The sequence below is a fragment of the Malania oleifera genome, chromosome 7 (assembly GCF_029873635.1).
Source record: "Malania oleifera isolate guangnan ecotype guangnan chromosome 7, ASM2987363v1, whole genome shotgun sequence".
NCBI lineage: Eukaryota > Viridiplantae > Streptophyta > Magnoliopsida > Santalales > Ximeniaceae > Malania > Malania oleifera.
In genome coordinates this window covers 12,853,090-12,922,448 of record NC_080423.1, presented here as the reverse complement: position 1 = coordinate 12,922,448, position 69,359 = coordinate 12,853,090, and the positions used below count along the sequence as shown (strand labels likewise).

Here is a 69,359-nt window from a genome sequence, read left to right as displayed (position 1 = left end):
AAGCGCTATCCGCAGTATGCCGACCACTACGCCCCTACACCAAGAAGTTAGCTCCGATTACCCGAAGGACCAGAAAATATGTACGTACAGCAGGGGTGAAACACCTCTCAGTAAGGAAGAATACAGGTTATATCGGTGTGTGACATTCGAGTATTATCATGATACAAAACACATACATAGTTAAATGTAGTTCCAGTACTAATTTCACAATAGTGCATACAAGCACACACATACATGATCAAGCAACTCGGTGTTGTCACACCCTTCAGCCCGAAGCCGACTCGCGATACCCGATGTTAGCCCGTAGCTGACCCACGATACACGGCGCCACCGGTACATGGCGTAGCCTCAGGCTCCCATGGCATCGTACCGATGCAAATTGATGGATCCACACCCTTTGGTGATCAGCTGGTAAGGCTCATGCCCTCGGGTATAGAGCCGGACACTCTTGTCAAACATGGCCAAGCAATTTCATACTCCCACGGATATAGAGCTGGACACTCTTAGTACCTGGAACAACTCAGAACCCAGTTCCAATTGCATTCCACAAAACACAATTATGCATGCTCATATAACCAAACATACCACACCCATTTGGTAATTTAAAATCATGGTTTTCCGAACATATACAATTTAAATAAATTCAAGGCACGGCCATCCCTATTACACAGTATAAATCATCATATACATACGATTTTTCCAACAAAACCAGGGATGCAACCCAATACCCCCTTTTTCCCAAAACTGTAATCATGAAAAACCAATAGTTTTACCCGTTAAATTCCCCTAAATGAGTAACCAAAACGCACACAGGACCGTGGACCACAGTTCCACCAAGTCCGATTTCAAAAATAACCGACATAAATTAAATCCCCTTACCTTTTCCCCAAATGGAAAATCCCGAACTCCAAGTCCCCTAAACAGCGAACCGAGTTCCAAAACCTACAACCCACAGTACAAAATATACTCACGACTCCATTCTCTACAAAACTACTAGAATGGAAATGGAAACCGAGTCTTACCTCGATTTTACGCCAAAACCCAAAGAAGCCCGAACCGAAAATCCAATCCGTAGAACTTGTAGAGAATCCTTCCATGATCCTCTTGGAAACTTCGGATCAACGATTCCAGCAATGTATGGCAGAGAAATCTAGAGAGAGAGAGAGAGAGAGTGTGTAGGATGAGTTTCTAGAGAGATTGTCACGCCCTGAACCCGCGGGTGGGTCCCAGGTGTGAATTTGAGTAGCCTAACCTATCTCCATATCAATTTAAACATACATGATACAACATAAATAGAGGGTCCGACCCCGTGGGGTGAACGAATGCCCACATACATATACACAACATCCATACTCATCCAAAATACACAGCAAAATACGGTCTTTTATACATACCAGTACCATACCATAGTCTATACAAACTAGGATATACATTCCCATATACAAACCATACCCCAGGTGTCTACAAAAATCATCCTGACAACCTGGATACAAAAAACCCGTACCTAGTAGGTACCAGCAGTAGTTACGACACCCTTGTTTTCAGACGCTAGGATGCTACTTACGGCTACTTGAAGGACCTGAAAAACATTGTACGTATATTCGGGGTGAGACACCTCTCAGTAAGGAAGAAAGCAGGTTATATCAGTGTGTGGCATACCAGTGTTATTTTACATACTTCATAACACTATAAAATACGATACTGTTTAAAACATTTCCATACAGTTTCATACATATACATACAGTTCCATACAGTTCCAGTATTTTCACAAAAACCATTCCAGTACATACGATACCCAAAACATATGGTCAATGTCGTCACACTAGTTCGCAACTACACAAGGTCACCTCGTCTCACAGCGATTACATTGCTACATACGCAACTACGCTGCGACGACCAAGGCCCAATAGTGATTATATTGCTCCATACGTAACTACACAAGGTCACCTAGTCTCACAGCAATTACATTGCTACACACGCAACTACGAAGCGACAAATCAGGCCCACAGTGATTACATTGCTACATACGCAACTACACAAGGTCACCTAGTCTCACAACGATTACATTGCTACATGCACAACTACGCTGCAACAACCTAGGCCCACGGTGATTACATTGCTACATACGCAACTACACAAGGTCACCTAGTCTCACAATGATTACATTGCTACATACGCAATTACGCTACGACGACTCAGGCCCACAATGATTACATTGCTACATACGGTGTAGAGCACACCCTTTGGTGACCAGCCAAAACATACTGGTGATATTTCACACCTCAGATATAGAGCCAGCCACTCTCGCCCATGGTAGTTAACCGATACATGGCTGTTTTACAAATCCCTAGAATCATTTTGGAACACACGTTCCTATACATTTCAGCGTACGGTAATAAGCCGCCACATAGCTGTTTTACATCATACCTGGAACAAATATGTACATCCATACGTACCACACTTATTTGGTTTACAACAAATCATATCGTTTACAAATTCAAGTATACATTTTATGCAAATATGGATTATGGTCACCTCAATAATACAGTTTTAATACAACCAACAGTTTTTCAAACAAAGTAGAGATGATACCCAAAATCCCCAATTTTTTCGAAAACTGTAACTCGAAAATCCCGCATTTTTATCCAATAGATTTCTCCAAATAAGTCACCAAAACATACATATGATCGTAGCCTACAAGCTTACCGATCCTGATTTCGAAAATGGATTGATATAAACTGAATCCCCTTACCTTAACTCGAATTCCAACTACGAACTCTACGGTCCTCAAAACTACGAACCGAGACTCCAAAACCTACAAACCACAGTACAATATAGGCTTATAATTCGTACTACTACACATATACTGAATCAAAAACGAAAACCGACCCTTACCTTGATTTTAGCCCGAAACCCGAAAACGCTCGAAACAAGATTCCGATCCACTAGAAACGTAAAGAATCCTTCCACGATCCTCGCAGTAACTTTGGATTTGCGATTCAGGTGAAAAAAAGCAAAGAAATCGAGGAGAAAGAAAGAGAGAGGGAGAGAGAGAGAGAGAGAGAGAGAGAGAGAGAGAGAGAGAGAGAGAGAGAGAGAGAGATTTTTTAGGGAAACTTAGTCCCAAAGCAACCTAAAAAAATATCTTTTATAAGCTTTTGACCCAAGTGGATTCGTCGACGAATTGGGTCCTCGTCGACGAATTCTTCACTAGCTTCGTCAACAAATTATGGCCTCATTGACGAGCCAGATATTTCAATTTTCCCTAAACCTCTCGGCATTCACTCTTCGACAAGCTTCTGAATTTCCTCGATGAATTATGGCCTCGTCGACGAAATCTGAACAAATTCCATTTTTACCCCTCTTTTACATAATAAATCCATACATCATGGTTTGGGTTCTTACAGAGATATAGAGAGAAAATAAGATTTCTTAGCTGAGAAGTAATGGAAACTAATATTTATAGCACCTTTGACTCAGCCGTCCTTGTCAACGAATGGCGTCCTCGTCGACAAGTCCATGTAGACACCTCGTCAAAGAACTGGTGACCTCGTCGACGAGCCTGAGATTCCCAGTTTCCCAAAACCTCTCGGCTTCTCCTCGTCAACGAGCCTCTGAATTTTGTTGATGAGAAGCACATGGACTTTGTCGATGAACTCTGGCTTCGTCGAGGAAGCCTACTAAATTCCTAATTTACCCCTCTCTTAATTAATTAAACCCACCTATCACTGTACGAGGTCTTACAACCCGTATGGGTGAATGGGAACCGGTGCTTGCACCACGAGACTAAGACCCTAATAAGGGCAGATTTAGAATTCCTATTTCTCAAAATATCCTTTCTTTCAAATATTCAAATTGTTACTTTCTATAGCCAATGATGAATTTAGTATATTTTCGAATAAATCTTCTTGTCTTTGTCAAGCATCTATCCTCAAAATGAAACTTTCCCTTTTTCCAAAATTCAAGTCTCTCTATCTCCTATTATTTGATTGCCTAACGAAAGAGACTTGATCCAACCCCTAATTGACTATAATGATTTTTAAGTTCTCCATTAAAAAGTTAACTCAATCAACCATTAAAACCTTAGTTAACATCTAGGAAATTTTCAAATCTCTCATTTAGACAATCAATGATTTTATCCCTCACTAAAGAGTTAACCCAGTAAACCATTAAAACATTGATTAGAAATCAAAATTCTCCAATTTAAGAGTTGTCCCAATCAACCATTAAAATCCCGATTGACAATAAGTGATTTACAAATCTCATTAAAGAGTTGACTCAATAGTTGATTAAAACCTTGATTGACAATCACGAGATTTCTAAATCTCCCACATAAGAGTTGACCTCAATCATTAAAACCATGATTGTCAATCAAGATATTTTCAAACCTTCATAAATGGTTGACTTCAACCACATCTAAACCTCAATTTCCAATTAAGAGGCTTTTTAAAATCATTGGTAATTGGTTGACTTCAACCCTCCATTAAAACCTAATGTCAATCAAGAAATTTTCAAACTTGTTAGCATTGAACTCTTTAACTCCAATCATTGGACTAGGACCATCATTTCCATTAATTCAAAACTCAATTAATCCTATGTACCTAATCCATCTTTTGATTGAAGTAAAATATTTTGATGCTAACTTCCCCTTCCCCCCAATCTTAATTTTTTTAATGAAAGGGTCATCTTTGAATTTACTTGTGGCAGTCAGTCAAAACATTTTTCCATCATTCCTTATTTTTTATTTTATGTTTTCAAAATTTAAGATTATCTAAGGCCAAACTCCCTTTTTCCAACAAAAGCATGTCAAGGTTTTTATTTGGACTTTTGGACAGTGATGCTTCACTGAATGATTCAAAAGGGGAACTTTCCATTCTCTTATTTTCTTTAATCTTAGTTAGACACATAGACACACAACGGTAACCGTTCTTAGTATGAGTGTTGGTAGGGTGCTGGATGGCTAAATCCCCTTAGAATGGTTAGTCTATCACATTCTTTACACACAAATGTACTCCCGAATTCTTCTTCTCTGTATCATAGACCTTTCAGAATTTCTCCCTTTGCTTTTTCAAAACCAATAAAGGTGACAACTCTGCATTTTCAATACTGGTAATCTCTCATAATTTTGATTACCCTTTTTAACTTCCTTTTTTATAGGGATCGCCATGTAACACTCCCATTTGTCGGCACACTCTCGAACCAAAACACTCCCGGTGTCAACATTGCCCGATAGGTAATTGTTGGGAGTTTAGTAAAAAAATTAGAAATAACTAAAATACAAACAAAGCACAAATTCTTTTTTTTTTTAAAGTAAGAATTTTTCAATTTTTCAATTAAATTTTCTTGCTTTTAGTTGTTCCATAGTATAAAAAATAAAAATCACCCCACCAAAAATGTTTATTTCAAGTTATAGCATAAGAGTTAAATGGAAGAGTTCAAAACTCAACAAAGAAACACTTTTCTTTTGTTTTCAACTCTATGGACTTAAATTGTCAATGATTGAATTGGAATAAGATGATGGTGTGATTAAAATAATATAAGGAGATTGGTGCAAAGTGTCAAAATGTATCAGATATATATATTGGTAAATAAGTAAATAGAAGTTAACAAATCTTAAAAGCAAAAACAAAAAAAAAAAATGAATTGCTACTACTATTATTTATATTAATATAGAAACTATAATGACACAATTGAAATATTTGTAAAATCTTAATAAAATTTCTATATTCATTTTAAAACAAACTAATAATATATTGCCGTAATCTAATTTACAAATATTAAAGCATGAATGCTAAAAGTTCTTTTATAAACTTTATATTTTATTTAAAATTATAAAATATAAACATAGATTTGAGATACTATTAACACCACTTAAATATAAGAGCAATAAACTTTTTAAAAATATGGGATAACATATGATAGGAAAATAAAAAATTATGTGAAATATTAAATTTAATATTTATAAAAGTGTAGATAAAGTTTTAATACACACACTTTTCATTGTTTATTTATTTTATGAGAAATCTCAATATATGACTTCTCCCAATGAAAATGTTAACAAATTTATTGCTTTCTAAATTTTTACTTGCTACCTAAAATTTTTATAGTTGGCAATTACTTTTTACTTAATTATAAATCAGTGAATTTTTAAAATTTCAAGTAAATTTAAAATTTATTATTTCAGAAGACTTCTAGGTTTACACCTTTATTTCTAAAATATATTTTTTAGAAATTATATTATTATGTAAATATTTTTAGACACTTCACAATGATATTAGAAGATGTTTTAGAGGAATTTATCTATTTTATTTAGTGTCTAACTTTTATTTAATATTTATAATACTGTGATTTTTTTTTTAATGAAATTGATTTTTTAGAAATAAATCTCTGTCTATTTAAAAGATAATTTTAAACTTAAATTTATCTACTTTTCTTGAATTTAATTTTTTAAGAAAGGTAATGTTTTTTTTTTCTACAAAATGATTTACATTATTCATAATTATACATATGACATGTGGATACACTACTATTTTCTAATGTTTTTTAGGCAAATTAAATTTCTTTCTTTATGTCAAAGCATTTAATTGGATTCAAAATAGATTTTGTAAATTTAATTTTATTTAACTTTAGTTTATTTTGCTTTCGTTTTAGAATGTTTTGTCTTTTAAAATACAAGGATCGATGTATACCACAAAATAATTGGTCGTGTTTGTGATTTAATCAATTTATATATATATATATATATATATATATATATATATGCATGTATAATTAGTCTTTACACTTTTAGTTAAAATATATTTTATCTCTATACTTTTGATTTGTACAATTAAGGACTTGTACTTATTATTTTATTCAATTAAAGTTATCATCTAATCTATCTTAATGGTTAATGAATGGGAGAATTGAAATTAATGAAAGATCCTACTAAGTTTTGCCCGTGGATTAGTAAGCTCATTTGAGGCCTCGACATTATTAGTTACAAAAATATGTTTATATTATTTTATAGTTATTTTATACTAATTTTTGCACTTAAAATCAAAATTACTTCATGATGAATCTTTTTTATGAGATTTTTGAAACGATATATTTATTAAGAATAACAGTGATAAAATGTGTAATATCATTCTACACTTTATATACGTGAGCAATTTTATAAAATTTATTGATAGTTTTAGATTTAGTTAAGATGACGAAAACAATTGCTTGAAATTAGTAAGTACAAGTTCTTAATTGCACTAATTAAAAAAATATGGATTAAAATAGATTTTACTTAATAGTATAGGGACTAGTTTATTATTTCACTCCACTTTAAATATATATATTATTATGTAGTTTTTAGGAGTCATTTTTGGCACTCTAAAAATGGACACTCCATATTCATATTTCATGTATCAAATATTTGACTTTTCACTTCACAAGTGAAAGAAAAAATGAAAAAAAAAAAGTAGACCAAATTTATCATTTTATTGTGAAAATTAGAAAATAAAATTGTTTTAGTATATGAAAAGTAAATGTAGAATGTTAACATCTTTTTGAGGACCCTTATCGTGGCTGTGTTTTAATGTTCCTTTATGATGGATGATATTCCTTTGAGGCTGATATGTTTAGGATAAATCATGTTTAATAATTTACCAAATTAAAATTTTAAAAATAACTTTAGTCGTTATGTTATAAAGTAAATTGTTCATTAGATAGGAAAAAAATTATACTAAAATGGAAATGATGGATATTTGCCATTTACCACGGATTATTTAATTCTAATCGTGATAAATTCGTCACTTAATTGAGTTAGATATAGATTCTAATTTCCTCACCCAATAATTCATCTAATCTATTACAAATTATCCGAGCATATCTACCTTGCCAAGTCTAAAAACTTACCTCCCTATTTGGTTTGCGGAATGAAATTAAAGAAGGAAAGGAATTGAAGAATTAATAGAGTTAAGGTAGGAATAAAATTGCTTCTCGAGTGCAATTATTGCCTTTGATTAGTAACATTGAATGCTTGTAGGAATCCAATTTGAATATATTTCCAACATTTGGTATTCTTCAATGACTTTTATAATGGAATTAAAAATAACTCATTTTTAATTAAAAATCCCTAATACATGATTATATAATTTGTATATTATTTTTATTTTGTAATAGTGATTTTTATTAGTTTTAATATTATATTTTATTGTTGTTATTATATTTTATTTTTATGCTAATTACTATCCTTAAAATAATTATTATTATTTTTGTTGTAATTGGTGTATTCCCAAAAGGGGGTGAATTTAGTATTTAGAATTTTCTTTTTAGGTCAATTCAAATTCCAACAGTAGTATTACATAAACCTAGAGTCTTTCTATATAATCATAAACTTAATCAAATATTAAAACAATCAAACGCAAACTTTCAAGTGTTGAGATTTAAATGCGGAAATTAAAAGCAGACATGAGAAATGTTATCGGGGTTCGGTCAACAATGTCTACGTCCCCGCCTTAAGCTTTCAATTAAGAGAATTCCACTAAGGCTTACTTAACGGGTGGAGCGGCACCTAATACAACTAGGTCAAATTAAAGCAGGGATGACCTCAACCTTTACACACTCTTCTTACGAAGCGGAGAAAGCCCTAACAATTGATCCTTTCAGGTTAGATCAAACCCCCTCAGGTCACGCCTGGAATACAATAGATAATTGAAATTTGTGTACAAAAAAATATGTTTCTAATACAAGCAGATATGTACCAATATGCATGATATAATCAATGCACTCACAAATGATGGGATGTGAAGCTCAAGTGAGATTTTGTTAACCAATGTGTTAACTCTCAATAGTATGTATGTCAATGAGTGTATATGAGAGTGAGACTTTTGATATTAAGTTAATATGTTTGTAATGTGAATAGTCAAACAGTCTTTACAACCCTAAACAAATATCACGATAATATTTCTCAAATATAAAGCACAATAGATATTAGGGTTTAAGCTTGCTAAAAATATTTTTGTCAAAGCATAAAACAAACTTATGAACCTTGCAATAAGGATGCAAGATCTTAAGTCAAGTAAGAGTTTTTCCTAATCCAATATTTATAAGTGAAATATTATGGGAAACACTTTAAACTACTCTCCAAAAATCAATACACAATCAAATACAAGTGAGGGAGAGTTTAAGCTTGTAAGATGAATATGAAAAACTAATCTCACTCAAAATAAATGGTTAAATGAGTATGTGAGGTAGATTTTGGCAATATATTTGAAATGTTATGGGAGTATGAACAATTTTGCCCAATTAAATTTTTAGAGAAATTTAGCTAATCTAAAACCCTAATGCTCTCTTAAGTATGACAAATGAGGAGGCATGTATAGAGTTGGGGAAAAATATAACCGTTGGGGACACGCTTAGTATTTTCAAAAATATTTAATTGAGTTTAATGAAAATTAATCTTGATTTACTACGGTAAAAATATGTCAACCCAAGAGGTTTGGTTGACTAGATTTGAGGTTTAGTCGACCATATCACTAAGTTCGGTCGACCGTGGCATTTTTTGAACTAAGGTTTTGGTCGACCAGATTAAGGCAATTTTGAACCCTACGAGGTTCGGTCGACTAGAGCATGTTCAGTTGACCAAATTAAAAGGTTCAGTCGACTAGGTCAAATTTGAATTAAGATTTCGGTCAACCAGGGTATTGGGAATTCCCCACGTGTCATTTCGGTCGATCGTATGTGCCCAGTTCATTTGAAAATGGTCTACCAACCAAAGTCAAAATGTTGACTTTAGTTCGGTCGACCGAAGCTTCTATGTAACTTTAGGTTCGGTCGACCGAAACCACTTAAGATGTGAATTTAAGCCTTGTTTTGGTCCCAATGATTCATCAACCCAAAGTACTTATACATAAAACATTTTAGGCTATATGGGTGATGATTCCTATGGTCATTTTAAGGCCTAATGAGCATATACCCTATCATGCATGACATGCAAATATTACAGTCCATTATTACAGACCCGAAAACTAAATGCAATTACAATAAAAACAAAAATGTCTTCAGTCTTCATGCTCTTCACTCAATGGAGTATACCAGGTGTATGTGTATTATCCGTCTTGGCCTCTATGCTCCCTGACCCTTATGTGTGATCTCAATTGTAGACCTATGCACATGCTAAATACACACATAAGTTTACTGTGTTTCATCAGCATCAAAATAGAGATCGGACTCACAAAATCAACAATTTTTCCTTTTTAGAATTATTGTTCTTTTTGTTATTATTATTTTGTAGTATTAATTATTTTTGCCATTCTAATTATTATTTGTTGTTATTATTAATTTTTATTATTTATGTAACAAATTTTGTCCTTAAAATAGTAACAATTATGATTTTCATACTTTTTATTATTTATTTCCTTGTTTTTATTACTATTTTATAGTTATAAATATTACTATTAATTTTTATTATTGTTATTTTAATTATTATTAATTATAATGATAATAATTAGTATTATTATTATGTTGTTGTTTTTGTTTGATTATTATTTTTTATTATTTTATAATAGATGTTATTATTAGTGTAATTATTATCGTTATTGCTATTTTTATTACTTTTATTAGAATCATTATATTTAAAATAATAATAATTATTTTTCCTTTTATTATTATTGTTTTTGTTGTTATCATTTTACAATAATAAGTATGATTTTTATCATAGTTATTATTAGTTTTATTATTTTTATAGTAATTATTATCCTTAAAATAATAAAAATTATTATTTTGGCCTCTTTATTATTTATGATGTTCTTGTTGTTATTATTATTGTAATTATTATTTTAATAGTAATAAATATTATTATTATTAGTTGCTATTATTGTTATTGTAATTATTATTAGTTGTTATTTTTTTTATAATAATAACACCAATTAATAATATTATTATTATTATTATTTATTTTTGTTTTCGTTTGATTATTTTTTATTTTCATAATAGTGATTGTTGTCAATGTAATTATAAATTTTTATTGTTGTTATTACTATTTTTATTATTTTTATAATAATTATTATCCTTAAAATAATAATTAGTATTATTTTAATTTTTTAATTATTAATACTGTTATTATTATTATTATTTTATAATAATAAATATTATTTATTTTTATTATAATTGTTATTATTATTATTTTTATTACAATAGTACTAATAGTTAATATTATTAACATTTATTATAATTTTTAAAATTATATTTTTATTATAAAATAAATTTGATTTCATGAAATGAATATCGATTCTAATCTATATAAATTAAATCATTCGAAAAATTTTATTTTAATTAAAATATAATTGTATTCTTAATTTATAATTTTATTCCATATCTGTCCACAAATTAAAAGGGGGTTAGTTCATCAGGAGACGGCAGCACGTAGCACAGTCGCGGCGACTCTCTAGGGTTTCTATTTTCGACCTTCATCTACCAGGTCGGGCGAACCCTAATAGAGGTGAGCTCTTGTCGTCAGCCGAGCATGCTTTAGGTCAAAACATGAACTTCATTTCGAAGCATTAGTGTCTTCTCCGTCTCTAATTTCTCCTAGCCTCTTGCAGGAAAGTAAACCCTAGGCACAGTAAAGATGGTGTCTGCCAAGAAAACTGTACGATCAATTCCTTAACTTTCTGTCTGCGTTTACAGTGACAACTTTTGTATTTATGTGTATTTTCTGTGTTGTGATGATTGCAGAAGAAGACGCACGAGAGCATCAACAACAGGCTTGCTCTCGTTATGAAGAGTGGCAAGTACACGCTAGGCTACAAAACAGTTCTTCGTTCTCTCCGAAACTCCAAAGGTTTGCCATCTAGTTATTTTCCTCCCCGCGTTTGTGAGTTTTCATTTTATTCGCGTCGATTTCTGGGCAAAGTAACCCCCTTATATTCGTAACTAGATCAGATTTCAATGGCTTTCATTTTATATGCTGCTGTAATATTTCTCTTATATTTTGTTGTTTAAAATGGCAGGGAAACTTATAATTATCTCGAACAACTGTCCCCCGCTGAGGAAATCTGAGATTGAGTATTATGCGATGCTTGGAAAGATCGGTGTTCACCATTATAATGGAAGTAAGTTGTTTGCATTTCCATTTTTACGTTAGCAGATTTTAACGTTCTTCTGTTTATTCATGAAGGGTGTGTTTTGGGCCTCTTGGCTATTGTGTTTTTATTCATTTTATTTTAAAATATTTTTTGGGGCTTGGTGTGTTGTGATTTAGTACTTGAACTGTTTTGGTAATGAGGTGGCCTTATCAATAATTGACCATCTACCTTTGGGATACCTTAGCATTGCAACCACAAATACAAGTATTCACTCAAATGCAAAGTTGATCTGCAAGAAGCTGAACCCTTATGAGCTGACCTCTATCCCTAGAGGTTGCTCTTATCATTAGGTTACCTTGTGGTGGGGGGGGGGGGGTTTGAAATAGTAATTCATGATTTTTGGTGGAACTTACTTTTATCATGGGATTGATAGAAATGGTAATTGGTTGCACAATTATCTTCGGAAAATATTGCTAATTAATTTTTATAAATTAGTTTGTACGAAGATTGATGGATCCAGAATTGTATTTGTGATCGACTTGATACCAAAATTTGTTGTCTTTGGTGTGGTTCTTCTTTTTGGTCTAAATATTTTCTATATATAACACTGGAGAGTTTAAGTTCAAGGGTTTCTAATCAAAAAGAGAAATATTTTTTTTTTATAAAAAAAGAGGAAAGATATTTAGCATTCAAAAGGGTGAATCCCTAACAAACCCCTATTAGAAGATAAGAGGTCTATTTACGGTTCAAAAGCTCTTTGTTTTTAGGAATATTGGGTTAAAGTCTTGGCCTTCCCATTTAGAAAAAAGTTGGGGGGGGGGGGTTAACATTGGTATGTGTCAGTAAACCTTTACCATCTATATATTTGTGTGCAACACTTCGAGTGGTTTTTGACAGTGATGCTGAAATAGTTGGGCCCTGGAAGGGCTCCTATTTTCAATAGCATTTGAGATGTTTTCCCAATTGGGGCAAGCATAGTAACATAATTTCTCTATTCTTAAAAATATGCAAAATATACAATTCTGTAATCACTATTGTGAACAAAAATAAATAAGAATTTTATATTGACTGAAGATATATGTGATTTGTGTTTCTGCAGCACAACCCTTTTGAGGCATTTTGAAATTTGACATATCATCCCTCCATTTCAAATATGTTTTTAAAATCTTCCAGCCTCATATTTGCCTTTGAAAATAAAATGGTATCCCAAGCTTTTGCTATTTCTATTAGTGCTTTCTCTTCCCTTTTGTCTTCTTTTTATTTTTTCCCTTTCTTTCGTCTCTTTTTTTTCCCCTTTCCTTTGTCTCCTCTCCGTATAATCCAAAATTTTGAATTCCACATCCAATTTCTAAAAATTAGTTTCATCAGTCTGAAGATTTCAAAAGAAAGGAGAATTTACCTATTTTGTTTTTGTCCTAGAATACAAGGAATATTTCATTCCAACTTCAAACGTGATAACTTAGGCATTGGTTGGTAAAATTTAGCACTTTTAATTACTAGTTCAAACTTTGAAATAGCTGGTTTTGGAGCTAGTTTGAAATTTGAATCATTGGACATTGAATAGCTTAAGTTATTTGGTAATTCTTCTTATTAGACATTTGAAATGAACATATTTACTATTTTAGCCCTTTAAACATTGTGAGCTCATTTGGATATTAGAGATCCTAAATATATAGAAAAATGAAATATATTATGAAAAATTCTCCAATTTGACAAGTAGCAGGAAAAATTTTGCAGCACAGAAGTTAGTGACCAGCCAACTTGAATGTTGTCAGTTTGATACCTTGCAGCATCAGACTTGGTGTGCTTGAGGTCACCATCATGATTGGTGCCTCCATTATAAAGTTTACATTTTTTATTTTTTGAGAGAACTAAAATTTTATAGAAAAAATTTGATCATTATAGGAGAAGATTTTTACAGAAGCATCATATTTCAATTTTTTATTAAAGAAAATAATGGACCCAAATGATTTGAGGGAAGAGAATTTTTGCATCAGCAAAAGCACAAAATTAAAAAAATTACAGGGGCATCCCAATGTAAATTAACAAAAGAAAATTACAATTTTTTTTCTCTGCACATTAAATTATATGAATGAGTGATCCTTAATAAAATCAATACTAATGATTTGCCAGAAACAGAGATGTAATGAGGCATTGCCACTTGATGTTTTTGTGTCATTGGTTTTAGGAGTGGGGAGCATTCTGCTTTGTCTCTTTTTTACATCACACTTTTGCATGGGCTGTTCAGAATAGATTGTTGTTATCGAAGAGCATTGGGTTCCTCCTTCACTTGATGCTTCCTGTATTTTTTTTAGAGGATTTGGTATGGAAAAGAAAGGAAAGCTTTGTCGTGCTATGTGTTACTTGCTATTACCTGGTGTATTTGGCTAGAGAGGAATGTCAATTTTTTAAGGCGGGTTGATACTTCCTACTCGGTATGGGGCAGAGTGGTTTTCCTTGTGTCTTTGTAGTGTGCTGCTCATGGTTTTTTGACAAATGTTTCTTTGGCAGACCTGCAAAGAGTTTCGATTGTTATCCTCTATTGGTTTTCTTTTTATTTTTTCTGGTTTTGTTGTATTCTCTGAGGATTCCTTGTTCTATGTTGTTTTTCCTTTGTTTTTTTGTTTTTCATTTTTCATTGTATTTATTTTCATTTCTAGGGCTGGCCTTGGGTTAATAGTAAGGTTGCTTCTATGTAACGGGTTGGTCAGTGAGTGGTCACTGGTTTGAGTCCAAGGAAACAGTCTCTGCAAAGCAGGGTTAAGGCTGTGTACACTGCGACAACCCTCCCCCTACCCTTTCAAAGCAGGGAGCCTTGTGGCCTGAGGATGCCCTTTTTTTTTTTTTAAACTTATTTTTCTCTCTTTCATAAAGTCGTTTGCATTTACATTTTTATGTCTGCAGGTTTAAAGTTCTTCAGTATATTAATGAAGGGTATTCTTTTGGGCCTTTTGGCTATTGTGTATTTGTTTGTTTTATTTTTAATTTTTATGGGCTTGGTGTATTGTGATTTAGAATTTGAACTGTTTTGATAATGAGGGGCCTTATTGTTAATTGACCATCTACCTTTGGGATATATAGCACCACTGCAAGTATCCACTTATATACAAAGTTGATCTGCGAGAAGCTGAACCCTTGTGAGTTTATGTCGATCCCTAAAGATTGCCCTTATCAGTGGGGTACTTTTTGAGGGATATTTGAAATATTAATTCATTTTTCTGGTGGAACTTATTAATACCATGGAATTGATAATAATGGAAATTGGTTATGCAGTGATCTTCGTAATTATTGATATATATATTAATATACATGTTTTTTTTAATAAAAGAAGATATTTTAAGAGAGAGAGAGTAATTACACTGCAGGAGAGGATAAGAATTTCTCAGAAAATCAAAATACACAGAAAATAAAAATAAAATAAAACTGCATAGACATTGCCCCAGGAAACCCCTTTCTAAAGTCTAAACCCTTCCTGTCATAATTTACTGAACAGTTCAAATTTGCTAATTCCCTTTGACCTTCCTAACCTCAGATTTAGTAGCATCCATCCGAATTTCATTCTGTGTAATATGACATACATAGACCCAATTCATCTAACAAATGTAGTTTGAAGATTTTCCTTTGAAACCTCCTGTATAGGGAAGGGCAAAATTCCATCTTTTCCTTGTTGCTTTTCCTCCTTACCAGTATTTTCAAAAATACTAATTCCCTCCAATCCTTCCAACGGAGGAGATGGCACATATGTTAAAATCCCCAAGTTTATCAGATGAATCAAAAACATAACCACACTGTTCCCGAATTTCATCTAAAATCAAACCCCCATCACAATCAAAATCACTGATGTCTACACTGTCATTATTTAAAAAATCTCCTTTTTTTCCCTTGCAGCTATGCAACCCCTCCCTGGTCCCTCCATTCCTGCCAAGTGATTCTTTTAGCATGCTAAAATAACCTTTTGCATCTCTCTTCAAAACTTTTCTTGTTATCCCAGCAGAAGTAGCTCACTTTTCTTCAAACTTTCTCATTTCAGCACCCATTAGTTCTGCTTTCTGACAAGCATAAACCCTGAACGAATCTGAATTTTCTTTCTTACCATTTGATTCCCCCCCCCCCCTCGCCAAAAAAAAAACCAACAGTGTTCCCCTGACATTTGACCTCACAAGAATCATGATTTTTTTTATTATTTATTAAACCTCATCCTTTGATAACCACAGTAGAAGATCCACTGGAGGTCTTTTCTACTGAAATCTCGTTCCCCCAAAGGAATAGAGTCATCAACAAAAATTCTAGAATTGCTTGGAAAAAGATTTTGCTTTACCACCACTTTCCTTCTAATCCTTCAGTACTCTTGCATCTTTCTAAGGAAAATTAAGAACCCTATTAATCATCTTGAGTCTACTTAGGAAATGACCATTGCAAGACAGGGTTTGTACCTGGATTCAGCTTGGAAGATGACATATCTGTTAAGTCCCTTGGCTGTCTACACCCCTTAGTGGGAGAAAACTGGGTTTGGAATGCAGGCTGCTCTTCAACTCCCTCAATTTGCGCTCCAACTTCTGTTAGCTGCTGCTCCAGCTTAGGATTTCCTTCTATTAAATCTTCTTGCAAGTGTGCTCTTTCAATCCCTCACTCCCAGATGAACCGTCTTGGTCATTTAAAATACCAGTCGAAGGTTCCTCTTGGGCCTTGTTTGAAAATTGAACATCTAGAATACTTGCATCAGTTTGTTGGGTTCTATCAACAATATTCAAACAATGGGCCTTTTTAAAAATTGACCCAGCTAAGGATGACTGATCAAAGAAGAAACTTCCTTTGTTTTCAGAATGGCTTGAATCCTTTTTACCAAGACTATGGGCCTGTTCAATTAATTGGCACAGTTTGGTTAAAAAAGAAGGTCCCCCTTTTTCAATTACCTGGCCCAGGTCCAAAGTAAACACCAAGCATCTCGGCCCTAAATTCTTCGCCTCATCTTCTCCAAGCACAGCCCTAGCCACCTTTGCTATATTTGCAGCTTCTTTCGAAACCCTAGTTGCCCTGACTCTAGACATTCTCCAATCGATCAGCTGTGATTTCAAGCAATGAAACTGCAGGTTCCTTCAATTGAAACTGCCGTGTGATTTTCGGCAATGAAACTGCAGGTTCCTTCATTTCTTCTGTGGGGGAAAGGTGGGTAATAGGATTTCCACCTCTTTTTAGGAATCTCACTATGGTCTCACTTGCTGTCTTTCCTTGGTGCACCATTATATTCATCCCAGCAAGGATAAGAGAGTGTTGAAGGGTGATTCTTCCGGCATGTTGACTTCAAAATTATTTCTCTCACACCTTTTAGAAACCCTGTCCCCTAACCTCTTCCATTGGAACCACATCCTTTGGAGGAATAAGCCCCAACAAGTGTATCATGTATTGTTATCACAGTCGCACATCGGATGTATACTAGGGAGGTCTTGGTGGGCCTTTATATCCAGAGAGGATAAGTGAGTGTTTAAGGGTGATTCTTTTAGCCGGTTGACTTTAAAATCATTTTTCTCGTACCTTTTAAAAACCTTGCCCCCTAACCTCTTCCATTGGAACCATATCCTTTTGAGGAATAAGCCCCAACATGTGTACCATGTGTTGTTGTCACAGTCCCACATCGGATGTATACTAGGGAGGTCTTGGGTTTATAAGGAGAGTTTGAATTCCAACTAAGTGAGGCGCCTTTTATAAGACAAACCTGTGAGACCAGTAGGCCAAAGCGGACATTACCTCACTGGAGTTGGGCCCAAGACCGTTACATTTGGTATCAGGGCCACCTTGAGGATACTATCGTGTGAGTGGATCGACCCTGAGGTTATTATCATGTGAATGGATCCTACACAAAGGTGTAAGCCACTTTGACAAGGACGTTAGAGATCGGACGAAAGGGTCTGTCACGGTATCACATCGGATGTGTACTAGGGAGATCACACTTGACAAGGATGTCAGAAAACGGACGGGTGAGCTTGTCATGAACTCACATCAGATGTGTACTTGGAATATTAAGCTAACGAGGACGTCAAAGATTGGACAAGAGAGCTCGTCACAGTCTTGTGCTTACAAGGAGAGTTTGGGTTCCAACTAAGTGAGACACCTTTTCTAGAAGCTAAAGTGGACAATATCTTACCAGAATTGGGCCCAGGACTGTTACAATATAAATGCAGTGAAATGAATGCTTCTCTTTGTGCATTGCAAAGTGGCCACAGGCAACACAGCTTTGGAATGCTCTCATTTCTTACGTATGCGAAGAGTGGGTGTGGCGCGGAAGGTGGGAGAGCTTTTACTGTTTAAGCGTAGAGCCGTTGGTAGAGCCCTTTGGAATGCAGCAGTTTTTGCCATTCTTTGGACCTTGTCAATCATAGGGTGCAAGAATTGTTGAGGGTTGCTCAACCTACTCACAGTTATTAGGGCATGGAGTGATCTTCACTTTTTTCCGGTTGCACTCGGTTATTTTGGGGAGTTTGTTGCTTTCTGAACTAAGAAAGAATTGGAAGGCAGTACTTTTGTAATTAAATACATGTACCTTTTCTGTTTATTTTGTTCTTTGGATCTTTGGTGAGGACTCCTTGTGATGGTGTATTTGGCTAGAGAGGAATGCCATTTTATAAAGGGTTTCCCTCGTGTCCTGATGCTGGGCGGCTCATGGCTTTGTCCTCTGTTTTTCCCCTCTCATTATATTTATTTCCCTTCCTCTTTCATAAAATTATATGCTTGTCATACATGCATGCATGGAGTATATAAATAGGAACGGCACAGGAGCATCATGATGGCCTTGCATCAACGAGGAAGAGAATTGATGGTGCTATCCATGGCAAGAGAGGAAAGGGTGCAAGAGAATGGGATCCAGGGGAGAGGGAGATGCTCACATCTCACAGAGAAATAGAGAGAGAGAGACATTTGTTACGTATTTTTGTATTTAAAATTAGGGTTACCAAAATTTTTATTTTGCCATGCATAGCAAGAAATTGTGAAATGAATAATCAAAATGCAAAAGTTAAATTTGATTAATATTTTTAACGTTATGGCTATTACTGGGCTGATTTTTGTGCAATTACTTTTCTAATGATGTGAAAATGACTCCACTTATTTTCCAGACAATGTTGATTTGGGAACAGCTTGTGGGAAGTATTTCCGTGTGTCTTGCCTCAGCATCGTTGATCCCGGTATTCCAAATTTTTTTTAAAAAAATTTCTGGCTAAATTAGCATCATCCTGTTCTAGAGCTAAAACTAACTGATGGTAGCACCAGTAATTAACATTGTTTATAAAAATTTTGCAGGTGATTCTGATATCATCAAATCACTTCCGGGCGATCACTGAGCAAAACAAGTTGGATGTATGCCTCTTGGGATTTTTCCAAGTTTCATGTGACATTAGGGTTTTTAATCCCCCAAGTCTTTCTGAGGGACATTATACCTTCTCAATTTCATTTTTTCATTTTGGTTTGTTATTTTACCTTGTTGTCTTCATTCATGATGGCACCCGTGCCTTAGTTTTGGGAATCAGAGCCAGACCTACCCCATGCTTACTGCGAGCATACGCATGTGTCTGCCCAGGGGTCCGAACAGATGTGTGAATCTATGCATTCTAATTCTTGGCTTTTCCAGGGTGTTGGATTGATGGATGTCACTCTTGGAAATGCTGTTTAAGTTACAGTAGACCGGCTATTTTTATTACCTCCAGCTTGCATATTTTTCGTTGGGATTGGAAAGTTCATAGAACTATTAGGTAGTGTTTGGGAAGATAAATTTTAGGGTTTGAAATTGGATTTATGTAGATTTAAAAAAATTATATCTATCATAATTTTATAGTAAAATTTATCTATCACATTCAAATCATATTTTCAAATTAATGTTCAGTTTGCCAGAACGGTTGGTGTATTTGCGGCATGCAGCAGAAGAGGTTTTGAGCGAAATTCTTACTGAATGGAAATTAGAAAGACGTTGATCATAAAAAAAGCATATTCTCATAATTCTAATGAAATAGGCGGAGCGAAGATAGCAGATTCTGAGTGGGAGTTCGTTGTAAGTTATTATACTCTGGGAATATATTGTACTGGTTTGAGGACAAGCTACAAAATAACTCTGAACCTGGTGCGTGGAACTAATTATAGTTCAACGAACTGTTGAATTTTTTCTTCACTGCTCCATAACCTAATCTGATGAAACTAACCTGATATTTTCTCAAATAAGAATTGGGTGTATACGGTTAAGAGGAATAAAATGGATAACAAAAGGGAATAAACTAAAATTTTGAATGAAAATGAAGGAAACAAGTGATCAATTTAATTCAGTTTTTAATTTAATTTTATTGTAAGAAATTCACATAAGGCTAGCACGCAGTCCAATAATATGTGATTCCCCACTTATTGAAGAGACTAGCAGAGTCTATAACCATGTCATTTCACCACATAAGTTGGCCTGATACTTCCAACAGATTTCATTCAGTTGCCACCTTAATAATAATATGATGCGAGGAAATCATACAACTTATTGTCATTTCTTTATTTGGGAATGCAATGCGAACACATAGCACGCAATAATGACTCAACAATTACATTCTACTCCACAATGGAAACCTCTTTCAATCTAAATGTGGATAGAACTTGGCCGAATTTGATTATTTTATCCCTTTAGAATATTGCAGCATCAACCTTGAAAATGAAGGTGCAAGCTTGAATGGAACACTAGGCAATGGTTTTAGGTTTTATATCCATACAAATTCAAATCTCACCCAAGATTCATGTTTTCAAAACACAACTGCTGAAGTTATTTAGGAGAATTTTTAGTTCTAACTTGGTTAATCATTAAGTACCAATTTGGATGACAAGCCAGATAAATTATGCAATAAAACAAAACATTTACCTCACATCCACATTACATCTCTATCCCTGCCAAGCTCTACAGTAGCATCACATCCACATTACTTCTCTATCCCTGCCAAGCTCTACATTAGCATTTTAAGTGCAAGAACAAGCGCGCTTCAGCAACACCCAGTTATAAAAGTATGCATTAGCTACCATAAGTCGAGCAGTAACTCCTGGAAAAAAGGACCTAATAAAGATAGCATGCCATAAACTAACAGAATATTTCAGCAACTCATAAATTGAAATTAGGAAAGATTAATCTGGGGAAAAAATAATCCTGAATAGCTATATTCTAACAATGAAAAAAGCATCCAGGCGCTGGGTTCTAACAATCCAAGTTCAGGTTGGAATTTCAGGTTTGATCAAGAAAACATTTCAACCAAAGTAGTCCTTCCACCCACAGCAAGGCTATAGGTTGTTCTAACCCCTAAAATTTAAAACTCAGCCACAAACCCAAATCAGTCTTTTGAAACCAAATCCACAAGGAACATTGTCCATGTGCACAAACTTCGGCTGGATAAATACCTCCCAGAAGCAATATCTGCAGACCTGCCAAGATGCAATTGATGCTTAGGGTTATCATACATAATCACCAATCCACGGAAAATTATGAAGAGCAGCCAGGCGTTAAGTTATGGCGCCTGATCCCTACTGCTTGGTGTGTTGGCCCAGGGTGCGGCGTTTTGCTGCAACTTGTTCTTCAGACAGAGGCAAGTAGTAGATCCGAGGAGTTGCTTTAGTTTTCCTGAACAGATCATCTAGAGTAACAATTGGAGGGTCTTGTTTCTCAGGGAGGGGAGGTGGAGGCGGAAGAGGAAGCCGCTCCCTTGCTGGAGGTGGATTAGACAAAGGTGGTGGAGGTGGGAGTGGTGGTGGGGGTGGAAGCTGCTGTCTGAGATGCTGATGACGTGGGGAGGGCTGGTGCACGGGTGGTATTGCTGGGGCTGCAGGAGGACCAGCACTAACAGGCGCAGGCGGAGTCTGAGGGGGAGCCTCCAAACGCATTTTTACTTCCTGTGGGTCAACAAAATCAGCTACCAGAAGGCGTCCACCGTTTGGAGGCCATTGTAAGTTGTACACAGCATTTCGTGTCTCTATGGCTTCTTCGACAGATGAGTACTGCATCAGAAAAGTAATTATACAAACTATGAGAAAATGGGATGCCGACAGACGTAAAGGACCTTTGCAAGTGCTTGGTACAAAAGTCATCTTCTATAACTAGAGGTGATGCTACAGGCAAAACATTTTGAAGTCCAAACCATATGTGCCCCAACAACTTCCCCCTCCCCCCCCCCCCCCCCTACACACACACACACACACACAACCCAAAACAAACAGGAAAAAAAAAAAAATAATAATAATAATAATAGAAGAGAAAAGAAAAGAAAAAACAGAAGAATCGAACAGACACATGGGATAAGGAGGGCGATAGACTATTGCTTACAGCGACATAGCAGTGGGTTTTGATGTGGTCCATCCAGAAATCACAGAGAGTCCCAGTTTTGCCCAGAAGTTCTTGCACTGCCTTTAGTGTAAATGGGCGCAAAAACCGATCTATTCGTAGGGAATTAGTAGCAGATTTTTGTGATGGTGGAACTGCCCAAAGGAAAATAATGTTTTCAAATGCTATAACAGTGTTTACTAGATGTTCTGTTGAATTAAGAGAACAATAACTCACCAATGCGTTCCTTTGGTGCTTCTTCAGAAATTGTAGAATCAGATCTTGACAAGTTCCGTTTTGACATGACAGCCTGAATTGTGTCCTTAGGTGTAGTAGAAGGTGTTAGATTAGAGCTTTTTGGTTCAGGAACTTTCAGATTTTCAGAGTTCCACCTGCGTTGCCTCTTTGAAAGCTCACTGTTTCCCCCAGTTTCTTGATCTGCAAAGACAGCTCATTTAACAGCCAGGCAAAATCTGAGTTAGAGGACAAAATCACTAGATAACATTTCAGAAAACAATGTTTATATTCATATAACATTTTATTGTGTTCCAAACAAGCACTAAACACGTATGGGACTAAAAAAGTTCAGTAACCTTGGTAACTGCTTTAACTTACAATGAATGCCCTAGCAACCTTAATTAAGTGGAGTATGGTATCCAACACCCCCCCCCCCCCCGGGGCGGGGCCCCAGCCCCAAGCCTACCACAATTAGCAAAAGAATCACATCCAACTAACTCTTGCAAGCTTGGAAGGGGTCATGCACAAGTATTAAAGTCTAAAGAAAAGAGAAAGCCATTGAGAACCACCACCACCTTTTTCTTAGTCCTGAACCAAGGCTTCCACTCAGGATCTCTTTAAGGGATCTCTAATGCAATTAGCTGAGCATTTTTAACCCATAAAGGCACCTTAGAAGTAATAAAAACCAACCTTGTGAGGTGTAAACAAAGAAAGAGTAAGGTCACTGAGATAAGGAGTCAATGTTTGAACATAATCTAGAAAAGAGAATTCAAAAAATGGGAAAAAAATAATCCTGGTTAGGGGGAAAAAAGGTAAAGGTTATTTTTGCTAATAATCCTAGCAAGAAAAAAGGATGAAACTTATTTAGCCTACTATAAAGTCAATGGTTCACACATAATTCTAACCATTCAAACCACAATCTGTCCTATGCACTGGACTTCACTTCTAAATCTTTATTTAAAAAAAAAATGAATATTATTTTATGGCGTATTGAATCAATTGTTGTCCAGGTGTAGTCACTGCACTTAAAATATTCACACGATCAACATGCTTTATACAAAAATTCTATATTGCATCAAGAATAATGCACTTCATACAAACTATGAAAAATCTACACAAAAGTTAATTAGCCAAGCAATCAAAATAGTTCAGGTTATATGGTGAAAGAGATGAGTAGGGAGCAAAATGAATTAAAAGCAAACCTCACCAGGAAGCTTTCTTTTCACAGTGGGCGCAGGAAGACCATGCTTATTATCAATGTGAATTCTTTTCTCACCAGCAGATGAAACATCGCCAACAACATCAACAAAACTTTCCTCCTTCACAACAGTCGTATCAGTTTGCTCATTTCTATCTCCCATTCCATCAGAATTATACTTTGAATCAATTTGCTTAACATCCAACACATCTTCTTCCATGGAATCATCGCCAGAACTTCTGTCTAGGTTTAATTTTTCTGAGTACCCCACTTCTGCACTATCATTTTTCTTGATTGTATCAGCATTTGCCGCATTGTTGACATCTATCTCTTGAATGGAATACTTGTTCTCATGTGGCTCTTCACCATCCATCGGAGGTGATTCACCATCATCCCGTACCACATTGCTAGATGATGGTTGCACCAACATCGGCTTAACATTATCTAGTTCTAATTTGACATTATCAGCAATTATATTATCCTTTAGTTCATTCTTTTCATTAATTGACACAGAATCAGTAGAAATAGAATCAGATTTTACTTGAATCCCTAAAACAGGGCTGACCTCAGATACCTGGTTGTTTGGAACAGACGACTCGAGCATGGCATCCTCATGTGCAGGCCTTGAATCTTCAGTTTCCATGTGGTGCTCCGGATCCTCCTCATGTGGAGGCTTTGAGTCTTCAGTTTCCATGGGGAGCTTCAGATCCTCATTCACCACCTGGACATTAGAATCCTCTATCTTCAGCTGGGCCTTTGAATCTCCATTCTCCTTCTGGATTTCAATGTCCTGCAACTCTTGCTCACTCAACCCTACTTCCAAGACTGCACTCTCACTAACCTTGTCACTGGTCCCCACAGAAGCTGCATGAACCGATTCCTCGTCGCCACCAGAATCAGGACCAGCTGCCACTTCGCCTTCTTGAGCTTTCCCTTGATGCAATGCCTCTAGGCTCTCATCAACATCAGCTTGCACTAAATTTCCATCCATCATCTCATTTTTGCTCTCACTAGGTTCCATACTTGTGGGAGATGCAACAGTGAACACAGACCCAGAATCAGCTGCCTCAACCTCAGGTTTAGGATCAGAACTAAAACCATTGTCAACTTCCTCTTCACCAGTTTCCTTTTCATTGCGAAGGGCTTCATCCAACCGCTTTATCAAATCCTCCTTCAACCCCTTTACTGGCAATTTCCGTCTCTTAAGCTCTTCTTTTAACTCTGTAACCTTCCACTGATCAATTGGTCGGTTGTCAAGAACTGGATATTGCGATGACATTGTTGCGTCAAACTTACCCTTCTAAAAGGAAAATCACCCTCACAAACCTAATCAAAGCATCAGATTAACTACAAAATCAGAAACCCAAGATAATCCTCCTGTCAAGCATAAATATTATAAACATAGGTTACCAGAAAATGAAAATCAACACCAGTATTGATTTAAAAATATTGAATTTTAATGCCAGAAAGAAAATGTAGTCCAATAAGACTTGAATTGCACAACAAAACAATTTAAGCAACTAAAACTAGCAAAATGAAGCACATGCAAAACAACATAAAACTAGCACAAGAAAAACAATATAAAGCTAATCCACATATCCACCCTTGTGAGTATTTGTATATATTAGCATAAGTGGGCATTTGGTAAAATTAAGTGTTAAGGGCTTACACCGAGTTCAAATATGATTTTGTGAACAAATTTTGAAGTTAACTTGAACCACTCACTTATCCCATATTCTCAATTATTCTAAACTGTATGGATGTATATTTGAATATGCATTGTTTTTCAATTTTAACCTTCTCAATTATTCAAAGCATATATCTTTGATAAAATTAACAGGAAATTACATAAACTAAAGTTTCTAATCTAATATAAATCTTACTTTCTTATCATATATAAATTAATAAAACATTGTTATACACAAATAAATTTATAATTTTAATTTTAACCAATTGGGTGTTGAGTTTTTTGTCATTTTCAATTTTCAGAAGGGGGTCAAATTGGAAAAGAAAAAATTGACCAAATGTCACTAAGATTCTCTAGAAAACCTTAAGGCTCCATATGAATTACCGATTTTATGAAAGAAAACCAAAGGAAAAGAAAATAAGATGGAAATCAAATTTTCATTGTATTTCCTCCATCTCAAAATATGATTAAGAATAGAAAGTTATCCAATATGATCGAAAGTTAAGAGAAGATTTATTACCACATAAACTAAAAAATGTGTTCATAGTCTGCCATATCTTTTGTTCTCTTTCTCATTTCACTTGATTACCAAATGAGAAAAAGTGGATTATTTCAGATTTTCCTTTCTTTCCTTCATATTTTAAAATTCCAAATGGAGCCTAGAGAAAAGCCTCGATTTGAAAAATCTTCTAGAAACAACACAATTTGGTATGTGAGATGAAGCTAGTTGATAAAAAAAATAAAAAAGTGTATCACACTTGGAATTTTGCAATATTAAAGCCCTAGAACAAAAATCTATTATACTGAGCCAACAATCCTGCACACATTTAAGCTGAGTTATTTCTCTATAGGCACAATAGCAACAAAAATAATATGACCTAATTTTTTAACCCTCCAACAAATACCCCGCTTCCTCCCACCCCCACAAAAAAGGGAGGGAGGGGGAACCGAGGCAGATTGTTCCATGGAGAGACTTTCCAGGAGATCTCAGTGTAATGCATCAAAGTAATTTCTCATAAAATTCCCAGAAACTAAGATTAAGAAAGCTCTAATAGTAGTCAAAGAAAAGGATATTGAAAGACAAATTCAGTTAAAGATAAGCCAAGAATAATATGCATGAACAACGGAGCATACACAAAAAAAGCTCTAATTTTTCTGTAGAACACCGAACGAGAAGTCTGCGAAACCCTCGGCAAAGTAACAATCATTTAAGGTCGAGTAAAAACTCACAGTTACAATTGCTCCAGAGCCCCCCACACGCTCAAATGCCCACACTTCCTGAAGCGAAAGAAGTGGATAGACGAAACCCTAGTTTCAGAAAACAAAACCCACCATTAGAGAAGACACCAAAAACATCAAGAAATCCACACGAAGATAATCTCAGATGAAACAATCAAAGCTCCGAAACACCGCCTAAATCTCCTTTTGACTCGTTTCTGTTTCCTGAAAACGAAAACCAAAAATCTAAAACAAAAGAAACATGAAAAGCATACGGAAACGTCAAATTAAAACGCTTTTCACAGAATATGTGTTCAGAGAACGAAAACAAAACGGTGGCCAGAGATTCCGAGAACCAGGAGACAAAAAAGAAAAATGGCGATTTTAGGGTTTTGCTAATGAGTTATCAGCGTGGCTCGAAGAATGAGAGAGCCAGATGAAGAGGCTGGCCTGAAATATCGATTTTTTAGGATGCCGAAAATGCCCCTCATATTTGTTAAGAGCGTCGTGGCGTGATATCCTGCTCTCGGCTCCACGCTTGGCCCTCACGTGCTTCTCACTTGTCCACTGGTATCTTAGGCCGTCTTTGCGCTTGCATTTAGATTTATGCAATTTTCATGGAAATTTACTGATAAAAAAATAAAAATAAAAATATTTAATGAGAAAATATAGCTGGAATTTTGGAAGCTTTTGCGTAATCATGCTCTAGCATGCCAGATTGAAACCTCACATTTTTTTTTTTTCTCAAAAATAGTATTATAATAACTAATCTAATTTTTGTACAATTAAATAAATAAGATATATATTATAACGATCCATAATTTAGAATATAAAATGGTCATTAAATCTGTTGATTGACACATAGATTAATGATATACTTGGTTTAAAAGCTAATTTAAATTGGTCAATTTAATTTTTTATTCTTCATTTAAGATCTCATATAACTCAAGTACACGTCATTAGTTATAGTATGATAAATATATATATATATATATAATAATAATTTAATTAGAGAATAGTTGCCTAAATTGAATTGAACAATTAGGTCTTAAGATAGAATAAAAAGAATTACATTGACCATTTATTTGGTTATGTTTCAAATTATATCATAAATGATTGCCTAGTGCTTAAATATACTTGTGTATTTATTATATATACTGAGTTAGCCCAGCCCATTCTTAGGTGAAAGAATCAAATAAGTGGAGATATAGCAAATACTGATATAAAATAATATAGGAATAAATAAACGTGGATAATCAGAAAGTAATGAAGACAAGTAAAATGAATAAATAATAAATAAAAGTTAGACTGGATTTACGTGATTCGGTTTATACCTACTCCACGGGCGGATAGGACCTGAAATCTACTATTTTAAGAGGAATTACAAAATATACTTGACTTTTGTACAAATATCTCATCTTCTTACCTTACAAAATATTTCATTTTGTCTTTTTTCTCCTACTTCTTTCTTCCCTATTTTCTGCACGCTCAATACTCTGCACTCTGTATTTTGCACTCTGCACTCTTCGTTTTTCCTCTATTAATCTCAATCAGGTGATTCCCTTTATATAGTTGTGGGAGAAGCAAGTGGGTTTGTTTGATAATAATAATGGATTCACATGCATGAGAAATATGAGGGAGATGGGGTAGGTATGTTGAAGACATGGATGGTGACATCCACCATTCATTTCACAACACTCCCCCTTGGATGTCACCCATATATTAACTTATCTAACTAAGATCTTTAAGATGTCAACCAGTCTCTTGAATGTTATAGTTGGTAAAGTTTTGGTGAATAAATCTGTTAGATTATCACTTGATTGGATCTATTGTACATCTATATCACCATTCTTTTGGTTCATGCGTATAAAATTTTTTTGGAGAGATATGTTTTGTCCTATCACCCATTATGTATCCTCGTCTCAGTTAAGCTATACATGTGGCGTTGTCTTCATACAAAACTGTTGAAATATCCTTGATTGACTGAAGGCTACAATTTTCTTGGATATGAGAAATCATTGATCTAAGTCGTACGCATTCTCTACTACCTTCATGAATAGTTAGTATTTCAGAATGATTGGAGGATGTTGTTGTAATCGTCTATTTCACTAATTTCCAAGATATAGCAGTATTTCCATAAAGAAATACATATCCAATTTGAGATTTAGCATTATGAGGATCGGATAGATATCCAGCATCTGCATATCCTACTAGTTAAGATTTAGAATTAAACGAGTCAAATAGACCTAAATCATATGTACCTTTTAAATAACGTAGAATGTATTTAATTCCATTCCACTATCGCCGAGTAGGAATAGAGTTATATCTTACTAATAGATTCACAGTAAATGCAATGTCAGGTCTAATACAATTTTCCAAATACATCACAGAACTGATAGCACTTAAATATGGTACTTTAGGACCAAGTAATTCCTCCCACTTATCACGAGGTCGAAATGGATCTTTCTTAACATCAAGTGATCGCACCATCATTGGAGATCCCAGAGGATGAACTTTATCCATATAGAATTGTTTCAATACCTTTTCAGTATATTTAGATTGATGAACAAAAATTCTGCCATTTAAATGTTCAATCTATAGGCCAAGAAAATATTTTTTCTTTCCTAGATCTTTCATCTCAAATTCTACCATTAAATAATTAGCAGCTTTAGTGAGCTCTTTGGGAGTCCCAACTAAATTCAAATCATCAACATAAACAGCTATTATAGCAAATTCGGATTCTGATCTTTTAATAAAAACGCATGGACAAATTGGATTGGTTATGAATTCTTCTTTCACTAGGTACTCACTTAATCGATTTTACCACATGCGCCAAGATTGCTTTAATTCAAATGAGGAACGTTGGAGTTTGACTAAATATAAATTACTAGGTTTTGCTTCAAGTAACTCAAAACTTTCAGGGATTTTCATATAAATTTCACTATCCAACGATCCATACAGGTATGCTATTACTACGTCCATAAGACGCATGCTCAGTCGTTCACTGACTGCTAGCCCAATTAGGAATCCAAAAGTGATTTCATCCATTACAGGAGAATATGTCTCTTCATAATCAATTCCAAGTTTCTACTAGAAACCTTGTGCCACAAGCTTTACTTTATATCGAGTAATTTCATTATTTTCGTTTCACTTGTGCACAAATACCCATTTGTATCCAACGAGTTGGACATCTTCTGGTGTCTGGGCTACAGGTCCAAAAACTTTTCTTTTTAAAAGAGAGTTTATTTGTGATGTGATAGCCTCTTTCCATTTTGTCCAATCACTTTTATATCGACATTCATCCACAAATTTTGGTTCAAGATCCTCATTTCTTCTAATAATGTTAGTAGCTACTACATATACAAATGTATTATTGACAACAACTTTATTTCTATCCCAAATTTCTCCTGTCTAATGAATTGAGATCGCATTATTATTTCCAGGTACCTATCCCTTTTCAAGGGATGTCTCTTCAGAAGTTTTCTCTTCGGGAGATTCTATAATAGGGATTTCATTTTTAGGAGAAATGGGTTTGTGAATGTCAATTGGATTACTTACCTTTGTAACCTCTTCTAGAGCGTTTACAGATTTCAATTTTCTCCTTCTGGGAGTCTTATCTTTTGCACCAATAGGCCTTCCACGTTTAACTTGCGGCTTAGATTTATTAGCCGATTGTTGTCCTTGAGGGACATCAATACGTGCTGGAGTATTTGCAGCAGGTATATGAGATTTTAGTATTACTTTGGTATCCGCAAAAGAATCAGGTAACTGATTTGCAATCCCTTGCAAATGTATAATCTTTTGAACTTCAAGTTCACATTGATTTGTACAAGAATCTAAATGAGATAAACTCATGGCATTACATGTGATTTCATGTTGTGTTTCAGGCACTAATTTTGCTCTTCCTAATGTAGGGAATACCGTTTCATCAAAATGACAATCTTGAAACCGTGATTTAAACAAATCACCCGTTAAAGGTTCAAGATATCTAATAATAGAAGGAGAATCAAAACCAACATAAATACCAAGTTTACGTTAAGGACCCATTTTAGTTCTTTGAGGAGGGGCAATAGGAACATATACTATACAACCAAAAGTTCTTAAATAAGAAATATCATGTTGTTGCCCAGAGACTAATTGTATGGGTGAAAGATTATTGTAAGCAGTTGGTCTTATACAAAGTAAACATGCAGCATGAAGAATAGCATATCCCCAAATAGATATGGGCAATTTGGTTCTCATAATCATAGGCCTAGTAATAAGTTAAAGTCTCTTAATAAAAGATTCAGCTAAGCCATTTTGTGTATGGGTATGAGCAATAGGATGTTCAACATCCATTCCAAGTAACATGCAATAGTTATCAAAAGTTTGGGATATAAACTCACCAGCATTATCCATACAAATCGATTTAATTGGATAATCGGGAAAAGAGCTCGTAATCTAATTAGTTGATAAAGAAGTCTAGCAAAAGCAACATTTCGAATAGAAAGCAGAGAAACATGTGACCATCTAGTAGATGCATCAATTAGAACCATAAAGTATCTAAATGGTCCATATGATTGATGTATTGGTCTGCATATATCACCATGAATTCTTTGTAAGAAATTGAGTGACTCAAAATTTACTTTTAAAACAGATGGTTTGACAATTAATTTCCCTTGAAAGCAGGCAGTACACATGAAATCTCTAGACAAAAGAATCTTCTAGTTCCTTAGTGGATGACCATAAGAGTTTTCAATGATTCTTCGCATCATTACATCTCCAGGATGTCCAAGACGATCATGCCAAAGTGTAAATAACTTTGGGTCATTACACTTCTAGTGCAAGACATCATATAATTCAACTACTTTAATCTTTGTATAATATAGTCCAGAAGATAAGGTTGACAACTTTTCTAAAATTTGTTTTTTCTTAAAAATAATGGAAGAAATGTAAAGAAATTCTTTACTGCCTTCATTTGTGGTTTTCAATATAATACCCATTGAGTCTTAAATCTTTAAAACTTAACAGATTTCTTCTAGATCTATTAGAGTATAAAGTTTCATCGATTTGTAATAAAGTACCATTAGGTAACTTTATATTAGCTCTTTCGGGAGCCTTCAATCGAATTTGTAGACCCAGATATTGTATTAACATTTGTTGATGATATTTTCAAATAATGGAAATATTTTCTGTCTCGAAGAATTGTGTGTGTTGTAGCACTGTTAGCTAAACAAACTTCTTCCATAGACATCTTAGGTTCGTTCAAAGCTTTAAGATAATTTTCACTACAACAAATATTTTAAAAACTCATTACTATAATAATAGCAACAATTTATCAAAATACAATATTACTTACTATATATATGTCCTAAAATAATACATCATTATTTTTATCTAGATTTACAAGGAAGTGAGCAACATCAAGATACACAGAGTTGGACTATTCAGTATCAAGGTCCATTGGAACAATATTATCGGCAAAATTTGTTTTAATTTCTTTACTCTTTTCCTTTTCTTTTATAGATGCTTGGTATAAATCTACCAAGTGTCTAGGTGTACGACAGATACGCGACCAATGACCTTTTTCTCCGCATCTGTTACATTTAGTTTCATAGTGTTTGGGTCACTGATTCTGATCATTTGCCCTTTTCTAGGGGTCATACCTCTTCTGGGGGTTTGTTACCTCACGTTGATGCCAATAATTATTTTGACCACGGCCGCGACCATACCCCCGACCATTCCTACGACCTCGCTCTCGACCACGAGATGTATTTACATTCACTTCAGGGAATGGGATCGAACCAGTTGGATAGGTTTGGTGATTTCTCATCAAAAGTTCATTATTTTGTTCAGCGACAAGAAGACATGATATAAGTTCAAAAAATTTAGTAAATTTCCTTTCCCTATATTATTATTGCAGGAGCACATTAGTGGGATGTAAAGTAGTAAAAGTTTTTTCTAACATGTCTTCATCAGTAATATTTTCTCCGCATAACTTTAGCTTCGAGCTAATTTTATGTAGAGCTGAGTTATATTCGCTGACAGTTTTAAAATCTTGCAACTTTAGGTGCAACCATTCATATTAAACTTTTGGTAAAATCACTGTTTTTTGGTGGTCAAACCTATCCTTTAAATTTCTCCATAGGACGAGTGGGTCTTTAACAGTGAGGTATTCCGTTTTTTATTCTTCTAAATGATGTCGGATAAAGATCATGGCTTTAGCGTGATCTTGCTGATATGCGGTATTTCTATCTAATATTGTATTTCCTAAGTTCATTGCATTCAAATGGATTTCTACATCAAGAATCCATGAGAGATAGTTGTTGTCTTTGATGCTAAAGGGAACAAACTCAACTTTGCTTAGGCTCGACATCTGAATAAATTAACAATAATAAAGCGATTTAGAAAAGCAAAACATACTAACTGAAATAATGCAAAAATAGTAATATAATTTTTTTTTTCAGGAGATTAAAAATATACCCTCTTTAAGAGGTAAACAATTATTATCTCTTCTAGAGATGAAATATATTGTCTCTTCATGAGACTTATCTCTTCGGGAGATTAAATATATAGCCTCTTTAAGAGGACTATTTTACCATCTCTTCTGGAGATTGGTAATATATATATAGACAATATAGAAATAAAATCAGTCATTGAGGCGGTTTTAATAAACAAAAATAAAACCATCCATTAAGGCGATATATATATAAATATATCAGCTGGGTAGAGTATCGTGCTGATAATATGTTATAAAATAATACAGGAATAAATAAACATGGATAATCAGAAAGTAATGAATACAAGTAAAATAAAAAATAAAAATAAATAAATAATAAATAAAAGTGAGACCGGATTTACGTGATTCGGTTTATACCTACTCCACGGGCAGATAGGATTTGAAATCCATTATATTAAGAGGAATTACAAAACATACCTGACTTTTGTACAAATATCTCACCTTCTTACCTTATAAAATATCTCACTTTCTCTTTTCTCTCCTACTTCTTTCTTCTCTATTTTTTGCACGCTCAATATTCAGCACTCTGTATTTTGCACACTGCACTCTTCGTTTTTCCTCTCCTTATCTTAATCAGGTGATTCCCTTTTTATAACTATGGGAGGAGCAGGTGGGTTTGTCTGATAATAATAATGGATTCACATGCATGGGAAACATGAGGGAGATGCGGCAGGTATGTTGAAGACATGGATGGTGACATCTACTAATCATTTCACAACAAATACAGTAGTTATAAAGAATATTTGGAGTAGTAGTTAGGGTTAATTTGACTATCCAAGCCAAACTCAAGGCGGTCCATGTATCTTTACATGCTTAAATTTATTAAGCATGCAGAACAAATTTCATGAAAACATTAAAATTAAGAAAGGGGAAAACTAGAAAACTAAATAGTAAAATGATTTGACAACCTTAATTTCAAACCCTAGTTCCCTAAAAATTAAGGAATCATTTGATTTGTAGATTAAATAGATTTCCCAATGGATTAACAGTTTGTTTGGAACCAGTACTTTATGCAAAAGTGGTATTTTTTTTTATAAAAAAAAACATGCTAAATTTAATAAGTACATAATATAAGTGTGACGCCCCCAAACTCGCCACGCAAGAAAACCTGCATAAATCCTTGTAATAGTCTCTAATACCATAAATACACAACCCGCCCCAAAATTAGGGGTCCCAGGTGTTCCTATTCATAACTGAAAACATAAACATGCAACGGAAGAAAAACCTCCTCAAAACACATTATCGGAGTTCTAATTGTCCCAATCACAATTACAAAGCTACCTGTCATTATATTACAACCCCAAATAACAAAACACGACATCTGGTGTCCCACTAGCTCTGACAACGACTACTGACAATCTAATCCCAACTCGAAGTACGTTAGGCTCGATTTCCTGTAGGACCTGAAATATGAGATGGATATTGGGGTGAGACACTTCTCAGTGAGGTAGATCAGATTATCATCAATGTGTAGCTAACATGAATTTTAGTGTGAACATAATGTTTCCATTTATTTAAGTGAATAAAAAATGATATTTGAAAATTGTATTTATCTGTATAACTTAAAAATACATATACCTTTCATTCATAACATAATTCGGTTCAATGTAACCCATTTATCGTAAATTCACAAATATATGCATAGAAGAACCAACCTCTTGGGCTACTGGACTAACGACATGCTTCCCCCCATGACGGGTTGTGCCACCCGAAGGCTGGACTTAGCATCTGGCCGGCCGACCAATGCTAAATAAAACTAACTAATCTATAAGTACGATTTGCCTACCCTGTCCCGGAATGTACCTCGGTAGGGTCCTGGCATGTCCTTCAGGAGTAGTGTTGTATCCAAGCCAAATCGACTATCCCATACCACACTTTCATACCAGTGTAGTTGCACTCCCTCCTGATTATAGCTACGGTATCGTGCTCACATTACATTTGATCCCTCATGGTTCTTAAAACATATATTGCAATTTACGTAATAAAACTGTAATAAAATCTCATTTTCATAATTCTGTATAAATCATGTCATATTGTATCTCGGCATTGAGTCGCTGTTTCATAACTCGGCATACAATCGTTATTTCATAACCTGGCATACAACCACCATTTCATAACCCCGACATACAATTGTCATTTCATAACCTGGCATACAACCATCACATTTTGTACTGATAAAATATTTGATAAATCCATCATATTTAGCTATATTGTAATACTTGTTTTCATGCCACACAATTTTGACTGATGAATAATAATATAATAAAATGCTCGGGGAATATAAAATTTGCTGAAAATAAGGGTATGATCATCTCTATGGTTTAATTTAACTCAAACTATATGTTGTACAGGAAAAAGGAGATGATCAACCCTTTCACTTTAGTTTTCCCCAAATATGTATAATAATCAAAACTATCATTTTCATAAATTTGATTCGTTCAGAAAATCACATGTACCGTTTCTAAAATCATATACATCAGTTTAATCGGTTCATATTTCAAAAAGAGTTAGACATAATCTAATCCCCTTACCTGTTACTGAAAAATCTGCCCAAAACCTTTAGAAATACAAAACCCTAGCCGCTTAGACTTGTCGAGGATCGACAACCTACAAGCCAGGAGGAGGGAGAAAGGATCGAGGAGCACGAAAGAGTGATCCAAGAGGCTTAAGAGAGAGAAAACTGAAACCCTAGGAGAGAGAGAGAGAGAGATAGAGAGAGATTTTTATTTTCTAAAGAAAAATGAGCTTACATATATATAGCCAAGTTGGCCCGCATGAAACCCTCGATGGTTTCCTGAAACCGTTGACGATTTGGCCATTTACCAAACCAAATTCTTCCTTGGAAATATCTCAGTAGTTTTAACCATCGACGGTTTCCTGAGATTCCTTGAAACCGTCAATGATTTGGTCCTGTGCCAAACTGATTTCCTCATTTCTTTCTCTTTTCTTTTTATTTTTCCTTTTATTTTCTCAATTCGGGTTCCTACAATAAATATTGAACTGGAAAAGTGTTGAAAGTTATAAGTGGTGTTTGGTTGTGTTTAAAATAAATAGTTTTTGGATACTTAGTTTTGTTTTAGAGTACTATATGATTATATTTAAACATATTTTAGATTACAAATATTAACATTTTTAAATTAAAAAAATTATTAATCATTATTTTAATTATTTTTATTAAAAAATAATATAAGATTACTATTTTTAATTAAAAATAATCTTATTATTAATGTTTATTTATGACATATTACTATCACATTAAATTATTATAAAAATAATATTATTAATTAAATTCAAAATTTTAATTTTTTAATGTTAATTTAAATTAATAAATAGTTCTTATTTAATCCAAAATTGAATTATAATAACTAATATATAGACAATACATGGTAAAATAATACATAGTTATTTTAGAATATATTTTAAATAAAAATAGTAATATTTTAATAACTAAATTTAAATGATAATTATATTGATTTTCTATTAACTAAGATAATATAATATTCTTATTTATTAATTAACAATAATATTATTATTAATGTATATTTATAACATATGGTTATAACATTAAGTTATGTTAAAATAGTACTAATAACTAAATTAAAATTTTTAATTTATTTAATATTAATTTAAATGTATAGATGGTTCTTTTTAATTCAGTACAAAATTTAATTATAATTTATTAATAATTAATAGTCTATAATGCATAGTAAAATAATATATGGTTATTTTTAATTAATAATAATTTTAACTATTAATTTTAATTACTATTTAAATATTTTTATTAATTAAAAATAATATAATATTATTTCTCGATTAACAGTATGCTCTTTCTTAATTTATATTTATAACATATGATCATCATATTAATTTAAACTAAAATAATATTATTAATTAAAATATTTTTTAAAATTTTTAATGCTATTTCAAATTAAGACATGGTTTTTCTTCTTCATCCCATAATTGAATTATGTTTTATTAATAATTAATATATTGTAATACATAATAAAATAGTATATGATTATCTTCTGATATATTTTTAAAATTATAAAATAGTCACTAAATTTTCTTATATTTACAAAATTAACCCGCTTATAGTGGTCAAAAAGTTATCTTAGATTACGTCTCAAAATTCACTTTAAAAGTTACCAAAAAAGTGATTTTGAAAAAGTATTTTTTACAATAAGTATCTGCTGTACTGTAGTAAAGTCAAATACCACTTTTATTTTGTAAAAGTTTTTATTCTAAGTGATAAGTGCTATTAAACACTTTTTTTAGGTGCTCTTAAATGGGGCCTAACTTTTTTTTTTTTTTCATTTAGTTCATTTTTGTGGTGGAATAACTATTCATTTTGAGGAGGCTTGTTGACTTCTTCTTTAAAAAATGCAATATACATGCTTACATGCATGCATACATACATACATATATGTATAAATATACATATAAATTAGCACATATATATACAGGCATTCTCTTCTTCACATTCTTCTCAAATTAAAACTAGGATAGCTGATTAGTTAAAATATGTCAACCATTTGCATTTAAAGAAACCCTCTTAAAATTCAAAACTAGGTCTATTTTTTTTCATTAAAATGAAAACCCTAAAATGTATAAATTTATTCAATATTTCAATTATATAGAACATTGAGCAACACAACCTCTAATACAATGTTTGGAAGGTAGAAATGTAGGAAGATGAATTGAATTGATCAATCTATTTTTACACGTTCCTCCAACAATTTTTCTTTATATGCTGCTCTTAAACTACTAGTGTATCAAACAATGCTTAAAATGTCAGTTAAATTTTTATTCAGTGAAATGTTTGGGAGAATTGATTTAGAATCAAAACTAGTTTAAATCTTAGGCATTTTATTCCGAAGCCCTAGCTTTATATTTAATGAAACTATAGTCCAATCATGATAGGCCATGCATCAAAATCAACAAGGGCATTAAAAGTTAATCATGATGTTCATCAACCTGAATGGATTTCAAGATTTCAATTCGCTAATTACAAAGCATATCAGAGTTAGAGTTGCTAAGACCCTCCAACAAATCTCCATTTCAACAGAGTAACATACAAACAATTTCTATTATAAATGTTACAATGATAAAAAATACCTACCTAGAGCCAAAGAAAAAACCACAGACAAATAACTATATTTTTCTACTGAAGAAATATTTTGAGGGAATGTGCATTCCAACATAATGCTTCCCGATAGCCACGACCACAACTTTAGGTATCAACCATCAAAGTTAAAATACAATGGACCCTATTTAGTCGCTTTCACCATCACTGTCCCCCAAATTCAGATGATTCAAATTCTTTTCAAGTGGCGGAAGATCATCTTCAGAATCAGAACAAGGGTCGTCATCTTCATTGTGAGATTCCACCTTAGCTCCTGCGCAGCGACAGTAAATTAGCATATGTCCAAGTTGGCTTGAGACCTTAAGTCTTGTTCCTAATTGCTATAGAAACAATCTTCAACAAATCAAGATATTTCCCATTGTAGTTAAAGACATGCTATTGCAAAGCATGCAAGATTATGAACAGAAAAAAAAAATCAAAGAGAACGTGTCTTCCACATCAACTTTCTAGGCTTCCGAGAAGGGGGGCAACCATATAAGCCTTGAAAAAGAACATGGTGAGTGTTAACATATGATCAGCATTCTTGATATTTGTGGGATCTGTGCAACAAATTAACAGGGAAATATATATATATATATATAAGAACATGGTGAGTGTTAACATATGATCAGCATTCTTGATATTTGAGGGATCTGTGCAACAAATTAACAGGGAAATATATATATATATATATATTTCCCTGTTAATTTGTTGCACAGATCCCTCAAATATCAAATATATATTTCTAGGCCATCAAGAAGCATGTTACACAGCAGAAATGAAGATGTTGAGCAAGTGTAGGTGGGAAGACAAAGTACTGGATTAAGAATGAATGGAGTCATGAGAAAGGATGGGTAACAATAATAGAAGACAAATTTAAGAAAGTTGACTCACGTGATGTATGCAGATGCATCAATGACCGATGATGGCAAAGCTAGGAAGGATGTTATGTGGTTCGGGTTGAAAGGTGCTATAAAGCAAGAATAGCTGGGATGTTTTTAGGCATCAAGCTAGCAAAAATAGATGCATTGACATGTCCTTAATTAAAATTATTATTCTAGATAATGTTGTGTGCTGAACTAAAATTAGCTAACCAACCCTAGAAATGACCATGTCTACTACTGTGTTTAACTAGCCAAAACCTAGGTAATCAAACTACTTAGTTTAGGTGGCATTTGTTTAATTGATGTGACCAGAGGTACCTAGCAGATTCTAAAACAAGTCATCCCATCAACAATTAGATAAGAAAGATGCTGACACGTAGAACTTGATTTTCGTCAAGTAATGAAGATTAAACCATGTTTAAAATTTTTTTGAACTTCATAATTCAATAATTTGGGTTACTTTGAATGTACAATAAGAGAAAAGTACCTTCTATTTCTGGGAGATCTCTTGGGACCGATGGCCTTTGCTCTGAAAGCCAAGAATTTTGAACTGAAATGATATCAGCACTACTTTTGCATTCAGAATAAGCTTTTAAAAGCTCCCTGCATTGATTTCGGAGTGTCAAAAGTTGAAATAGTAACGGAGTTACAAAAAGTGCAGATAATTTTTCTCAAATCTCAAATTTGCTCCTATATGATCAAAAATAATACAAGCCTATGTTGTATTTCGAGTCTTTTAACTCTTTCCACACACAGCTGGTACCAAGCTAGGCTAAAGAAGGGATGCATAAAATAATTAAATAGAGTCTAAAATTTGTCAAATCTCTCTTATATGAACTATTTGCCAAGCATCTCTTCAAGACCTAATCAAGGGAAAATCTAAAAAACTTTAGAAGTTAAGATTTAAACTTTAATATATAGAAAGCCAAAAACATAAGAAACATGGTGGGGCATCATTGCAGAGAAAAACTTAAAGGATAGCATTGGGGATGTTAAAAAGACTTCAGGATAAAATCAAAAAAATTTATGGTCTTCTGACAATAGAGATTAAATGCTACTAATGCTTATGCACCTGAACGCATTTTTGGAAGATATGGATAATATTTTACAAGAGATGCCATGGAGAGAAATATTAAGAACATGTTTAAATGGTCATAGGAAAGGATAATAAAGATTATTAAAGGATATGAAGAACATGAATACAGAGGCAAAAATAAGTCAGCTGACATTGTCTTATAAAAAAAAAAAAAGTGCTTTAAGATGAGAGAAACTTTCAAGATTGGAGAAAATAAAAACTAAATAGATTTTTCTTAACTAGGAGGGTAGATTAGTTATCATGCAAGTATCATAAGCTATTCTTAGTGAAAGTTTACCCACAAAATATAGAGCATTAGCATTAGATGCATAAAAAAATGGAAGAATAAGGGTAATATAGACCAGTGTAAGAGAACTAGGAGGTGGAACCTAAAGAGAGAAAATATAATAAAATCTAAAGATAAAATGGCAAAAGAAAGTGGCCATACAATAGAGAGATGATACAAACACAAAAAGAATGAGATTTAAGGCATTAAAACATTTTAGATATAGGGGGGAAAAATAAAATAAAAATGTAGAAGGCAAGAAAAAAATTTGTTGTTGGTGAACCTAAACTATATCATAACTCGTATGCTAGACTAGGGATTGAAGAACGGGGAAAGACATATTAAACTTGCAAGTGACAGAAAAAGAAAAGAGACCCAAGAAATACCAAATGCATTGAAAAAATGAGGATGTGTGTTAGCTAAAGAAGAAGATATAAAAGAAATATGACAAAATTATTTTAATGCATTATTTAATGAAAACCAAGTAGAATATTTAACTTAGAATTGACAAACGAGAAAAGGGCAAAAAATTTTAGATTTATACACAACTAAAGCCAATGAGGATGAAAAATTGAAAAATTTGGGTTCGATGCCTATCCCAATTAAATTTTGAAAATGCTTAGGAGCTAATAGAGTAGTATGATTAACTAGTTTATTTAATGGAATTTTATGGCCTAGGAGACTGTCAAATGAATGGATTAGTAGTACTTTAAGCTTATGAGATATCCAAAATTGTAATAACTATCATGAAATTAAATTATAAGTCATATAATAAAAACTTTTTACCAAATGGTAGTTCAGCAATAGGTTAAAAGTATGGCAATATGAGGAGAGAAGGATAAGTTGATGTCTGATGTCATCCCAATTAAATTTTGGAAGTGCTTAGGAGATAATAGAGTAGTATAATTAACTAGTTTATATATCGAAATTGAATTGTCCTAGGAGGTTGTCAAATGAATGGGGTAGTACCGTAGAAGTACTTTAAGCTTATGAGATATTAAAACTTGTGGCAACTATCACAAAATTAAAATATAAGTCATATAATAAAACTTTTTACCAAATGGTAATTGAGCAATAGGGTTAAAGGTGTGGCAATATAAGGAGAGGGATAATCCTAGAATAATTTGCACCAAGATAATCAGGAAGAATTGGGCAACAATTCGATTTTCTAAGAATACCGCAGTAGGATGTGTGGAATGGCAGGTAGACTATGTGGAATGGCAAAAGAGGACTCATGATATTAACCTCACTTAATGGGACTTAAGGCTTGACTATTGTACTTCTTGTTGTCATGATTAGAAATAGTATTAGGCAAATTTTCAATCTTGCATTGAAATGAAATCATTTCATTAAAATTTAAAATTTTCACTTGAGAAGAGTTCAATCTTCCAACGTCAATTCAATAGGAAGTAGGGACACAGCACATGTACATGACATAATACAGAACCCTCATAGAAACACAAAAAATCATGTTTAGGACACGGTATAAGAGGTACATGTGCTGCAGCTGGGTCCATGGGTTGTTTAGGGAGTGTAAAAAGTCTCCAAAATTATAATGTATCTTAAAATCATGGACACATTTATAAAAAGATTAGACAAATGTCCGAAGAATCTTCTCAACAATGCCTTAATTGTGACTACTAGTTGTATTGCATTTTGATTTGCATTGTGATTTTGCGAAATAAGCTTTAATCCAATGCAAACAAGAAAATAAATCATATCATTTCCAAAGGCATGCAAACACCTCCTTTCTGTATTCATTCTTAATCTTATATTGCAATTAACAATAACATTCTACACATTATCACCTATCAACGACTGGCGGCACACACAATTTCAGAGAATCCAATTCCAAGAAATAGATCCAAACCCATCAAATCCAGACCCATCTTAAGACTTGAACTCAACCAAAATAATGGCCATTTATTTTAGCTTTTTCACTGCACAAGTGGTTCAAACATGTTGGAGCAACTGGATCCATCTATACACAGCAAGAATAGTGAGATTAAAATTCTGCAGTTGAGACTCTTATTAGTTCAAAACTTTCTATTAAAATATTAATAGGAAAATGCCATCAGCTTCTCATGGTTGGACGTCACCCATTTACTTGTAATTGGAGGGCGGATGACCATGGGAACTACCAATACAGAGTAAAGAGAGTACCTGTTCAAGGAAAGGAAAGCATGACCCCACTTAAACTTGCCAAGCAACAAATTTGCAGTTTCCTCTTCCCCACTGTTGAAACATGGAATGAGAGTTCAAACATAATGAACCATTTATCAAAAATGCAAACATGCTAAACAAATGAGCATACAATGTAAAAGTTAATTAAAGCAAGCTTATTAGAAAAACCACCCATTTGAGTCACATATACTCAAAAACAGATAATATATTATGCAGCAATGTAGAGAGAGAAGAGAGGGGAGGGGGGGGAGAACAAGGGTAACTATAATGACCTACAAGTGCAAAAACTACCAATTATACACTCGACCAGATAATGAACATGCAGGATATTATGACCTCTAATTTAAAAGTCCACGCTACACATGAAAAGGTGTAGAAAGTAATTTTAGGCAATGCAACTTTATTTTCTATATCTAGGCATGAAAATAAAACATAGCCATCAATAGATAATTATATACAAAAATGACTAAGTAAATATATCCAACATTAACCATTAACTCTACAGAATCTCAATCCACAAGAAAATACCTGAACTCATCAACCATTCTTTTTATAGCAACCTAAATTCATCAACCACACATGTCCAAAAAATATCCCCTTTGATTACGCGTCAAAGTTGCGTAATTAGGCATTTAAAACTGCTAATTGAATATTACAATTTCACTTAAATGCCTGATTATGTTCATTATTTTAATCAATGAGCTCATTTGATAATTTTTAGATAATTATCTTACTTTTGTTGAAAATTAACGAATACTTGTGTCTTATTATTTCAAGATAACTTTTGGACATTAAAGTTGAAATTAAAATGTATGTAGGTCGTTCGTGAGAGAAACCGTGTACGTGAACCATGCATGTGATCGTATGCACGCAATTGTTTGAAGTCGTGTGCGTGTGCAAAAATTGAAGAGCACTCAGGCCATGCATGCAACACCGAGAGGAGCCGAAGTTACTATGCACTAATGAAGCCTTGCACGCAAATTTATATGAGTCATGCTTGAGAATTGTAGAGGGTCATGTGTGTGAATGGTCCGTGCACATGAGCATGAAAGGCATGTATGCATGAAGATGAAGCCTGGCTGTGTGAGTTGTTGGGCCGTCCACGTGAATAGTAACCATGCACAAGAGGCCGTCCACGTGAATAGTGGCCATGCAACTTGAATGGGCCCGTATGTGAACATGGAGAAGGGCCGTGAGCTGGGCTTTATGTTAAAAGGATGCATGCGCTGGGCATGCTGTGAGGTTGTGTGTGAGGGCAACTGAATTCACTACAAAGAAAGGCTTTAAAAATATAAGGCTGGCCCATGTAAATTCATTGATGTGACCACGTCAAGGGGGTGGCCAGCCCATGTGCATGCATGATGGTCTCTTTGAGAGCTGCAAAGCAAAAAGGGAGGCTAGGTTTTCACTTTTATAAATAGGCAGCTAGGGTTGCTTTTTGAAGGAGTCGTTATTTTTAGTTTTTTTTTTGTGTTTTTGCTTTGGAGTAGGCTTTAGAACGGTTTTCTTTTAGAAGCTTTTTGGAGGGTTTGGCAGTAGTGTGCCACAGAGGGGCTGTCTTGGGAGGGGAAACGAACTGCTGCAACACCCCTCCTCTCCTCCATACTCTCTCACGGCTACTTCTTTCTCTCTCTCTCTCTCTCTCTTCTCTTTTATTAGTTATTTTATTTCATTTAAGGTTATATAAAATATCATGTTGAAACTTTGTCTGTAATTATTTTGCTTTAATATCAATTTAAATATCTGGTTGGAATTACATTTTGGTTTGGGTTATTTTATTATTAAGTTCAGATGTTTCTTTTATTTAAAGTCTTCGTTTGAGTTTAAATATCTCTTTGGGCTATTTCTATTATCAAGTTAATTTTTTTTTTATTTAATATCATTGTTGGAATTAATTTTGGTTTTGGGTTATTTTTCATTATTAAGTTCGGATTGTTCTCTTTAGAATCTTTCTTCAGGATTTGAATATTTGTTGGGTTAAGTTTAACTTTGAAAGTTTTTGTTTTTAGGCTTTTGTCCGGAATTTCAAATGTAGGATTTATTTTCTGTCTGAATGTTTAAACATAGGATTGTTTTCCGCATCTAATTTTGTTATCGTTTATCTTATTGTGTGGATGAATCATTGAGTGAGAAATATGACTTGTGTTTAATTCCCGTCGTTTATTTGTTGTTTCCCATTTCTTGTTGTTAATTTGATGCGTATTAGGTTCATAGTCTAGATTTTGCATCATTTCAATTTCATCATAAAATCTCAAAAATCCCAAAAACCGAATCTAAACTGTGTTCAGTAAAACTTTTCTTTTCTTATTTACTTTTGGATTTACACAAAGTTTGGAATTAAACTGCATTCCTTGAGGAGACGATCTGGCCTTTGGGCTAAATATTACATAATAGAACTCTTATACTTGGGATAGCCTTTGCGCTGCTCATTTTTAGAGTGAGTCACCCTTCATAAAATTCTAACCTAACTTGCCATTTGACAAAATATAATTTAGGGATTGGAGATGCTCATCCAGGCAAAGAAAGGAAGGGGAGTGACCAATTCATGGCAACTCCCCTTGGGCACAAGGGGCCCACTCATTAAGAACAATGCCAAAAGGAACCTAGACAAACGCTCAAACTATAGGTCCTATCAAAGAGACTCACTAAGGTACTTCAAATTGAAAAAAATAAGTCTTTTCCAACCACATCTTGCATTCTTTTCACAATCACCAAATTATCACCTCTTCTTGAACTGCCATCACCATTTCCCATGGCATCAAAAATTATTGTACCACCATCACTACCTTCCACAACAATACTGCACCCACCCCCTATCAATTAAACCTGCTAGCACTAACTCCATTGGTACGATGATACAAGCAATAAGGTTTGCTCCTGCCATTTATTTTTTCAATCCAATTGAAAACTACAAAAATTCCAAGCTACAGAAGAAAAAAAAATCTAAAAAAAAAATCTCTTCTTTTTCTGACATCCTTAACATTTTTTGGTTACTCAACAACCAAGCTAAACTTTGAATTTACAAGGGATTTAAGAGATAACTTCAGAAGCCCGAGGCTGATAGCTTTTTATGGCATCCATATCATACATTGTCGTGTAAAGGCATCAGCATTGGGAGACTCAATGTTTAAAATAAACAAATATTACAACTCATGATAGTTTTTTCAAATAATAAAAGAAATATTATTATGAGAGGAAAAAATGGTTGTATTATTAAAAGAGGAAAAAGGGATTGTGATCTTAAAGGTGGGCAAAATTTTCTCGAAACTAAAGCAAATAAAAGACAACAAAGAAAACGAAGGAAATAAACTTGTTCAAAAAACCACATTTTGTATAATATAAGAAAATTTATTTAGACAAGCAAAACCACAAAAAATCGAGAACCAAAAATCGTCACGCTAAGAAATATAAAAGGAAAAGGAAGAGGACAAAAAGTGCTCAAATGAGAATGCTCTCCAATCTCTTTTCACATCAACCAGTTTCATTCCCCTACAAAAACAAAAATAAAACACTAGAGAGAAGATTCTAGAATTCTGTTCCAAAAAGTAGTACACCTCCAAAGGATCTTCCCTTTCAACCATAACAGCCCTTTCTTTTAGAAAACCTTTTCTCAAACCCTTGCCATGGTAATTAACAGAACACTTCAAGTTTTCCAATTCTCTATATCATTCCTTTCCCTTTGACCTTGCTCATGCAGAATTGAATCTAATTTCCTGCCCCTAGCAGTAAATCTCAAACTCACCTTCTCTAGGAGATCTTAAGCTTCACTGTCCTTATCATCAAACTCCTTCAAAATTTGATTCTCAATAAGATTTGAGCAATCCTCTGGAGTAATGAAAATAAGCATAAGATCATCACTTATGCAAGCAATCTTGAAATTTAAGCCTCAGACATCCTTGTCACAGAACTCCTTCAAAAGGACTAGAGTGATCTTCTAATAGGAATGGACAAAGACCATCGCCTGCTTCACATTCTCCTACTACCTCATATCCCAACCATTACTTCTTGTTAAATTGACCTTGTGCTTTACGTATCCATCATCAAAAGTATTAATCCCAGCCAAATCCACAATCAAAGTACTTGCCACATGAGAAGTCTCTTCTAGAATACAATCATAGTCATATTGGTCTCAATTCCTCCAACAAAACTCTCTCTTCACTCTAAAAAAGAAAATCAATCACTTTCTGCTTCTATATCACTTACTGCTATTTCGTTGTTCCTGTCCCTTGTTATAAACCATTGATACTTGAGAACACCCTTTATACAAATAAATGTACCAATTACAGATGTCGCTAATATATGCACAGTTACATATCTCTAACAATTAATTTATTTTTAATTTCAAGAAAGTTCATAGATACACATGGCATAAGTGGAGAACACATCCACCTCCTCCCTACCAAATGATACACCCCTGATCACCCACAAGCATGTGCATGCAAGAGTATCCTACTCAAGACATTCCCCACCAAGGTAACCAAAAATAGAAACAAAAGATTCCCTTGCCTAAGCCCCGGATAAGCCCTCAACCACTCCTTTAGCCTAGCCTAGCCTCCCTTAGACTTGTGAAAAAAATGCACCCTATATCCACGATATCACTATTAGGCCTAAATGTTTAGCCCAATTCAAAACATTAAATTAGAACCCTATTCCTTTCTAATGTAAACAATCACAACTAATTTTAAGCCCAAAAGTTGTTGAGCGCAAATTCATCTTATCCTCCTTTCTTCATAGCAACCCTGCACCCTAAAACATGCAATGGCAAAGTAATTATGTAACCTTTGATCTATTGGCCTTACAAAGGCTTAAAATCTTGTTTTGATGATAACAAATCAGAGGAACTTAACATATTTGGTTAAGTGATCATATTTCAGAACTCAAGTATGTGAATAGAAGGTCAAAAGCTCACAAGGATCATTAAAAGCTTATACTTCAAAGAAAGATGATCAAATGAAGCTTAAAAGGCATGGATTCAAAGATGATCTATTAAAGCTTGAAGATCATGAGAGCATGAATGATAACTTGTTAAAGTATATTAAAGCTTGAAGACAAGATGGAGCCAAAGAAAGAACAAGCATGAAGACTTAAGTTCTTAGAATGTCAAAAGTCCTAAGAAGTCTTTATGCAAGTACTTCGTATTTAAATATCTTATGGAAATATGTTGAAAGCCCTTCTAGGGTTATTCATTGACTTAGAGACCTTATTTAAAACCCCAGAAAATGTTTTATAAGAAATTAAAGCAAGAGAGCAAAAAGGATTTTTGAAAACTAAAATGAAAAATCTGAATTTGGTCTGCCCAGATGACTAAGATGCACCCTCAGAAGACTGAAGATTTCGTTCAGTCTATTGAAGAATTTCTTCAGAAGACTGAAGAATTCGTTCAGTCTACTGAAGATTTTTCTGAAGGAATATAGAAGAGGCAGTACACCCTCAGAAGACTGAACCCTCAGTTCAATCATCTGATCTGGGACTTCACAAGACTAAACCCTCAATTCAGTTACCTGACCCTGTGTCTAGTTCAAATTTTTCAGTGTATTGAGGAACATCAGAAGACTAAACCCGATACTTTAGTCGTCTGAACACATTTAACGGCTAGAAATTTTAAATGTTTTAAATTTCAAATAATGGTTTCTTGTGCCCCAAATTTTCTAAAAACTTGGGAGATACTCCAAGTAATCTTGGGCAACACGAAATTACTTTTCTAAGCCTATAAATACATGGTTTTGCAAATCAAATTACAACAACAAAGAACCAAGAATTGAAAAATCTGCTGAAATTCATCTTGCTATCAAAGCTCTCTCTTGCTCAAATCTTTGCTCAACTGATGTGCTGAATTTCCAAAGTACTAATCATCCTACCTCTGAGTTCTGAGTTGCTAATTCTCATCTAGAAAGAACTTGGTAAATTCTTACTTGAGCTTCATTGTATTTCAATTTGATATTTGAATATTGAAATATCTAGTGTTTGAATTTGTACTAATCTACTCTATGTGAGAGTGCTATTGTATGCAGAAATTGTATCTTGTTTCCTTGTAGTTCTTTGACGATTCCAGGTTGTTGGATCGTTGGACCGAACGTGGGGTATCGCTTGGAGAGGCACTGCTCTAGCCTATTGAAGGAGTGACCGAGTGTAGGGTATCACTTGGAGAGGTGTTGCTCTAGCCTAGTGAAAGAGTGTTTAAGCGTGGGGTATCGCTTGTAACAGTTTGTTCCGTCCAGAAAGGAACGGTATAGTGGAATCCTTTGGTGGTATTGGCCAAAGGCGAGGACATAGGCTGGGGATAAGCCGAACCTCGTAAAAAACGTGGTGTCACTCTCCTTCCTCATTCTCTTTACTTTTCAGCATATATACTTTGTTGTGTGTGAATGTAAAGTGCAGGTAGCTGAAGTTAAGAATTGAGAATAACAAGAAGACACATAATAAAAGAAAGTACGTTTTGATTAAACGTTTGCGGAAACCTAAAAAGGAAGTACGTTATTTAATCATTTGCGGAAATCTTTATTAAGAGAAGTGCAAACAATTCATTTAATACAGGGCTTGAAACATACTCCTACATTCACAGGGTTCCAAAAGCTGAAAGTGCTGAAGAGCTGCATACTTAATCATAATTTGGTATCTTTGGTTGTTTACTTTAAAGTTGTTGAGTAGTTGTTGGTTGATTGTTTGAGTTTTGGTTTACTTGTGTTAAGTATTGGTTTGTGGATTGATTGAGTAATCAAAAAGCTTTGCTGTGTGTTTGTTAAACAAGTGGTTTAAGAATTTGTTAAAAGAATTAAAAGAAAAATTTTATAATCCAATTCACCCCCCCTCTTGGGACGACACCTCTACTTTCATGATCCTCTCTACAAGCAGTCTATCCACCATATGAACACATTACCACATCCATTCTCACAATAGACTACCTCATTTTTTATCATCATATCTCTCCACCTCATTCCCAAGTGGAATTAATAGCCAAATCCAGATGCAACAACACCACATCTCTCGACACATCAACAAAACTAAGCCAAAAATACTTACTCTTTCCTCATGAAAATAGAATGTTGCCACCCATTGTAACTCAACTACACATCTACGGAATTACCTAAATCATTACAGTAATTCCACACCCGATAAGAAAATTTCACAAGAAAAATTCAGCTGAACCTCTCCAACCAGACGAACACCAACAACAAGCAACACACTCATCTTGCTTGGATCCTGATCTAATGAGTCCAAGCCCTATGTTTCTCCAACACATGGACAAAATCTCCCATGTTAACCTCTCTCAAACCACAACTCAAAAGATAGATACACAGATGGAGAGACTAGAGAGAGAGCTGAGGGAGAGAAAACAATTCTCATAAGGTAGGAAGCCCCTCATGATAATTTTGAGAGAGATATGGGAGAGAAGAAAACTCTCATAAGGCAGCAAAGCCCTCGTGATAATTTTGATTTTCCATTATTACAGATATCTCACCTCCAAAAGAGCATGTAATGGAAGACTGCAAAAAGAAAAGAAGCATTCAGAGAGAACTATACCATACACAAATAACTCAAATAAGTGAATCAGATCTCAACTATTTTCCACGCCAGATTCCAGGTTTCCCTTTTTCTGAAGGCAAAATAACAGTTCTAGCAACAATTACAAATGTACGAAGTAGAAAGAAATAACAGTACACACAGCATGGTATTAGACCCAAGGAAAAAAAGTAGCACACAAGCAGAGACAAGATAGAGAAAATTTTGGCACCATATCAGTAAAGCAGCGGATAAAGCCTCCACACAAGATAGCTGACATGGTCGACCATAATTTACTGGATTTGCTGCTACAAGCCATGGCACTGCAATTCCATGCATCTGGTTAGTTTTTAAGTTAGGGGCTCAAAAACTGATGATTAAACATAACAATTCCATAACAAATCATAAATAAGCATAACAACGAAGCCAAGTTGGAAATGCTAAAATGGTAAAGAACCAATACAAGGCATTCCATAAGATCACTGAATCCTCAAGTCAACTAACATTAAAGAACCTACCAAACATAAAATGGTATGCTCTCATAATGATTAAAATAGCAACAACCACTTCAATGTGGGTGAATGATTTAGAACAAAATTGCTTTCATTTGCATATTGTATGATATGAAGTTAAATTAGCCTATTCCTACGACATGTCAAAAGCTAGAGTTATGCAGAGATTCAAAGTGAATCGAGTCAACCCCCAAATTTAATTGGTTAAAAGGATGTAAAAAAAACTGCTATGTGGATCCAACAACTCACTTGGATACCCATGAGAAAAAATGAAAGAAAGGAAAGTGATCTCTTTCAATGAAGAATGATTGTGCTTTATATTGATAACTAGAGAGAGGAAGAACAAGGAGAGTAAATGCATATAGTAGTACTTGTTTCCTAGTATTTAGATGGGCAATCTTTGGTACTATAATTTTTCCTTATTAAAGTTAGTTCCTTTTCTCTACAATTCTCACCACTTTTGAAGAGATTTAAAAGGAACTGCCCCCGCGGGGGGGGGGGGGGGGGGGGAGTCAAAAAAGGCTTTCAGTCTCCCCTTTTTTCTCTCCACTTCTAACATAAAATGCAATGAAATATCAGATAAGAATTATTTTTTCCCCCATTTTGTCCCTCCCCAAAATAACCCAATCCAAACAAGCTGTAAAGGAAGTACGCACCGGCCTTAGATAAAATGGTTTTTGCAGTTCACAAAAAATGCACAAAACATGCACCAAATCTGAAGGGATAACAAACAGGATCAGGAGAACACCTATAATGTCATGTTCATTGACCGCTGCCAATGAAGTAGTGAAAATCTTCTTTTTTTTTATTGAGTTATTAAAAAAATCTAGATAAGAACTTGGATCCCAACTCATTCTAATAATTGCATGATAGATCTATATAAGTAGACTTGCAGCAGTGCCCCAGTGGTTCAAAAATTTCAAGCAAGCCTCTTCTGGAATCCAATATATCTAATAATATTATTCAAGTAGCGAGATAATCATAATCAATGACATCCAGTGGCTGAACTATTACATGCATCGCATGGTGCCCAATTTATAAGGATAACATACACAATACAATGATGAACACTTGAAAATTTTAAATACAACATTGTGCATGTAAAACAGGACGATATTAAGCATATTATCATTCATAAATAAGGCAAAGATCAAGTATGGACATAAAGGAACAAAAACAAAGTAAGATAGAAAACATAAGCAAAATAAACAACACAAGAATAAATTTGTAATTGAGTGAATATAAATATGCTTGCATACATAATGAGTGAATAATAAAATGCAAGCACACTGTTAGAAATCCATACAAAGACGAGGAGCAGTGCAACGCAGTTTCACAAAAGGGACATCACCCAAGCGAGCCCATGAGCAATCCACAACAGCTAATCCTTTCCTCTTCACTAAAGCATAATCTTCTTTTGAGACACATTGCTTCCCAACAGGACTGCCAATGCAAATACAAAAATGAAAAATAGACGTATAAAATAAACATAACTTTTAAAGAGAAAACTAAAAAGTAGAGGGAAGGATGCACTGTATCAGGCTTATGAGCCAAAAAAATCTGAAACCAACTCAGATTTAGTTGAGGCATCATTTTATAGTAAGGAATAACAAATATTATTGTTGAATAATTGGGTAAAATGAAAGACCTAAACACAATGATAGGTCTCTCCCTCTATTTATAATATACGTCAAGTACAATAGGAATGACCATAATACCCTTGCTAACTCACACTTATTACTAACAATACTCTTCTTAACACATAATAAAAATTCAAAATGACTAAATGACCATTAACACCCCTCAAGCTAGAGCATATATATCATATCATCCTAGCTTGTTATAAATGAATTTCACACGAGCACCTCCCTAGGCTTCAATAAACAAATTAACAAGCTGAAACTCAGACATGAGTAATTGTAATGAGCTTCTGTACAAGTTTCTCTTAAATAAAGTGGCAATCAACTTCAATGTGCTTTATCCACTCGTGGAAGACAAGGTTGGAGTCAATATGAATAACAAATCGATGATCACACATCAACTCCATAGGCTGAGAATGTGGACAAACCTGGTTATTTCAACATGTTTTTCAGCCAAACAAGTTCACATATAGTATGCGCCCAAGCCCTATACTCTGACTCAGCACTCAACCTAGCCACCACAGTTTGTTTCTTACTTTCCAAGACACCAAATTACCACTAACAAAGATATAACACCCAATTGGGGATCTTTGAGCGGAAGGTGACCCAACCCAATCTACATTTGTATATTCCTAAATATAAGTGTGATCCTATGTAGAATAACAACACCAAGGTTTTTTTTGAAAAAACGATTGAAGAGATAACACAAAGTTTTATTACAACAATCAGATTACAACAATCTGTCCAACCATATACTCACTAAATGAGCTTCAATGGCGAAAGGACAACAAATAGAAAAATAAAAGAGGAAACAATCTTACAGTCGAGATGTGTGTGGTGCTCCGATGGGGGGGGGGTCTTATTTATAGCCTCTGGTCCGTAGAAGAAGCACATGGGTGGCTCACCTACCATGATGGACTTTGATATTAGTGGCCGACTTTGACATTAGTGACCGTCTTTGACATTAGTGACTAACTTTGACATTAGTGGTCGTCTTTGACATACCGTGCCCACCGTTCACACTGGATAGGCCATACCGTCTCGGGGGGTGCTGCCCTTTAACTCTCGTGTCTCGGAGGGGAACGTCTTCTATCTTCGTGGTACCATTGCGGTCTACCGCTTCGACCTCATCTGAACCATACGTCAGGTAAGTGTGCCAATTAACTCGTGGGAGGTGGGCATTGCACACATATACACCAACACCCCCCCTCAATGTCCACCTACGCTCTTGGACCAATACCAAAAGCATCCCGATACTTCTGGAAGTCGGAACTACCCAATTCTTTGGTGAAGATATCTGCATGATTATCTTCTCTTGGGCAATACTCCATCTCAACAACCTCATCCTCAATGAGTTCTCGTATGTAATGACACTGAATCTCAATGTGCTTGGTTCTTGCGTAGAACATCGTGTTCTTACTGATAGCTATGCAACTTTGATTGTCACAGTGAATCAGAGTTACGGCATTTATCGTTATCCCATTATCAGTAAAAAGTCTTCTTAACCAGACAGCTTCACATAAGGTGAGACAAGCTGACTTGTACTCAACTTCTGTGGATGATAGCGACACTATTGGCTGTTTTTTGCTTGTCCAAGAGATGATTCTATTCCCAAAGAGAAAATAATATCCAAAAATTAACTTTTTAGATTCAATATCTCCTACCCAATCGGAGTCACAATATCCAATTAGGGAGTTCCCTGGTGTATAGAAGATGCCAAAATGAGGAGTCCCTTTTATATACTTACGGACCCTCATTCCAGTCTTCTAGTGAATTTCTCGTGGCTTATTTTCAAATCTACTCAGAATACCAACTGCAAAACTGATATCGGACCTTGTCTTGCACAGGCACACCAAACTCCCAATTAGACTTTTGTACCTCTTTGTATCAACAAGTAGAGAGGGATCTTCAATGGAAAGCTTAATGTTTACTTCCATTGGAGTAACTGCTGGAGTGCATTCTGCCATACCAAATGCCTTCAATAACTCTTGAGCATATCGTTGCTGAGAAATAAAGATTTCTCCTGGATGCTGCCACACTTCAATGCCTAAGAAGAAGTGGAGTAGCCCCAAGTTTGTCATCTCGAATTCTAAGCATAGGCCTTCACAGATGTTGTTGATCTTCTCCTCGTAGTCACTTGTAAGCACAAGATCATCTACATATAGTACAATTATTACACACATCTCATTCTCCTTCAGTACATATAAATTTGCATCAGAGGTACTTCTACAAAATCCATAATTGGTGAAGAAAGAATCAATCCTCTAGTACCAAGCTCTGAGGGCTTGTTTCAGCCCATACAAGGCTTTCTTCAACCTGCACACTTTATTGTCTGAATTTGGCAATTCAAATCCAGGTGGTTGCATCACATAAACCTCCTCTTTAAGATGACCATTGAGGAATGCAGACTTCACATCCATTTGAAATAGCACCCAGCTTCTATGTGCAGTAGTAGCCAAAACCAGACAAATTGTTTCCATGCGAGCTGTTGATGCAAAGGTTTCAATAACATCAAAACCGTCCACCTGAGAAAATCCTTGTGCGACATGGTGTGCTTTGTACTTCTCTAAAGTACCATCAGCTTTATATTTTACCTTCTATATCCACTTCATGCCGATTACCTTCCTACAAGGGGGACAATCCACAATCTCCCAAGTATCATTTTTCATGATACTTTCATATTCAGCTTCCATAGTCATTCTCCACTTCGGATCAGCCAACGCTTCATCTAGGCTACTTGGTTCCTTAATTATACTGATTATATCAACCTTTAAGGCCATATTTACCAAGTGTTCTGCTAATCATTGTTGTTCCTCTATTCTCTTCAACCTTTGAGGTCCATCAGGTTGTGAACTTTGATTCACAGGTTCTGGATTGCCTTCGTCAAAGAGCTGCTGTAACCACCTAGGGTGTGGCTTTTGAACAAGTGCTACTGGTACAACAAGCTGGTTTTGAATTTCTTCATCATTCACCTCAATCTGCTACTCTGAGTGAGGCACATGGTGGGCTACTTTATCGGTTGATGATAAAGTGGGCCAATCTCTATCTCCCACTGAGTGTGGTCCTTCATCAAATATCACATCTCGGCTTGTGACGATCTTCTTTGCCTCTACATCATACAGACAATATGCCTTCGATTCTGTACTGTATCCCAAGAAGATGCACTTTCGACTCTTGTCATCTAACTTCCTTCGACTATCATCTAGAACATGCACAAAACATCTGCAACCAAATGTTCTAAAATGAGAAACAGAGGGTTTCTTACCAGAGTAAACCTCGTGAGGTGTTTTGTTCCCTAAAGCTTTAGAAGCATCAGTTGAGGATATACACAACTGTATTAACAGCTTCTTCCCAAAACGATTTTGGAAGGTCTTGTGCCTTCATCATTGCTCTCGCCATCTCCATCATAGTGCGATTTCACCGTTCCACAACGCCATTATGTAGTGGAGTTTTTGGTGCCGATAATTGGCGCTTGATGCCAAATGCACTGCAATAATTGTTGAACTCCCCTAATGTGAACTCGCCTCCTCGATCTGTTCAAAGTTTCTTTAACTGCAAACCCGTCTCATTTTCAACAAGTTTATGCCACACTTTAAATTTTACAAAAGGCTCAGCCTTATCACGAAGAAAGTACACCCACATCTTTCTGCTATAATCATCGACTAACAGCATAAAATAGAAAGATCCTCCTAGCGCAGGAGTAGTCGTTTTACCACAGAGATTTGCATGTAACATCTCTAGAGGAAGCTTTGATTTGTTGTTGCTCTCTTGTGGAAAGGACATACAATGTTGCTTACCTAGCATGCAAGCTTCACAAGGCTCTGCAGTATCAACTACTACAAGCAGATCAACCACCATTTCCTTTCTCTGCGTCTCCTTAAAACTACTTAGGAGATATGTCCAAAACTTTCATGCCAAAGTCTGCTTGTTGTATCTCTAGTTGTTGCGGCAAGTGCCACAAACTCATACAAGTTATTCTTTTCGAATACCTTCACCCACAATGCCGCCATTTTTTTATTTTTTTTATTTTTTAGTAAAAGAGGGCGGTACCTTCTTTCTTAATTTTATTAATAACCCTCACTTATGGCGGAGGAATACCGTGGAAACAAAAGGACACTTGGCCCACAATACTACCATTGCTATCAATGATCTTAGCTTTTGTTTTCATAAATTGTACTTCATAGTCACGGTCAGTAATAGCAGCTAGAGATAAAAGATTCCTCTTAATTAGAGGAACATAAAGGACATCTGAAAGAGTTTTACCTTGGTCATTCGTGATTTTTAATGAAATGGATCCAATGCCCTCTACCGGACACTTTGCATTATTTCCGACAATCACATTCATAGGTTTATGTAGAGGCTTAAGGGAACCATACCAGTCCTTTTTGCTGGTCATGTGTCGGGAAGCTCCACTGTCAAGTACCCATGAGCAATCTCCTGGTACTGTTTGAGAAGTTGAGCACGTTTCTTCTGTAACCATGAAAAGACCTAATTCTGGTTCAGCACAATTTACTACCTGTCTGACATTCCACGTAGGCTTCAACGTGCCATTCTTTTCATCGTGGAATGTGGAAAGGTTTTCTGCAATCCTTGGGTGCATGCCCCTTTTTGTTGCAGTAGTAGCACGTACCATAAAATCTCTTCTTGTTCTTTCCCTTCTTCTTTTCAACATTATTGTCCTTGCCTTTTATCTGCACGGTGAAAGCACTACTGCTTTCATTTTCTCTGGTTCTCAGCCTCATCTCCTCCTCTAGCAGTAAAGCACAAAATTCCTCAAAGGTTAGTGCAGGAGTTCTAATCTGCGTGTTAAGAGCAGCTACCAGACTGTCATATTTTGATGGCAGCACTCAAATACATCTTCGAGCTAACTCCTCATTGGTCTTTGCTATGCTCACTACCGCCATCTAATCACACAGATTTTTTATTCTAGTGATGAATACTTCTGCCAATTCTCCGTCATGTAGCTTTTCTGCAGCAAGTTGATTTTCAAAGTTCTGAATGCGTGTCTAGTTCCTTGTTTCATATTGATTCTTCAGATCATTCCAACCATCTGCAGCCTTGGATGTATGCTAGATCAACGTAAGTACAGAATCGGATACACTTGTGACAATAGCACAAAGTGCATCTGCATTTCGCCTTTTCCATGCTTTGATGAGGGCAGCATCTGGAGGGATGATTACCTTAGGATTGGTGGGATCAGGCGTGCCAATTGGTTCTGGATCCATACCTTGAGTTGTATCAAGTAGTTCATATGAATCCAGAATAGCACTCACCTTGAACTTCCACAAAGTGTAGTTTGTGTCGTCTACCTTTCCTTTTGTGAATGCTGGTGGACGTATCCGAAGTGCTGGTGAAGATGCGGTAGTGAAAGATGAACCATTGCAACGTCTCAACAATTATAGTTGTTTCTTCTTAGTAGCCTTCAGCTCTGATACCATGTAGAATAACAACACCAAGATCTGTTTTGAAGAGACGATTGAAGAGATAACACAATGTTTTATTACAACAATCTGTCCAACCATGCACTCACTAAATGAGCTTCAATGGCGAAAGGACAACAAATAGAAAAACAAAAGAGTAGTCGAGATGTGTGTGGTGCTCCGGTGGGGGGGGGGGGGGTTATTTATAGCCTCTGATCCATGGAAGAAGCACATGGGTGGCTCACCTACCATGGCCGACTTTGACATTAGTGGCCGTCTTTGACATTAGTGGTCGTCTTTGACATTAGTGATCGTCATTGACATACCGTGCCCACTGTTTACACCGGATAGGCCATACCGTCTCGGGGGGCAACCACCGGGGGCGCTGCCCCCGAACCCCCGTGTCTCAGAGGGGAACGTCTTCTGTCTTTGCGGTCTACTGCTTCGACTTTATCTGAACCATACGTCAAGTAAGTGTGCCAATTAACTAATGGGAGGTGGGCATTGCACACATATACACCAACACCCTGATCCTAATATAAGAGAATTCTCCCTAGTGCACCTTTGAGATATCTCAAAATGTGAATTACTACATCCCAATGACTTGTTCATTAGGAATTGAGAAACTAACTCACAACACTTGTTGCGAAGGATATATCTGGTCGACCAACTATGAGAATTCAATTTTCCAACAAGTCTTTGGTACTGAACCTTGGATTAGGCAACAAATCACCCAAATCAGGCATTAACTTAATATTGGGATTCATGGGTTTATCAACAGGTTTGGATCCCAACAACCCTATCTTATCTAAAAGATCAAGAACATACTTTCTCTGTCACAAGACAGTTCCAGTATGAGATCTCGATACTTCTATACCTAAGAAGTACTTCAATGGTCCCAAGACCTTAGTCTGAAACTTACTCTGTAGGAAAAGCTTTAGGTCTTGGATGCCTCGATCATCATGACCAATGATCACAATGTCATCCACATACACAATAAGAAAAATCCAGCCAAATGGAGTATGATGATAAACTACAGAGTTATTTATTGCACACCAATGGAGCCCAAACTCAAGTACTACAACACTAAATGGTTAAACCATGCCATACAAAGATTTCTTAAGCCGACATACTGAGCTTGACTCTCCCTGAGCAACAAACCCAAGAGGTTGCTCCATATATACCTCTTCATGAAGATCAACATATAGGAAAGCATTCTTCACATCTAACTGATGTAGAGGCCAATGACAAGTGATGGCTAAAGAAATAAACAAACTTACTAAGGCAGGTTTAGTACCGGAGAGAACCATACACCTGATTATACCCCTTAGCAACAAGGCATGCCTTCAAACAAGCCATAGCACCGTTGGGATTGATTTTCACATTGTACACTCAGCGACAACCAACCACAGATTTATCATAAGGAAAAGGTGCCAAATCCGAAGTATCATCATCATGTACAGCACGCATCACTTCAACCATTGTTGTCCTCCACCCAAAATGGGATAGGACTTCAAAAATAGATCTTGGAAGAGCAATAGAAGACAGAGTGCTAACAAAACAGTAATAAAAGGATGACAAGAAATCATAACAAACAAAATTATAGATCAAATGTTGGGTACAAGTGCAGTTATTTTTCAAACAGCTATAGGAGGATCAACATTATGGGAAATAAGATAATCTAATGAAAGAACTAGACACACAGTAGTAGAAGCTGGAGGAGGCACCTCCCCCTTGAGTCACCGTATATATACCTACAAATTGGGATGATCCAAGTGACGAGAAGGACTCAAACTAGATGAAGATGTAGGAGGATTGGGCACAGATACTAGATCTAGATCTAGAAGGCAAGGCAGAGGAAGGGACTCATCAAGGTCAATAGAACTCAAGGAATCATATTATTATGATGTAGACCTAAAAAAGGTGACATCAACAGAGACAAAGAATCGATCTAAAGTAGGACAATAACATTGATATCCCTTTTGAGTAAAGGAATAGACCAACAAAATGAATTTGATAGCATGAGGATCCAACTTATCCATTCTTGAATTAAATGATGGACAAAGGACACACAGCTAAATATACAAGGAGGAAGGGAGAACAAAGGAGCCTTAGGGAAAATAACTGAATATGAGATTTTACCACCAAGGGCAAAGGATGGTATTTTATTGATGAGTGAGCAAGCTATGAGCACAACATCACTCCAAAAAACTTTGGGGACATTCATTTGATACAATAGAGCACGAGTGACTTTTAGCATATATGTGTGTGTGTGTGTGTGTGTGTGTGTGTGTGTGTGCGTGTGTTTTTCCACTCTACAACTCCATTTTGTTGTGGAGTGTGGGCACAAGAGGACTAATGGATCATACCAGAGTTAGTCATATAAGTACTAAATTGGCATATCACTACGAAGTATCCTAACTGGCATATCAAATTGAGTCTTTATTTTGGAACAGAAGGCACAAAAGAAATCAAACAACTCGAAATAATCTTTCATTAAATATAACCAATTCATCCTAGAGTAGTCTTCAACAAATGTAACAAAGTACTGAAACCCCAACTTTGATATGACGCAACTAGGACCCCAAATATTAAAATGAACTAGTATGAAAGGACTATCCACCCATATTTCGACCCAAGAAGCAAAGGAAACACGATGATGTTTGCCTAATTGACAAAACTCACACTCAAAATTAGACATTAACTCAATGCAAGAACTCGTTGTTTCAACTTGTCCAAGGATGGATGACCAAGGCGACAATGGATTTGAAATGGTGCAGCTGTGACTGTGCAAGCAATGGGTGGAGAAGGTTAAAGTCCACGAACCTCACATCCTATGCCAATTGTCTTTCTCATCTTGAGATGCTAAATAACCATAGATTCAAGAAAGAATGTGATAGAACAATTTAGTGACTTTGTAAGCTTACTAATTGACATGAGATTGAACGGAGATTTAGGAATGTATAAAGCAGAAGAAAGAGAGACCTGTAGGATTTACTGTTCCTATCCCCTTAACAGCGATAGTGGACCCAATGACCCATCAGCAAGGGTAACTTGAGGTAGATTTTTAGGATACTGAAGATCAGAAAAGAAGTTGGTTGCACTTGTTATATGGCCAATGGCAGCAGAATCGATAACCCAAGAACTAGTAGGAAGGATACCAAATGACATACAAACTGTAGGATTACCTTTCTGGGCAAAAGATGCAATGTGATAAGATGCTTGTTGAGACGAATAATACAATAGAAACCTTGAATACTCCTCCCTCTGAAATAGTCACACTATGCGTTTCACTCAAACAAGTGACTACAAAGGAACCATACTTTTGGGATTCAAAAACTCCATCCCAACATTCACAAACTCAGACATTGATCATAAGATTAATTGGTGGAACAATCAGAACGACCAAGAACAAGGTGACCCACCATGAACAAGTCGCAAATAAATCAGTACAAGGCTGCCACAGCACCGAGAAGCTCAAAGCAGCCCCAAGAAAGCAACACAGCACTGAAAACAATTGGAGAGGTGAAACACTAAAACTAACATGAACAAATTACCAACAAACTTATATAACATAGTCACAGCCTCACAAAAACAGCTTATAAGCACTGCCACTGCTCCAAGAAAGTCACCAATGACTGTTACAAACACCGAACAACCACAAGTGCATGGTTACAACAAAGCTTGGTTCTTTGAGCAAAACACATGCCCAATAGCTTGATATTTTGGTATATGGAAGAAATTAGAACATTGAATCAAAACACACACACACGCACACACACACACAGAGCAAATCCCATCGTTTAAGACCCAATAAACTCAATAACCATTGATAAACAGCTTCATGAAGCATCAAACAACCATTTCTTGGGTGCCGCACATGCGCAAGTTTAAAAGGTGAATTCTTTGGACAAAAAACATCACGAAAACTCCAATAACATGTTAATAGAGGGATTGGATCACTGCTGGATAATTTCAGGTCAAAACCATGCCTGAAAATAGTTTCACACACCAGCAAGTGGGGTCAGCCCTGGAAGCCTTCGACTGGCGCGCAGGGCGAGTGGGACACTGCCTGGAGGTAGGATTTCAGTGAGGGGTGGGTAGGCAGTGTCTGAGGGTGACTATGGTATTGTTTTGCGAAATCTATAGTAGATTTGATGTTCTCAAACTGGCAGTGTTGCCCAGAAAATTCCAGCAACTGGTCTGACTTTTGGCTGCTGCTGGCTGTTTTCTAAGGCTACCAGAAATTCTTCTATGATGGTAGACATACAGGGATTTTGGGTTTTAGTATTCAGTTTTGATTGTGGTGGTAACAATTAGGGTTTAGGTTTCAGAATCATGCTTTGATACCATGTTGAATAATTGGGCAAAATAGAAGACCTAAACTCCATGATAGGTCTATCCCTCTATTTATAATTTATGTCAAGTACAATTGGAATGACCATAATACCCTTACAACTCACATTTATTACTAACAAAACTCAACACATAATAATAAAGCTAAATGACTAAATAATCATTAACAATTATAACCACCACCACCATCACTATCAAGCCTAAAGTTCCACTAGGTGGGTTTGGCCATACAAATCCTTATTCCACCAACGTAATGTCAAAAATTTGGAATGATGTCTATCCCTCCGCCCCTACAGCCTCCAACATCAACCAAGAGAATCACTTTGGTCGATAATAATATTGCAAGAAGTGCTACAAAAAATCTACAACCATAAAACTGTAAACCTTTCTAATTTCCATATGCATTGGCATCCAACTGACCATTTTATGGCTTAACTAGCTTTTCCCACCTCGAAAGGTTTCCTAAATTAAGGATCCAATGGAATTATTAATTGCATTCTTTTTTTACGCAGACAGCACATATAGGGCTAAAATCATCCAGCATAACGTTAAATGGATGACGTCTCAACATGTAGAAAAGATTGGTAGCTACAAAGAGGGTCCCTAGCTGAATCCATAACATCTGAGTGGCGTAAAAATGGCATGGATTTCCATAGTATTATTGTTAGATAGAAAACCAAGTAACATTTTTCAATAGAACAAAAAAATAGCTTTCCAAAAACCTAATAAAGCAAATATAAAATTAAATATAAATACCTCAGTACAATGCCCCCAAAACCATTGGTAACACGCAATTCCTGCACAGCATTGACCAGCTGTCATGACTAGTGGCAAATGTGCAAAAATTAATGGAATAAATTGGCAAACATAATACACATGCTTAATAAAATTTTGAAGTCAATGCCTGATGGTACAACCATGCAAGAACCACCTTTACTTTCAAAAGAATGGATACTCATAAAAATTCTGATTTAGCATTAGATGACTTTAGTTAAGCACATTGAACATAGTTGTATCTTAATCAGACTAGTCAACTGCTACTAAATCAGCTAACAAGTAGAGTTTCTAAATTGTTGCCTAGTTTTCAAAATCATGAGTGATGTACCATATTCTAATAATGAAAATAAAGATTGCCGCTAACTTCAAATGAATATGAAAATGACCACAATTATAGGAGATGGCAAGGAAGCCTTTCGAACATTTAATATATTCTTAGCTATGAAGAAGGAAGATAGAGCCACCAAATTTCAAGAACTTCAATTTTTCCTGAAGTGTGAAGATAGAAGAGCTTCAACATTCCCATTGATTTACTCTAATCTCATAAACATTGTGGCAAAGGTTCCTGAATATTGCCCATGTTTCTGAAAGAAGCCTTTCGCCATTCTAGAAAAAATAGATACCCCAAACTTATGTATAATTGTTATATTAGCAAATTCAAAAAACAATATCTTAGCAAACAAAAAGCAAGGTTTTTAATTAATGGTCCTATACCAACATAACCCTAAGTTCTTCTAAAAATATGTTGCCAGCCCTGGTCGAAGTGGTGCTGTTTTATTTTGCCTAGTTTTCTTAGAGGAAACATATCCTTCCTGTAACATACTTTAAATTATGGCGTGCTTGTGTAATACCTCATGCAAAGAAGATTATAATTTATGAGGCAATTCTAGGATTAAATTGTATTAAATAATCAGTAAAAATACAACATATTTTTTTCTCTTGATAGAAAAGTAATTTTACTAATGTAGAAATTTTTTATTTTTACTTCATAGAATCAGAAAACATCAGACTAGTTAGAGCTAGACAAACCTACAGATGCACAAAAGAAAAAGCCTTGGTCCATGGTTATACAAGCATGAACAAAACAAAGATCACAAAGTTAATGTCAAGAAGATACTTTCTTTCAACAAGCCAAATCTTGAAAGTTTACGTCCTGTGCACCTTTTTGCATCACATTGTCCAAAGTCCTGAATAAATGACAAGGCACTGGTTAGATTCATTGAAACATAATAAATGAAATTTTCAAAATATGTATTCTAAGAAACTCACGCCCTATATACATAAATTTCAGACCTACCTGAAATTGCAACACGGTGTTACATTACAATACAAGTTCAAAAAGAAAATTGTCTTCTATTACTTGCAGCTTGAATTTTAAATTTTTAAGATAAAATGTTTGAAACTTGTTCCTTTACTAAATAAATGGTGCACGTGCTGTTTCAACATAAACGGATAAGGGAAATGGGAGGGAGAAACAACTAAGAAGACAACAATCAGATCCCTCTCCCAACATCATTTTTTTTTTTTAAACAATTAAGTAATGTATCCTCAGCATTGAACACACAAAAGCATTTTAGAACCATAGTTATAAAGACAAGACAACAGTGAGCTACAAAAAAGGTAGCTTATAGGGCAGTTCGTCATCCAAAAACAACCCAATGCCAAATATCAGCCATTCTTCAATTAAATAAATACAACAATATACACATGCTGAAACCATCAATTGCACAACTACATCTTTTCACCACCAAGTTATCAAAATAATTTATGGAGAAACAAAAATAAGAAACCATACCCACATTGCAAGCTGAATTTTCGGAACCATTGCCTCCTCCTCAGTCACTGAAACAATTTCCAAAAAAAATAAATAAATAAATAAATGCCCACCCAAAACCTCAAGCCTTTGTCACTGAAGCGATGCGTCGAACATCTAGAATTCCTTCCAATCCCAACAAAGGAAAAACAACAAAGAGATAATATGGAAGCAACTATATTAAATCAATGATTAAATGATCAAATAGATACCATTGTCAACCGGAAGAGACTCATCATCCCTGAAAAGACAGAGAAAGCAGTTGAATTTTGAGAAATTGAAACTCTTGTTAAAGGCTGCAAAAGTAAAGCTAAAGGATTGTCGGATTGAAAAAGAAGTACCTTGGAAATTGGTTGCGATTGCTGCTGGACTGGCCTCGGTGAGAGTGATAGTTCCTAAATCGCTTTGGCTTGTTGTGACCCATTTGGGAATGGGAGCGACAGACAGAAAAGAAGAGCGAGAAAGGTTGAAGCGATTGAGGTATCACCGCTTGCACAACGTACGTTATAAATGTTGTTTCGGTTTTCATAGGCCTGGCAAAACGAGCGGGCGGGCGGGTTTGGGCGGGTCACTAACGGGCCGGATAATAAACGGGCCGGGTCATTAACGGGTCGATGTTAAATGGATCACGGCGGTAATGGGTCACCCGTTTAAAAATATATAATTTTTTATTTTAAAAATTTTTATAATCTCATATAAAATGATTTTTTTTTTTTAAACTGCATTTTATTTATTAATTTATAAATAAAAAGAACATAAAATGTAAAAAACAATACATTTTATGAGTTTGAATTTGATAAGAGATTAAATAGGAAAAAACTCACACTCCTCACTCCCAAGTCCCATCACCCAAAAGTCTTCCACCCAAAAATAAAATATTTTTAAACGGGTAAAGTGAGATCATGTTTTGGGTTTATGTTTCGTTATCTGGTTTTGTGGTCATAAAAAATGACCTTTGCAGGAGACGACTAGCAGCCTAGCAGATCTGGCACGCCAGAGGAGAGGAAAGACTGCCGGACTGGAGAGGAGAGGAAATACTACCGGACTGGAGAGGAGAGCTGGAGAGGATCTGAGAGACAGAGAGTGAGAGCCGAGAGCTGAGACTGAGAGCCGAGAGGCAAGAGGTCAGAGATGACCCAGACGGCCAAACGAGGAGACTGGAGTGGAGAGGCGCCGTGGGTTATGGTTAGGGTTTTTTTTTTTTTAAATGTGTGATTGTGTTTGTGAAGAGTGAACTGTGACTCCGTGAGGTGTGAGTCGCGTGAAGGCTTGAAGTTGAAGTGAAGGGGGGCGGAAGCAGTGAAGCTGAAGCGAAGGGGGGCTGAAGCAGTGAAGCTGAAGCCGTGAAGCGTGAGAAGCACAAGCATAGCGAATTAGCCACTTAACCCACTTAACCCGTTTATAAACGGGTTGACCTGTGACCCGCCCAATTATTAAATGGGTTAGTTTTCTTAAATTCAGACCCGTTTTAAACGGATGGGTCCGGGTGACCCAACTATTATAACCCCCGTTTTGCCAGGCCTAGGTTTTCACTAGCTTGCACCAAGGGAGTTTTTTCCTTTTTTTTATTTTTTTTAATATTAAAATATTAAATAATATTGTAAATAAAATAACTATAAAATTATAATATTTTAAAATATATATATATATATACACAAAATTAAGTTTAAATACTAAAATTTATACTTGTAAATACTATATTTATTTTTTTGTGAGAAATTTAAAATTTTGAATTAATAAAAATTTGAATTTGGTGCTATATAAAATTGTATTAAAACTTATTCAAATTTACACAAATTTAAATTTAAAATTTAAAATTTATATTGCTAAATACAAGTGAATATATATAAATTTTAAAAATAAAATTAGAACCACAAAGTTATAAATGCTGATCTTTTCTTAGATTTTAAAAAGTTCGTAAGTCTATTTTGAGATTTTGAAAATCTTACAAACTTCTGTACATATTAAGTTTTGAAACTCTTATAACTCTCAAAAATTTTATTTTATTTTAGTAAATATAAAATAAAATATTTGTCTTTTTGTCAAATTTTGTGAGGTTTGTAAAAATTTTAAAGTCTAAAATATAATTTTTATTATTTTAAAAATCTAAAAAAAAATTTTGTTAAGTCTACCTCTTTTACTCATGAAGAGAATATCAGTATCTTTTATCCTAATACAATATTTATCATAACCATCATTTCCAGGATATTCTATCTAATATGAAGCTACGATGATTTCAACTTATTTTTCAGTCTATTTTGCAACATTTTTATTTAAAAAATATGAAAAAATAATATTCTATCTAAGGGTTTGAAAGATTAGAGAATGATAATGAGGGTGAAATGGCAAAGGGAGTGTCTAGTTGTCGGAATCATCGTAACTTCACATTAGAAGGGTCTGATCAGATATGAAGAAAGTACATAGAATAGCTTGGAAATAATGGTTATTATAAATATTGTATTAGGATAAAAGATACCAATCTTCTCTTTCAAAGAGGTAAACCTCTTTTGAAATTTAACAAAAAAAAGTATAATTTTTTTACATTTAAAAAATCATAAAAATTCTTTTTGAGACTTTACAAACATTACAGACCTCACAAAATTTATCAAAAAGACAAATATTTTATTTTATATTTACTAAAAATAAAATATAATTTTTGAGAGTTATAAGAGTTTCAAAACTTAATATGTATGAAAATTTGTAAGATTTTCAAAATCTCAAAAGAGATTTAGGAAATTTTTAAAATCTAAGAAAAGATCGCCATCTTTTATCGTAATACAATATTTATAATTTTGATATTCTATTTTTTTTTTAATTATATTTTTACCTATATTTGGCAATATAAAATTTTGAATTTTGAATTTAAATTTGTATAAATTTGAATTAATTTATTCAAATTTTAAGGAATTCGGTTTGAGTTCAATAATAGTATTCAAATGGAGTTTTAGTTTTCTCATTTTTATGTTATATATCATATAATATATATTTTATAAATATATTTAACATTATACATACATTATATATATTTATATTTGCATTTTATCTAAATTTACAATCAAGTTGTGCCTAAATGAGTCAAACTCGAGTTTTATAAACTTGTACTTTAGTCGAGTTCAAGTTTAACAATTACAAAATCAATCGAGTTAAAGTCAAGTTTTGAACTTAACATTTTCGAGTCGAGTCAAGTTCAAGTAGTTTACTATGCCAACTCAACTCGAATACACCCCTACTGTGAAGGTTCAAGGCTCACAACATAGTTGTTAGAATCTTATGATTCATGATTCGATTCATACGATTCATATCAATTCCTCACCAAATCGACTTGAATCTTACTACCTAATATAAAATCAATTGAATTGTTGTCGAATCTATTGATTCACCTCATGAATCTATTGAATAGATCTAAATCTATTGATTCTCGCAATTCTAGACCTATCATATCTTGACAATCCAACTAGTTTGAAACCACCAAAGCAATATTTTTTTCCCTTCCATCACTTTTATCTTTACATGACTACCCTTCATTCCATGTTTACTTCAATTTTGTGTTTAAAAAAAAAAGAAAGGAGAAAATAGAGATTTGGGTTTTACATTACTTTCACAAAACCCTTCTTTGCTCTAAAAGGAGTATAGCGCTCTACCATTGAGGAGAAGGAGTGGAACACTCATCGGATAAGGTGGCAGTACTCATGTTACATTGTGTTGTTAAGATTCAAAAAGTTAGTTCTTCTAGTAGCTTGTTCAATTATTATCATTTTTAGCTAAACTTTCTTTTTCTTTTTAATCTAAGAAATAATATGCATGAAATAATTTTTTAAAATTGTTGATAAACACCAAAAGTTTCAAATTTGTCTTATTGCTTTTTCTTGATTCCTTCCCTTAAACAAGATAAAGTTCCTATTTTATTAATATTTCCTTACTCGTCCTCTTACTTTTCATTCGTTTACCTGTCAGTCGGCTAGGCAGTTATTCATTCTGGTGTTTTCCTGTCAGTCAACTGAGTAAACCCAGTGTAATCTGGTCAGTCGGTTGACCAGTCATTTTTATGGTTTTTCATTTTTAGTTTTTCAAAATTTGTTTTACTCTCTTACATTGATCTTTCATAAAACATTTTATGGGGTTTTAAAATAGGTCTCTAAGTCCATAAACATCCCTTAAAGAGCTTCAACAATATTTCAAAAGATATTTAAACCTCAAAGCACTTACATAAAGACTTATAAGCCATTTGTCATTCTTAAACACTTAAGTTTTCATGTTTTGGTCTGCTACTTGTCTTCGAGCTTTAAAATACTTTGATCTTTCCATCAAGTTCTCTTTAATATCCATGCTCTCATTATCTTTAACCTTTATTCTTTGAATCCATGTCATTTAAGTTTCATATGATCATCTTTCTTTGAAGTATAAGCTTGCAATAAATCTTTGATCTTACATTTACTTGTTTGATCCTTGTAAGTTCTGAAATATTATTACTCAACCAAATATGTTAAGTTTCACTTGTTTGTTAGCATCAAAACAAGATGTTAAGTCTTACTAGGCCAACAATCTCCCTCTTTTTTATGATGACACGTAAGGAG

At 34.7% G+C, this 69,359-nt stretch overlaps 3 protein-coding genes across 4 annotated transcripts; 1 reads left to right on the top strand and 2 right to left on the bottom strand.

Annotated features, from left to right (window-relative positions):
* The first annotated feature begins 11,302 nt into the window (after positions 1–11,302).
* On the top strand, positions 11,303–19,746 carry LOC131159775 (large ribosomal subunit protein eL30-like). 2 transcript variants are annotated; one of them, XM_058114941.1, is made up of 6 exons: positions 11,303–11,470; positions 11,574–11,620; positions 11,707–11,812; positions 11,982–12,083; positions 19,166–19,234; positions 19,350–19,746. In XM_058114941.1, exons 2-6 carry the CDS (start codon positions 11,600–11,602, stop codon positions 19,388–19,390), a joined length of 339 nt encoding a protein of 112 aa, XP_057970924.1. In that variant the 5' UTR covers positions 11,303–11,470; positions 11,574–11,599; the 3' UTR covers positions 19,391–19,746. The 2 variants fall into 2 exon arrangements, with proteins under 2 accessions (XP_057970924.1, XP_057970923.1); XM_058114940.1 differs by having other exon boundaries at positions 11,356–11,620.
* A 1,412-nt stretch (positions 19,747–21,158) lies between these two features.
* LOC131159773 (uncharacterized) lies at positions 21,159–27,294 on the bottom strand. The gene is made up of 5 exons (XM_058114937.1): positions 26,730–27,294; positions 23,822–25,138; positions 22,615–22,815; positions 22,381–22,532; positions 21,159–22,055 (listed from the first exon to the last, which is right to left on the bottom strand). Exons 2-5 carry the CDS (start codon positions 25,089–25,091, stop codon positions 21,585–21,587), a joined length of 2,094 nt encoding a protein of 697 aa, XP_057970920.1. The 5' UTR covers positions 25,092–25,138; positions 26,730–27,294; the 3' UTR covers positions 21,159–21,584.
* Positions 27,295–38,181: 10,887 nt separating this feature from the next.
* On the bottom strand, positions 38,182–65,281 carry LOC131159772 (uncharacterized). Its single transcript, XM_058114934.1, has 10 exons — positions 65,127–65,281; positions 64,998–65,026; positions 64,768–64,814; positions 64,094–64,159; positions 62,952–62,992; positions 52,086–52,222; positions 50,500–50,590; positions 42,747–42,818; positions 39,710–39,825; positions 38,182–38,612 (listed from the first exon to the last, which is right to left on the bottom strand). Exons 1-10 carry the CDS (start codon positions 65,207–65,209, stop codon positions 38,488–38,490), a joined length of 807 nt encoding a protein of 268 aa, XP_057970917.1. The 5' UTR covers positions 65,210–65,281; the 3' UTR covers positions 38,182–38,487.
* Positions 65,282–69,359: the final 4,078 nt, after the last annotated feature.

What these genes read in the sequence shown, in the direction of transcription:
- LOC131159773 (XM_058114937.1), bottom strand. Translation starts at nt 25,091, where the DNA reads ATGTCATCGCAATATCCAGTTCTTGACAACCGACCAATTGATCAGTGG. An exon ending in AGCACCAAAGGAACGCATTG is followed by an intron (nt 22,533 to 22,614) that starts GTGAGTTATTGT and finishes TCCTTTGGGCAG; the next exon opens with TTCCACCATCACAAAAATCT. An exon ending in AAACCCACTGCTATGTCGCT is followed by an intron (nt 22,056 to 22,380) that starts GTAAGCAATAGT and finishes TTTCTGATGCAG; the next exon opens with TACTCATCTGTCGAAGAAGC.
- LOC131159775 (XM_058114941.1), top strand. Translation starts at nt 11,600, where the DNA reads ATGGTGTCTGCCAAGAAAACT. An exon ending in TGTTCACCATTATAATGGAA is followed by an intron (nt 12,084 to 19,165) that starts GTAAGTTGTTTG and finishes CTTATTTTCCAG; the next exon opens with ACAATGTTGATTTGGGAACA. An exon ending in CCTCAGCATCGTTGATCCCG is followed by an intron (nt 19,235 to 19,349) that starts GTATTCCAAATT and finishes AAAATTTTGCAG; the next exon opens with GTGATTCTGATATCATCAAA.
- LOC131159772 (XM_058114934.1), bottom strand. Translation starts at nt 65,209, where the DNA reads ATGGGTCACAACAAGCCAAAGCGATTTAGGAACTATCACTCTCACCGA. An exon ending in TTTGGGGGCATTGTACTGAG is followed by an intron (nt 52,223 to 62,951) that starts GTATTTATATTT and finishes TTGCATTGGCAG; the next exon opens with TCCTGTTGGGAAGCAATGTG. An exon ending in AGATCTCCCAGAAATAGAAG is followed by an intron (nt 38,613 to 39,709) that starts GTACTTTTCTCT and finishes GTCGCTGCGCAG; the next exon opens with GAGCTAAGGTGGAATCTCAC.